Raw genomic sequence first — 72,089 nt, 5'->3', positions numbered from 1 at the left:
ATTCCTCCTCCATCTTTATCCCCTTGTGTTATTATTCCTCCTCCATCTTTATCCCCTTGTGCTATTATTCCCTCCTCCATCTTTATCCCCTTGTGTTATTATTCCCCCTCCATCTTTATCCCCTTGTGTTATTATTCCTCCTCCATCTTTATCCCATTGTGTTATTATTCCTCCTCCATCTTTATCCTCTTGTGTTATTATTCCTCCTCCATCTTTATCCCCTTGTGTTATTATTCCTCCTCCATCTTTATCCCCTTGTGTTATTTTTCCCCCTCCATCTTTATCCCCTTGTATTATTATTCCTCCTCCATCTTTATCCCCTTGTGTTGTTATTCCCCCTCCATCTTTATCCCCTTGTGTTATTATTCCTCCTCCATCTTTATCCCCTTGTGTTATTATTCCTCCTCCATCTTTATCCCCTTGTGTTATTATTCCTCCTCCATCTTTATCCCCTTGTGTTGTTATTCCCCCTCCATCTTTATCCCCTTGTGTTATTATTCCCCCCTCCATCTTTATCCCCTTGTGTTATTATTCCTTCTCCATCTTTATCCCCTTGTGTTATTATTCCTCCTCCATCTTTATCCCCCTGTGTTATTATTCCCTCCTCCATCCTAATCCCCCTGTGTTATTATTCCCTCCTCCATCTTTATCCCCTTGTGTTATTATTCCTCCTCCATCTTTATCCCCCTGTGTTATTATTCCCTCCTCCATCCTAATCCCCCTGTGTTATTATTCCCTCCTCCATCTTTATCCCCTTGTGTTATTATTCCTCCTCCATCTTTATCCCCCTGTGTTATTATTCCCTCCTCCATCCTAATCCCCCTGTGTTATTATTCCCTCCTCCATCTTTATTCCCTTGTGTTATTATTCCTCCTCCATCTTTATCCCCTTGAGTTATTATTCCTCCTCCATCTTTATCCCCTTGTGTTATTATTCCTCCTCCATCTTTATCCCCTTGTGTTATTATTCCTCCTCTATCTTTATCCCCTTGTGTTGTTATTCCCCCTCCATCTTTATCCCCTTGTGTTATTATTCCTCCTCCATCTTTATCCCCTTGTGTTATTATTCCTCCTCCATCTTTATCCCCTTGTGTTATTATTCCTCCTCCATCTTTATCCCCTTGTGTTGTTATTCCCCCTCCATCTTTATCCCCTTGTGTTATTATTCCCCCCTCCATCTTTATCCCCTTGTGTTATTATTCCTTCTCCATCTTTATCCCCTTGTGTTATTATTCCTCCTCCATCTTTATCCCCCTGTGTTATTATTCCCTCCTCCATCCTAATCCCCCTGTGTTATTATTCCCTCCTCCATCTTTATCCCCTTGTGTTATTATTCCTCCTCCATCTTTATCCCCCTGTGTTATTATTCCCTCCTCCATCCTAATCCCCCTGTGTTATTATTCCCTCCTCCATCTTTATCCCCTTGTGTTATTATTCCTCCTCCATCTTTATCCCCCTGTGTTATTATTCCCTCCTCCATCCTAATCCCCCTGTGTTATTATTCCCTCCTCCATCTTTATTCCCTTGTGTTATTATTCCTCCTCCATCTTTATCCCCTTGAGTTATTATTCCTCCTCCATCTTTATCCCCTTGTGTTATTATTCCTCCTCCATCTTTATCCCCTTGTGTTATTATTCCTCCTCTATCTTTATCCCCTTGTGCTATTATTCCTCCTTCATTTTTATCCCCTTGTGTTATTATTCCTCCTCCATCTTTATCCCCTTGTGTTATTATTCCTCCTCCATCTTTATCCCCTTGTGTTATTATTCCTCCTCCATCTTTATCCCCTTGTGTTATTATTCCTCCTCCATCTTTATCCCCTTGTGTTGTTATTCCCCCTCCATCTTTATCCCCTTGTGCCAATATTCCCCCCTCCATCTTTATCCCCTTGTGCTATTATTCCCCCTCCATCTTTATCCCCTTGTATTATTATTCCTCCTCCATCTTTATCCCCTTGTGTTATTATTCCTCCTCCATCTTTTTCCCCTTGTGTTATTATTCCTCCTCTATCTTTATCCCCTTGTGTTATTATTCCCTCCTCCATCTTTATCCCCTTGTGTTATTATTCCTCCTCCATCTTTATCCCCTTGTGTTATTATTACTCCTCCATCTTTATCCCCTTGTGTTGTTATTCCCCCTCCATATTTATCCCCTTGTGTTATTATTCCCTCCTCCATCTTAATCCCCCTGTGTTATTATTCCCTCCTCCATCTTTATCCCCTTGTGTTATTATTCCTCCTCCATCTTTATCCCATTTTGTTATTATTCCTCCTCCATCTTTATCCCCTTGGGTTATTATTCCTCCTCCATCTTTATCCCTTTGTGTTATTATTCCTCCTCCATCTTTATCCCCTTGTGTTATTATTCCTCCTCCATCTTTATCCCCTTGTGTTATTATTCCCTCCTCCATCTTTATCTCCTTGTGTTATTATTCCCCCTCCATCTTTATCCCCTTGTGTTATTATTCCTCCTCCATCTTTATCCCCCTGTGTTATTATTCCTCCTCCATCTTTATCCCCTTGTGTTATTATTCCTCCTCCATCTTTATCCCCTTGTGTTATTATTTCCTCCTCCATCTTTATCCCCTTGTGCTATTATTCCCTCCTCCATCTTTATCCCCTTGTGTTATTATTCCTCCTCCATCTTTATCCCCTTGTGTTATTATTACTCCTCCATCTTTATCCCCTTGTGTTGTTATTCCCCCTCCATATTTATCCCCTTGTGTTATTATTCCCTCCTCCATCTTAATCCCCCTGTGTTATTATTCCCTCCTCCATCTTTATCCCCTTGTGTTATTATTCCTCCTCCATCTTTATCCCATTTTGTTATTATTCCTCCTCCATCTTTATCCCCTTGGGTTATTATTCCTCCTCCATCTTTATCCCTTTGTGTTATTATTCCTCCTCCATCTTTATCCCCTTGTGTTATTATTCCTCCTCCATCTTTATCCCCTTGTGTTATTATTCCCTCCTCCATCTTTATCTCCTTGTGTTATTATTCCCCCTCCATCTTTATCCCCTTGTGTTATTATTCCTCCTCCATCTTTATCCCCCTGTGTTATTATTCCTCCTCCATCTTTATCCCCTTGTGTTATTATTCCTCCTCCATCTTTATCCCCTTGTGTTATTATTTCCTCCTCCATCTTTATCCCCTTGTGCTATTATTCCCTCCTCCATCTTAATCCCCTGGTGCTATTATTCCTCCTCTATCTTTATCCCCCTGTGTTATTATTCCTCCTCCATCTTTATCCCCTTGTGCTATTATTCCTCCTCCATCTTTATCCCCCTGTGTTATTATTCCTCCTCCATCTTTATCCACTTGTGTTATTATTCCTCCTCCATGTTATTCCCCTGTGTTATTCTTCCCCCTCCATATTAATCCCCTTGTACCATTATTCCTCCTCCATCTTTATCCCCTTGTACCATTATTCCCCCCTCCATCTTTATCCCCCTGTGTTATTATTCCTCCTCCATCTTTATCCCCTTGTGTTATTATTCCTCCTCCATCTCTATCCACTTGTGTTATTATTCCTCCTCCATCTTTATCCACTTGTGTTATTATTCCTCATCCATCTTATTCCCCTGTGTTATTATTCCCCCTCCATATTAATACCCTTGTACCATTATTCCTCCTCCATCTTTATCCCCCTGTGTTATTATTCCCCCTCCATCTTTATCCCCCTGTGTTATTATTCCCCCTCCATCTTTATCCACTTGTGTTATTATTCCTCCTCCATCTTTATGCCCTTGTGTTATTATTCATCCTCCATCTTTATCCACTTGTGTTATTATTCCTCCTCCATCTTTATCCCCTTGTTTTATTATTCCTCCTCCATCTTTATCCACTTGTGTTATTATTCCCCCCTCCATCTTAATCCCCTTGTGCTACTATTCCCCCCCTCCATCTTTATCCCCGTGTGTTATTATTCCCCCCTCCATCTTTATCCCCTTGTGCCATTATTCCCTCTCCATCTTTCTCCCCTTGTCCCATGATTCCCCCCTCCATATTAATCCCCTTGTCCCATTATTCCCCCCTCCATCTTTATCCAATTGTGTTATTATTCCTTCTCCATCTTTATCCCCTTGTGTTATTATTCCTCCTCCATCTTAATCCCCTTGTGCTATGATCCCCCCCTCCATCTTTATCCCCTTGTGTTATTATTCCTCCTCCATCTTTATCCCCTTGTCCCATTATTCCCCCTCCATCTTAATCCCCTTGTACCATTATTCCCCCCTCCATCGTAATCCCCTTGTGCCATTATTATCCAATATGTCAAAAGGGGATCAGGGGGAGGGGGGAATAATAGCACAAGGGGATTAATATGGAGGTGGGAATAATAAAACAAGGGGATTAATATGGAGTGGGGAATAATAACACAAGGGGATTAATATAGAGGGGGGAATAATGGGACAAGGGGATAAAGATGGAAATAATGGGACAAGGGGATAAAGATGGAGGAGGAATAATAACACAAGGGGATAAAGATGAAGGGGGAATAATAACACAAGGGGATTAAGATGGAGGAGGAATAATAGCACAAGGGGATTAAAATGGAGGGGGGGGGGATAATCAACCCTCCCCCCTCCATATTAATCCCCTTGTGCCATTATTCCCCCTCCATCTTTATCCCCTTGCGCCATTATTCCCCCTCCATCTTTATCCCCTTGCACCATTATTCCCCCCTCCTCTGATCCCCTTTTGCCAAATCGGATAATAACGGCACAAGGGGATTAATATGGGGGGGGGGGGGAACGTTGATTCTCCCTCCATCTTAATCCCCTTGTGTCATTTTCCCCCCCTCCCTCTGATCCCCTTTTGCCATCCCCCCCCCCCCTCCATATTAATCCCCTTGTGCCATTATTATCCGTTATGGCAAAAGGGGATCATAGGAAGGGGGAATGGCGCAAGGGGATTAAGATGGAAGGGGAAAGGGATAATGATTGGGATCCATCATTGGTAGGAGGAAGCGTACTGATTAATTCTGAATTTCCCAACCAGTGTGGTTTAATGCCTTGTGCTTTATTACTCCCCATCCCCCCTCCGCCATTATCCCTCTCCCCTTCCATCTTAATGCCTTGTGCTCCGTACCATACATCCCCCCTCCGTCCCATACAGTCCCCCTCTGTGCCATACAGTTGTTTTTAACTTTTTGTTTTTATCCTTTACCTGGGGTCCTGCAGTCCCCTGTGGCCTGTCCTTAGATGCAGCGCGCCCCATTTGGCTGGACCGCACTGACGTGTGATGTCCCCCTGCGCTGTGCGGCAAGTCCGCACAACGTCAGGGGAGGTCACACGTCTCCCCTGCAACCACGCAGCTCACTCACAGTAGCCGCAGCTCGGGCTGCGCTACTATACAGTGAGCTGCCGCGGCTGTTCTCCGCTATGCGCTGTCAAATACTGGCCAATGCATGGCCGGTATTTGACAGCGCTTTCGCGTATCCCCTGACAGCCCCTGGTGTACCCCAGGTTGAGAACCCAGGATCTAGGTAGCTGTAACAGGGCTTGTTGTTTGATGGAAAAGCTGTATTTTTAATGCCACCATTATTGATGGGGGGGGGGGGGGGGGTGAATAAACAAAATTCTACCATACTGTTTTACATTTTAAATTTTGCACTGTTCACTGTGCAGCATAAATAATATGTTGGCTTTATTCTGCTCTGTCAGGTTTTTTTTTATATTTTAAAGGGGTTATCCACCATAAGGTGATTTTAGTACATATCTGGCAGACAGTTATGGACATGCTTAGGAAGGATCCATGCTTGTCTTGGGGATAAATGGCTATGTTGTGATTCCACTATAACACTGCTGCTTTCTTTTTGTGAAATGACTATTTCCTGTTGGAGTTCATTCTCTCCAACTACAAGTCCCATGATCCTTTGTAAGTGTGAGTTTATTTTTCTCCCTCCCACACATCAGCCACCCCACCCATTAAAGTACAGGTGTGCTTCCTTCCATGCTGTGCTGTGAACAATAGACAAGTGTTTTCTAACCAGGGTGCCTCCAACTGTTGCAAAAATACAACTCACTGCAGTATGATTTCCTTCCCACCCAGCGTTCGTTCCACCCATTGAAGCAGACAGGCTTCTTTTAACACCTGACTAGTGATGTAATGTCTTGGGTCTTACTGCAACCTGGGGAAACCTGAGATGACACAGTATGCCGTAAAAAGTAAACATTGCAGCAAAGATCACATAAAAATTGCGAGATCACCATCAAACATGGGCATGGACATTAGATTATGAACTGCAAATAAAAAATAATAAAAAATCCTTTAAGACATTTCATAGTTATGCTTGTATATTTGTTACAGCCACCACTTTTACTGTATGTTGTTACTCTGCTTTTTCAGACCTATAAGAAGAAATTCTGCCTACTCATTTTGCAATACACAATGAAACATTCGTCTATGCATTGGTCAGATGCCCATTCTGAGATGCTTGAATAACATATTCTACAGAGGAAACTCATGTTATATAACTTCCAGGTAATGTAAATAAGAGCCCCATGACCTATGGTAGTAGCTTACTGATACCAAACCGAGAAACATATTACTAGACTCACCCAGGAAGACTGTGGGGAAATTGGAATATCCCACAGTCCAGAATGTTGTTGTTGGGCAACTCCCACATGAAAGGAAGCAATGCAAATAATAATAATATAACATTAAATATTATGTCATCAATGGCTCAACAAATCGCCTGCACTTTAATGTTTGCGCATTTTCAGAGCCATTTGTGCCTTTTAAGCAATTTTACCATGTGTTATTATTGCAATTCCACATTTGAAAACATTTATATTTTCTAGTGTTAAAGGTCTATTCACACGTACAGTATTATGTGCAGATTTGATGCACAGGATTTTATGCTTAGCAAAAAGAAAGCAAAGAGGCTCCAAAAAGAGTCACTTTAATGAAAAGGTAAAAACAAATTTTATTGGTATGCACTAAAATTAGATACACACAAAGAGGAAGACAATGCATCACAAAAAACGGCACCACCGGATATCCTGCAGGGGAGATGGTGGTAAGGGGGTATTGCACATAAATCCGTAATCAAGCAGTACATATAAGTATAGATATAAGCACCATTATGAATAAAAGTGGTATATATACAAACAGTATGAGAAGTACAACACTGCAGGTCAATAAGGTGCTATATATATATATATATATATATATATATATATATATATATATATATATATATATATATAGACAATCTATACAACAGAAATAGAATATATAGTTGTGCAAATAATGCTGGCAAGATACCCACAACAGATATAGTGATCACTGAGAGAATGCAGGAACCGGGGTGCCGGCACTCCAACGCGCGTTTCGGCACGCTGACCTTCGTCCCTTTCTTTTTGCTATGTTTAGTTTTGAGTCACATTTACGGGTCTAATACGTATAGGGAGGGTGTTACAGTGGTACATTTTTTGTTATCACACACTTATTATTTTCTCCCTAATCTCTTTTGGTCTGTCTTCTTTTTAGAGGATTTTATGCTGCAGATTCCACTGTAAACTGAATGACTGAATACAGCTTCAAATCCTGTGTATCAAATCTGCATCAAATCTGCGCTCAATACTGAACGTGTGAATAGACCCTAAGAAAACAAAAAAAAATACAACACAGCTGTCACGTCAGAGGTCTGACTCACATGAAATATTAGTAGAACAGAGAAAATTGGATCCCCAGTCCTTAAAGGCGTACTCTGGTTTTCAAATACACTGCTCAAAAAAAATAAAGGGAACACTAAGATAACACATCCTAGATCTGAATGAATGAACTAATCGTATGAAATACTTTCATCTTTACATAGTTGAATGTGCTGACAACAAAATCACACAAAAATTATCAATGGAAATCAAATTTATCAACCTATGGAGGTCTGGATATGGAGTCACACTCAAAATCAAAGTGGAAAACCACACTACAGGCTCATCCAACTTTGATTTAATGTCCTTAAAACAAGTCAAAACTGAGGCTCAGTAGTGTGTGTGTGTGGCCTCCACGGGCCAGTCCATAGCATCAATGCCTTCCTCTTGCAGGAACTGCTGACACACTCCAGCCACATGAGGTCTAGCATTGTCTTGCATTAGATGGAACCCAGGGCCAACCGCACCAGCATATGGTCTCACAAGGGGTCTGAAGATCTCATCTCAGTAACTAATGGCAGTCAGGCTACCTCTGGCAAGCACATGATGGGCTGTGCAGCCCCCCAAAGAAATGCCACCCCACACCATTCCTGACCCACCGCCAAACCGGTCATGCTGGAGGATATTGCAGGCAGCAAAACGTTCTCCACGGTGTCTCCAGACTCTGTCACGTGCTCAGTGTGAACCTACTTTCATCTGTGAGGAGCAAAGGGCACCAGTGGTGAATTTGCCAATCTTGGTGTTCTCTGGCAAATGCCAAACGTCCTGCACGGTGTTGGGCTGTATGCACAACCCCCACCTGTGGACGTCAGGCCCTCATAACAACCTCATAGAGTCTGTTTCTGACCGTTTGAGTGGACACATGCACCTTTGTGGCCTGCTGGGCTCTGGCAGTGCTCCTCCTGCTCCTCCTTGCACAAAGTCGGAGGTAGCGGTCCTGCTGCTGGGTTGTTGCCCTCCTATGGCCTCCTCCACATCTCCTGAAGTACTGGCCTGTCTCCTGGTAGCACCTCCATACTCTGGACACTACGCTGACAGACACAGCAAACCTTCTTGCCACAGCTCGCATTGATGTGCCATCCTGGATGAGCTGCACTACCTGAGCCCCTTGTGTGGGTTGTAGCATGCTACCACTAGAGTGAAAGCATTGCCAGCATTCAAAAGTGACCAAAACCTCAGCCAGGAAGCATAGGAACTGAGAGGTCGTCTGTAGTGACCACCTGCAGAACCACTCCTTTATTGGGGGTGCCTTGCTAATTGCCTATAATTTTCACCTGTTGTCTGTTCCATTTGCATAACAGCATGTGAAATTGATTGTCAATCAGTGTTGCTTCCTGAGTGGACAGTGTGATATCACAGAAGTGTGATTGACTTGTAGTTACTTGTGTTGTTTAAGTGTTCCCTTAATTTTTTTGGAGCAGTGTACTTATCCTCTATCTGACCGATGTGACCCCCCCCCCCCCATTATCTCCTGTATGGTGCCCAGGCTCTCCTCGTGCATGGAGCAGTTGCCAACACGCCCCATCCATGCATCTCTATGGTGTGGTTCTCCCATACAGATACAAGGAGTGGCAAATCTACCCCTTCTCCGTGCACAAGTAGAGCTGGGGACAACCCCCCCCCCCCCCCCGCTCCCAAACACTTATCACATTTTTCAAAACTCAAGTACCCTTCCAAACCCCTTTATGTAAGCAGAAAATAAGTCTTATCTATTGTTTCTCTTCATCTAAATATAAACATTTTGATCCATACAGATAACACAGGGTTCTGGGCTCAAAACATTGCCTTCTTCACCAAACCAAATAAGCACAAGAAAAAAAAAACTGCAACACTGCTTAAAGGGATTGTCCCAAGAACAAATATACATTTCCTAAATTGCTAGATTTGGCAAAACACAATCATTTATGACGTGTAAACTCTTGCTCTTTAGATTACTTGTAAGAATGTCCACCTCATGTATCCGGTGCAGGTGGTCACACGTACCCAATCCCACAAGACCGCAGGGGGCACCATAACTATTAAGTAACCACAATATTTAGACTCAGAAGCATTTTGTTTAATACACTGCTCAAAAAAATAAAGGGAACACTTAAACAACACAATGGGGGACATTTATCAATGTTTGCTTATGTATTCCTTTTTTTAGTTAATTTTTTCCTACAACTTGCGACTTATTTATGAACTGCTTTCAGCCTGTTGATAAATTTCTTTCATGTAAGCAAGTTTTCTTTTTTTGCTTTGGTAGTGTTTTTTTCTTCTCCAAGTCTGAGCTGGAGTAAATTTTGTAGGTTTTTTCATGTGATGCGACTTTTTTGCGACTTTCGCACTTGATAAATCTCTGACCACTGCAAGTCAAAAATCACTTTTTGCTTTGGTAAGCAAGATTTTTATTTTTTGCTTAGGACACTGAACAATCAAAAAGTCGCAGAAAAAAAGAGATAAGTCGCACTTGCGACTTTTTTGCGACAATTTCAAGCAAAATAAATCTACTAAATGCTTTGATAATGTAACTCCAAGTCAATCACACTTCTGTGAAATCACACTGTCCACTCAGGAAGCAACACTGACTGACAATCAATATCACATGCTGTTGTGCAAATGGAACTGACAACAGGTGGAAATTATAGCCAATTAGCAAGACACTCCCACTAAAGGAGTGGTTCTGCAGGTGGTAACCACAGACCACTTCTCAGTTCCTATCTTCCTGGCTGATGTTTTGGTCACTTTTGAATGCTGGCGGTGCTTTCCCTCTAGTGGTAGCATGAGACAGAGTTTACTACCCACACATGTGGCTCAGGTAGTGCAGCTCATCCAGGATGGCACATCAATGCGAGCTGTGGCAAGAAGGTTTGCTGTGTCTGTCAGCGTAGTATGCAGAGCATGGAGGCGCTACCAGGAGATGTGGAGGAGGCCGTAGTATGGCAACAACTCAGCAGCAGGACCTATACCTCCACCTTTGTGCAAGGAGGAGCAGGAGGAGCACTGCCAGAGCCCTGCAAAATGACCTCCAGCAGGCCACAAATGTGCATGTGTCCACTCATACAGTCAGAAACAGACTCCATGAGGGTGGTATGAGAGCCCGGCGTCCACAGGTGGGGGTTGTGCTTACACCGTGCAGGACATTTGGCATTTGCCAGAGATCACCAAGATTGGCAAATTCACCACTGGTGCCCTGTGCTCTTGACAGATGAAAGCAGGTTCACACTGAGCACATGTGACAGACATGCCAGAGTCTGGAGACACGGTGGAGATCATTCTGCTGCCTGCAACATCTTCCATCATGACCAGTTTGGCAGTGGGTCAGTAATGGTGTGGGGTGGCATTTCTTTGGGGGGCCGCACAGCCCTCCATGTGCTTGCTAGAGCCTGACTGCCATTAGGTACCAAGAGGAGATCCTCAGATCCTTTGTGAGACCATATGCTGGTGCGGTTGCCCTGGGTTCCTCCTAATGCAAGACAATGCTAGAACTCATGTGGCTGGAGTGTGTGAGCAGTTCCTGCAAGAGGAAGGCATTGATGCTATGGACTGGCCCGCCCATTCCCAGACCTGAATCCGATTGAGCACATCTGGGACATCATGTCTCGTTCCATCCACCAACACCACGTTGCACCACAGACTGTCCAGGAGTTGGTGGATGCTTTATTCCAGGTCTGGGAGGACATCTCTCAGGAGACCATCCGCCACCTCATCAGGAGCATGCCCAGGCATTGTAGGGAGATCATACGGGTACGTGGAGGCCACACACACTACTGAGCCTCATTGTGACTTGTTTTAAGGACATTACATCAAAGTTGAATCAGTCTGTAGTGTGGTTTTCCACTTTGATTTTGAGTGTGACTCCATATCCAGACCTCCATGGGTTGATAAATTTGATTTCCATTGATAATTTTTGTGTGATTTTGTTGTCAGCACATTCAACTATGTAAAGATGAAAGTATTTCATACGATTAGTTCATTCATTCAGATCTAGGATGTGTTATCTTAGTGTTCCCTTTATTTTTTCAAGCAGTGTATATCCAATTCAAACAAAGTAGATTAATATTTAACTGGCTAACTTCCCTTTTATATATGCATCTGTTGTGCTTAGTTCGTACAGATATACAGGCCGGCTTTGATTTGACTTTTTGACACTAATATTGCAGGTAGTATTTTTTCTATAAAGTACACCTGTTTTGTTTTTTGTTTTTTTTTAGTAATGCTGAACAATCACTGATGGTATAACTTACAATTGTAGGATTTATAAAGAATTGACTAAGGGTAAGAGTTGTTATATACTGTGGAATATAAAATGAAGATACTAGGAAAATACAGGGGTGTAGCTATAGAGGGGGACGTGGTAGTTGTTGTGCTCTGATGCTTGAAAGGGACCCAAAAGCCCCTAATGCCGCTCCAGAACATTAAATGACACATGGCAGATTGTTGACAAAATTGTTATTACACATTTTACAATGTGGCCCAAAAGCTTCAAATAACATTTCTTCCCAAATACAGATCTCTTTGCATGTTATATAAGAGAACCCTGCCTATCTCTCTTTAGATAAAATGTACTTGTAGACAGAATGACCCTGCAACATTGTTAATGCTTCCTGACATATATGTACATAGATTACAGTCATAAAGCTGGCAGAAACCACAGAGAAAAAAAAAAAGAAAGGCGTAGGTGCAGTTAATGTTGTAGTCAGACAATATTATTTTAGATGGTGGTGAAAACACACCCTACGCCTTGTGCCTGTACAATACCCGTCTATACTTAGGAATGTCTGCTTGTGCGGATCCACCATAGAAGACACATCATTCAAGGAGCAGGTTCATCTGGAGGAACCACTTTTATTATGGTGGTAACAAGTGAATGATCACACTAATTGACCAGGAATGCCATCCCCAACTTCTAAGCTGTTTTGACTACACCAAGTCACGACATACGGAAATGCTGATAAATATTATGTTTTTAAATTACCTAAATTCCTTTTATATAAAGTCAGCAACACAAAATAAATAAATAGAAAAATATAGAAAAATACATTTTGGCAAAATACTGTATTGGGTATAGCAGTATAGTTTCTTCTTATTTAATGTAGTAGAGGGTTAATTCCATCAATTGCTGGTTGCTTATCTCTTTCTGTATGACTGTGGGGGTTAAATCTCTATGTAAGGAGAATGCAAAGTGGCGTGTGGAGTCTTATAGGTCATGCAATACTCCTCTGAAAAAAAAAGAAAGATTCTGGTCTGGTTAGTTATATCTTGTCATGTTTTAAGGCACTTAAAGGGGTACTCCGGTGAAAACCTTTTTTCTTTTAAATCAACTGGTGGCAGAAAGTTAAACATATTTGTAAATTACTTCTATTAAAAAAATCTTAATCCTTCCTGTACTTATTAGCTGCTGAATACTACAGAGGAAATTCTTTTCTTTTTGGAATGCTCTCTGATGACATCACGAGCACACTTCTCTCTGCTGACGTTATTATAATAATAATAATACTTTATTTATTGTTGGCCTTAGTGAGATTTGAACCCAAGTCCCCAGCACTGCAAGGCAGCAGTGCTAACCACTGAGCCACCATGCTGCCCTTAGTATGCATCTGCTATGCATCTGCTATGCATGGTTGCTAAAATGGACAGAGATGTCAGCAGAGAGCCTTGTGCTCGTGATGTCATCAATGTTCCAAAAAGAAAGGAATTTCCTCTGTAGCATTCAGGAGCTAATAAGTACAGGAAGGATTAAGATTTTTTAATAGAAGTAATTTACAAATATGTTTAACTTTCTGCCACCAGTTGATTTAAAAGAAAAAAGGTTTTCACCGGAGTACCCCTTTAAAGGGGTCGGGCATCTACTTGCAGGGATGCTAATGCAAGTTGGGGGCACCAGAGAGCAAGTTCTCTGCATATAGGAAGTCATACTGTACAACCCCACTTACTTTATAAAGTAACACATGTATTATGTTGCTATCCTAAAACGACAAATGTCCAAACTGCATCTCTTGTTTTAAGCATAATTATTTTTGGCAACACATTAAAAAAGAACAAACAATGCATAAGGCAAGCATGTCCCACATTGTTTCAAGCAAATAGATTTTGTATGAACAGCTGAAAGTAAAATGTATTGCCTTTAGCGGATACAACTGCCTGTTGTCCATGTGTAAAACATACTTTTTAAATCACTTTAATGAATCTTGTGGTGTGTATTGTGCTCATTCATCCCCAGACCATTCTTATTCTTTGAATGGTCACTGTTGTCTCAGCAAATTTATGAATCACTTTGCAACATATCTTATCAGAGAAACGTGATTGTTTTTTTCTCTAATTTTTTTCTTCCGCTTGCTACACTTTAATTGACTAAAAAAAAAACAATCAAACAAAAAACTGCTCAATTTCATCCTGTATTTACAAGATGGATTAGCAGCTCACAGAGAGATCTGAAGGCATGCTTCCAATACAAGTCTATAGAGAGGAGCGAGGGAAGGTGAGGAGTAAGATGGAGGGGCAGTTAGATTAGAGAAAGACACACACAGACATGGAGACTAGAAAGAGACAGAACATGATCTAGTATATGCCCAAGGGCATACTTTATAGCTTAGACTGTTCACTACTGCTCTATAATGTCTGTCATACTGTTCATTATGGACTTCTATAAAGGAATAGAAGAGCGGGATCCTTCTTTGTTTATGCAGTGTATGGGAGGCATCATAGTGGCGAGGCTCCACCTATTAGCTCATGGAAATTTTTAGATGAGGCCTGCAGAGGGGAAAACTGTCAAAAATGCCAAATAAAGGTAACATATTGGTGAGAAATAGTGCTCCTTCTCATGAACACACAGGAAAGCTTTTCCTGAAACATTACAAGAAAAAACAGGTAGGCTTTACTAACAGGCGTTGTGAAAAATAGGTCTTAACACAAAGTGAGTTTTCAGTTTAATATTTACATAAGAGTTTCATAGTCTCTCTGTTCTTACTGTCAGCAAGACGCAGTCTATGTTGTTGATGATGGAACTTTTTTCTAGTGAAGTCCCTTTGTTACAGGTACAGTCCTGAGTATAAATAAATCATTAGATCTTTCAGAATATGTCCATTTATATATTTGATGAACTGTGCATTTATATTCCTTTTCATGCATTTTACTATTTTATTTACCTTGGTGGCAGCCGCCTGGCACTAGTAGCTACAGTCTGGTTTAATATTTATTGCCATACATAGTGATTTTACCTCCCAAGAGTATACGCCTAAAGGAAACCTGCTAGCTATTTATGCAGCTGTCTCTGATATTATAGGGCCCTACAATGACCCACATGTTACCCCAATAGTAAAAGTGACTCAGTCTTAAAGGGGTATTCCGGTGAAAAACAATTTTTTTCACATTAACTGGCTCCAGAAAGTTAAAGGGGTACTCCCGTGGAAAACTTTTTTTTTTTTTAAATTAACTGGCGCCAGAAAGTTTAACAGATTTGTGAATTACTTCTCTTAAAAAATCTTAATCCTTCCAGTACTTTTAGGGGCTATATACTACTGGAGAAATGCTTTCCTTTTTGGATTTCTCTGATGTCACGACCACAGTGCTCTCTGCTGACCTCTGCTGTCCATTTTAAGAACTGTCCAGAGCAGAAGAAAATCCCTATAGCAAACATATTCTGCTCTGGACAGTTCCTAAAATGGACAGCAGAGGTCAGCAGAGAGCACTGTGGTCATGACATCAGAGAAATCAAAAAAGAAAATAATTTCCTCTGTAGTATACAGCCCATAAAATGTATTGGAAGATTAAGATTTTTTTATAGAAGTAATTTACTAATCTGTTCTGGCACTAGTTGATTTAAAAAAATATATATATATTTCCACGGGTGTGCCCCTTTAAATAGATTTGTAAATTACTTCTATTTAAAAAATTCTTAATCCTACCAGTACTTATCAGCTGCTGAAGTTGAGTTGTTCTTTTCTGTCTGACAACAATGCTCTCTGCTGACACATCTATTTGTCTCAGAAACTGTCCATAGCAGCATAGGTTTGCTATGGGGATTTGCTCCCACTCTGGACAGTTCCTGAGACAGACAGAGGTGTCAGCAGAGAGCACTGTTGTTAGACAGAAAAGAACAACTCAACTTCAGCAGCTGATAAGTACTGGTAAGATTAAGATTTTTTTATAGCAGTAATTCACAAATCTGTTTATCTTTCTGGAGCAAGCTGATATGAAAAAAAATGTAAAAAAAATTAATAGGTTTTCACCGGAATTCCCCTTTTAATGTGTTTCATGAATAACCACCCCATGTTTTCTACCCAATTGCACGCATTTTCTCCCAGTCCCGGCATTCTCACTTTATGCACTGACCTTTTATCTGGCTCAATACAAAATGCTTTTGAAAAGTCTAAAAATACAACATCCACAGCATTACCCAAGTCCAGTCTAGACCTTACTTCCTAATAGAGCTGATGAGATTACTTTCACAGGTCTGATCCCTCTTAAACCCTGGCTGATGGTGTGTTATAAGGTTATTTTCACTGAGATACTTCAGGGTAACGTCTCCTAAAAGAAGAATCGAGACACTGACAACACAGTGAAAGTTATGCTAGTAACAATATTAGCACCTTTACTTTAAGCACAAAATATATACAGTGATCCCTCAACTTACAATGGCCTCAACATACAATAGTTTCAACATACAATGGTCTTTTCTGGGCCACTGTAACTTGAAACCAGCCTCAACATACAATGTACAGACAGTCCAGATCTGTGAAACGTGTAAATGACTGGAAGAACTGACCAATCAAAATGGGCATTCACTGGTAAATCACCTCTATTACTGAAGTGCCTGCACTGACTGGTGTCTGGTAGCGCCCCCTACAGTACAGGGAGGTATTACATGTTCTGTACTCTTTACCTGTGCCAGGATTAGCTGCTCCTTTGGACACCAAGTAAGGGCGGCTCCATTTTACATTTTTAGGACACTGTGTTCTGTACAGGACCCTGAAGAAGCTCCTGTCTTCTACATAGACCAGCGTTTCTCAACCACGGTGCCTCCAGCTGTTGCAAAACTACAACTCCCAGCATGCCCGGACAGCCTTTGGCTGTCCGGGCATGCTGGGAGTTGTAGTTTTGCAACAGCTGGAGGCACCCTGGTTGGAAAACACTGACACAGACAATGATTTACAGCTCCCAGCAGATCTTTCTTACTTTTATACATAAGGATTTGCTATATCTATATTAGTTATCTACTTATTATCACTTTTTCCTATTTTCGGATGACATTTTGGAGCTTCAGAACCAATTCCCAGGTTTCCAAAGAGCTATGGTCTCAACATACAATGGTTTCAACATACAAAGGTCATCCTGGAACCAATTAATATTGTAACTTGAGGGACCACTGTACTACCTAATGGAAAATAGGGATTATTTTCTATGTGTCAGGTTACGCTTAGTATGGATGGTAGGGTCTTATAAAGATATAATCAAGATGATGGGGGAGATTTATCAATCAGCCTGAAACCCTACTTGTCTGGTTTTTCCCATAACAACCAATCACAGCTCAGCTTTCCTATCTTCACGAGCTCTTGTAAAGTGAAAGCTGAGCTGTGATTGGTTGCTGTGGGAAAAAACAGACAAGTAGGGTTTCAGGCTTATTGATAAATGGGGGCCAATGTGTTAAATTGGGCATTTATAAAGGAACTTCACATGAAATACTATAGAAAAACACTGGTACCGTATTTTCCGCCATATAAGACGCACTTTTTCTTCCCCAAAACTTGGGGGGGGAAAGTTGGTGCTTCTTATACGGCGAATACACACCTATCGGGTCGGTCCCTGCGGCCATCAACGGCCGGGACCCGCAGCTAATACAGGACATCACCGACTGCGGTGATGCCCTGTATTAACCCTTCAGACGCGGCGATCAAAGCTGACCGCCGCGTCTGAAGCGAAAGTGACAGTAACCCGGGCTGTTCGGCACCGCCGCTGTGAAATCGCGGCGTCCCAAAAACAGCTTACAGGACACCGGGAGGGACCATACCTGCCTCCTCGGTGTCTGCTCCGGGCCGGGATCCCCTGCATGGCCGGCGCTCTCCTTCGATGTCATCACGTCGTCGCGCACGCCGTCCCGTCATCCAATAGGAGCGGCGTGCGTAGCGACGTGATGACAGCGACGTGATGACGACGACGGAGAGCGTGGATCCCGGGGAAGAAGACGTCTGGAGCATCGGGGACGCGGCGACAGCGATGGAGCGACATTCAGGGCAGCGGTGACGGGTCCGGAGTGGTGGGGACACGTGAGTATTACCTCCTATACCAGTGGTCTTCAACCTGCGGACCTCCAGATGTTGCAAAACTACAACTCCCAGCATGCCCGGACAGCCGTTGGCTGTCCGGGCATGCTGGGAGTTGTAGTTTTGCAACATCTGGAGGTCCGCAGGTTGAAGATCACTGTTGGGTGCAGAATCTTTTTTTTTTTCTAGATTTTGCACCTTTAAAATTGGGTGCGTCTTATATGGCGGTGCGTCCTATAGGGCGAAAAATATGGTAAGTGCTTTAAATGAAGAGTTTTAAATTCATTAAAAGGCAGCAATTATTTCATATTTTATGGGCTCTGAAACCACACTTAGTAGCATGGAGATTTAATAGACCATTACAATGGGAAGACTTGACTCTATTCTCTGCTCAAATGTTTTAAATAGCTGTCAATTACACAATTCCCAAACAGTGAAAGAGTACTATAAATACTTCTTATGACAGCAGTGAGTAAGACTATGGAAGCCTCCCAGCTCATTATTATTTGTTTGCCAATACTTGTATTTCTTACCTCTCCTTAGATGTGACAGATGATAACATTCAACACCTTGACACAAACAGCTTCTATTAGGTAACAGACGTTGGACCACGGATTGGAGATTCGGATCTTTTCTGCTATTGTAAAATAACAGGCACACAGCTGATTGGGTCCTATCCTCTTAGAGAGGTACTTTGTCCAGTTGCCCATAGCAACCAATCAGATCGCTTCGCTCATTTTTCACAGACCTTGTTGTAAGAAGTAAGCTGATTGGTTGTTATTAGAGATGAGCGAATTTACAGTAAATTCGATTCGTCACAAACTTCTCGGCTCGGCAGTTGATGACTTATCCTGCATAAATGAGTTCAGCTTTCAGGTGCTCCGGTGGGCTGGAAAAGGTGGATACAGTCCTAGAAAAGAGTCTCCTAGGACAATATCCACCTTTTCCAGTCCACGGGAGCACCTGAAAGCTGAACTAATTTATGCAGGAAAAGCCATCAACTGCCGAGCCGAGAAGTTCGTGACGAATTTAATTTACTGTAAGTTCGCTCATCTCTAGTTGCTATGGGCAACTGGACAACTTTTGATAAGGTTTTGATAAATCTCCCCCCCCCCCCCCCCCTCCTCCCTATCCTGCTGCTGCACCCAGCGTTCGTTTAGAGCATCATGTGCAGTGCCGGAGGCTCGTGACTACACGGCCACGCCCCCTCAATGCAAGTCTATGGGCGGGGACGTGACGGCCATCACGCCCCCGCCCATAGACTTGCATTGAGGGGGTGTGGTCGTGTAGTCACGACCTGGGGTGTGACGGTGATGTCACGAGCCTCTGCCCCACATCGGCAAGGAGTGAAGTTTGCTCCATGCACCGGATATCTGGGTTGCCACTGCCGAGATCGTGGTGGTCCCCAGCGACAGGACCCCTGCGATCAGACATCTTATCCCCTTTCCTTTGGATAGGGGATAAGATGTCTAGGGGCAGAGTAACCCTTTAACTATCACTTATAAGTTGTAGATTATATTATTTGACCCCCAAAGCTTTTTAGAACACTACAATCAACAATTCTAGAACATTCAGTCAAAATTGGACACATAAGTCCAGGAAGCTGAGATATGAATGGCTGTTTGGCGGGTTTATAACACTAGAATGCTGATTGGACTATTTGACCCTGTGCAAGCTTTTGAAAGGGGCAAAAAGGAGGCCTCTGATGATTTTCTGCTAGTGAATAACAATATAGTGGCTTTGTGGAGATAAGCAATAAAGACGATGCATTTTCTGCTCTACAAGGTGGGTGACACAGGTCCCCCAGAAACTCATAAAGTAACCCTGCAATGTTAGGACCCTATCAAATAACTCTTCATATGGTAACCCTCTAATTCAGAAGACTGAAAGGAACCAGTTGAAAAACCTAGCTGATTTCTTAAAAAAAAAAAAAAAAAAAAAACACCACCTCAGTCCATGGGATGTGTCTGGTTTGGAAAGGGGATAAGATCCAAAAGTACAAACATCATGTTAACAGGTTTCTCTGTTTTGGAAGAAACAGTTTACTGATGTAGACAGTCACTTTAAGTTGACACCATGATGAGTTTAGAATGTTTTATGTGCAGGAAAGAAAGAGCCTGAGAAAGCCTGAGCTGTGTACCTACAGCCCGTCTGCCTGCTGAAGATCATCCATTCTGTTCCTGAAAGTTAAATCAAAGTTTCCCTCTCATCTCTGACCACCCACAAAACTCAGCACAGGGTTAACAAACCCTACAAGTCTTTAAAAAATCTTTTGAAACGACAGGTACACTTTAACCCCTTAAGGACTCATGACGTACCGGTACATCATGAGTCCGCTCCCGATCTATAACTCAGGGCCACGGTGTCGGGCCCGGCCTCTAACAACGGTCGGGACCCATGGCTAATAGAGCGTGGCACTGATCGCAGTGCGGCACGCTATTAACCCTTTAGATGCAGCGTTCAAAGTTGAACGCCGCGTCTAAAGTGAATGTGAAACCATGCCGGTTAGCTCAGTCGGGCTGTTCGGGATCACAGCGAAATCGCGAACAGCTGTTGGACACGAGGAGGGTCTCCTACCTTGCCTCCTGGTGTCCGATCACCGAATGACTGCTCAGTGCCTGAGATCCAGGCATGAGCAGTCAAGCGGCAGAATCATCGATCAATGGTTTCCTATGAGAAACCAGTGATCAATGATGAAGATCAGTGTGTGCAGTGTTATAGGTCCCTATGGGAGCTATAACACTGCAAAAAAAAAAGTGACAAAAAAAGTGACAAAAAAAAGTGAATAAAGATCATTTAACCCCTCCCCTATTAAAAGTTTGAATCACCCCCCTTTTCCCATAAAAAAAAAACAGTGTAAATAAAAATAAACATATATGGTATCGCCGCGTGCGGAAATGTCCGAATTATAAAAATATATCATTAATTAAACCGCACGGTCAATGGCGTACACGCAAAAAAATTCCAAAGTCCAAAATAGTGCATTTTTGGTCACTTTTTATATCATGAAAAAAGGAATAAAAAGCGATCAATAAGTCAGATCAATACAAAAATGGTACCGTTAAAAACATCAGATCACGGGGCAAAAAATGAGCCCTCATACCGCCCCATACACGGAAAAATAAAAAAGTTATAGGGGTCAGAAATGACAATTTTAAACGTATTCATTTTCCTGCATGTAGCTATGATTTTTTCCAGAAGTACGACAAAATCAAACCTATATAAGTAGGGTATCATTTTAATTATATGGACCTACAGAATAAATATCAGGTGTCATTTTTACCGAAAAATTTACTCTGTAGAAACGGAAGCCCCCAAAATTTACAAAATGGCGTTTTATTTCCAATCTGGTCTCACAATGATTTTGTTTTCCGTTTCACCATAGATTTTTAGGTAAAATGACTGACGTCATTACAAATTAGAATTGGTGGCGCAAAAAATAAGCCATCATATGGATTTTTAGGTGCAAAATTTAAAGAGTTATGATTTTTTAAAGGTAATGAGGAAAAAACGAAAATGCAAAAACGGAAAACCCCCCGGTCCTTAAGGGGTTAAGGCTTCCTCCACACATTTTTTTGGAAGTACAAAACTTTACAGGGTGGATTCATTCAGTTTTATGGGGTGGGGAGATTTATCATTTCTTTTAGAGCATTTTTTTTGTCTAGCATATTTAGCAACTTTTATGCGTCTTTTGATATAGACAGTTTCACTCTTTTTGCCTTCCCGTAGAACTTTTTCATTTTGACCACTTATTTATTATTAGCGACTTTTGACAAAAGTCGCTATTTTGTGCGCAAAGGTACTTTTTTAGATGCAAAGCTACACCACCTACCAGTAGAGGTGAGAGTCACTTCTACCTTCTACACTTCAACCTTTAACCTCTTGTGGATGACAGCGTCCCACTCCCCTTCTAGGACACCCACTCAGGAGCTGAGCATGGGTCATAGCTGGGTGGTCCTGGCGGCTGCCACCAGGACCTATCTCTAATGCCAGACATCACCGATCACTTTAACCCCTAAGACAGGGCAATCAAAATTGAGGGTCTAAAATGCAAGTAAAAATGTCCTGGCAGCTCTGTGAAAGTGTCTACTTCCCTCCCTCACAAGTGTCTAGAAAAAGTGTATGTGGTAGAGCTTTTCCCACCACAGCAGAGCTGTGCAAAATTCATCATCCTGCTGCACCTTCTTGATAAATAATATGCACGCTCGTCAAATCCACCACCCAAATAAATGTGGGAAAATAGCTCTAGACATTCTTTTATAAATCTGGGCCTTGGTGTATAAGACACTCACATCCCTGATGAAGTGGGTGGGGCTTAGTGACAGGAGCGTGGCCTTCTGTGCTTTGGCTGACTTACTATCATTTTTGCCTGAAATGATGCCACAAATCTACTCCAGCTCAAAGCCCATTTCAAAGTGTGGTTTATGGATATTGAAAAAAATGCACCAAATGTATTGATATATTCTGGTGCACTTTCACTTTGGACTTTAGTGTAAGACATTCCCCCATGTTTGTAATGGCAGTTTTTCACACGTTTTTTTAACCCCCTAAGGACTCAGCCCATTTTGGCCTTAAGGACTCAGACACTTACATTTTTACGTTTTAGTTTTTTCCTCGCCTTCTAAAAATCATAACTCTTTTATATTTTCATCCACAGACTAGTATGAGGGCTTGTTTTTTGCATGACCAGTTGTCCTTTGTAATGACATAACTCATTATATAATAAAATGTATGGCACAACCAAAAAAACACTATTTTTGTGGGGAAATTAAAAAGAAAAAAGCAATTTTGCTAATTTTGGAAGGTTTCGTTTTCACACCGTACAATTTACGGTAAAAATGGCGTGTGTTCTTTATTCTTAGGGTCAATATGATTAAAATGATACCCATTATTACGTACTTTTATATTATTGTTGTGCTTAAAAAAAATCACAAACTTTTTAACCAGATTAGTACATTTATAATCCCTTTATTTTGATGACCTATAACTTTTTCATTTTTCCGTATAAGCGGCAGTATGAGGGCTTATTTTTTGCGCCATGATCTGTAATTTTTTTGTCATAACACATTTGCATATGAAAAACTTTTAATAACATTTTTTAGAATTTTTTTTAATAAAATGTATTTAAAAAGTAGTAATTTTGGACTTTTTTTTTTTTACGTTCACGCCGTTCACCGTACGGGATCATTAACATTTTATTTTAATAGTTCGGACATTTACGCACGCGGCGATACCAAATATGTCTATTTAATTTATTTTTTACGCTTTTTGGGGGTAAAATAGGAAAAAACGGACGTTTTACTTTTTTATTGGGGGAGGGGATTTTTCACTTTTTTTTTACTTTTAATTTTACATTTTTTAAAAATTTTTTAACACTTGAATATTCCCCATAGGGTACTTTTCATAGCAATACCATAATTGCTAATACTGATCTGTTCTATGTATAGGACATAGAACAGATCAGTGTTACCGGTTTTCTTCTGCTCTGGTCTGCTCGATCTCAGACCAGAGCAGAAGACACCGGGAGCCGGACAGAGGCAGGTGAGGGGACCTCCGTGCGGCGTTCTGAATGATCGGATCCCCGCAGCAGCGATGCGGGCGATCAGACCATTCATTGAAAGCGCGCACTGCTGCAGATGCCGGGATCTGTATTTATCCCGGCACCTGAGGGGTTAATGGCGGATGCCCGCGAGATTGCGGGCGTCGGCCATTGCCGGCGAGTCCCTGGCTGCGATCAGCAGCCGGGATCAGCCGCACATGACACGGGCATCGCTCCGATGCACGCGGTTATGTACAGGACGTAAATGTACGTCCTGGTGCGTTAAGTACCACCGCACCAGGACGTACATTTACGTCCTGCGTCCTTAAGGGGTTAATGGCATTATTTACTTTTTAACACAAACTATATTCTTGCTGAGAAATCTAGTGGGTGGATAATAACATCTGGTTAAATGTTGATGAATAAATACCACATTTAAAGCTATACTAACTTTTCTAAAAAAATAAATAAAAATAAAATATCTAAAAACAAGAGGGGTGTGTTTGCAAGTTGAAGTTAGAAATCTCTCCCATAAAGTCTATGGGGGACATTTATCATTGTTGCTTTGGTAAGCAAGTTCTATAGGCCTTTTTTCTTGCTTTTGGTTTTGCTTATGTGTGACATATTTATCATACTATCACAGGGGGTTGATAAATTTGGCTTACATAGGCAAAAACCAATAAATCACTTTGGAATACAATTTTCTTAGCACACATAAGCAAGTGTTTTTCCAACACTTTTTTTCCCCCTAAATGTACCAACCCATTTTTTTCTTTTCATTTCAGATCCGTCTTTCCTGTGGGCTACTTCAGATTTGGTGGACTACGATGACCAGCGCTTTTTTGTTTAATATTAACAACATTTTGTAACAAGGGCTTGTGGGGGAGTGTTTTTTGGAATAAAAGTTTTTTAAATGTGTTTCTTTTTAATTTACCTTACAGGATTAGTAGCAGAAGCTGTCTTTTAGATGGAATCCATTACTAGGGCTTAGCGATAGCTCCAAAAACAGCTAGCACTAACCCCCAATTATTACCCTGATACCCACCGCCACAGGGGTGTTGGGAAGAGCCAATACCAACAGACCCGGAGCATCAAAAATGGCGCTCCTGGGCCTAGGCGGTAACAGGCTGGTGTTATTTAGGCTGGGTAGGGCCAGTATCAATGGTCCTTGCCCACCCTGGTAATTAGGCTGTTGCTGCTTAGTTGGTATCTGGCTGAGAATAAAAATACAGGGAATCCTATGCGTTTCTCTTTTATTATTTAATTATTTCTGGATAAAAAGCTAAACGCATAGGGTTGCTCATATTTTCATTCTCAGCCAAATACCAACCAAGCAGCCATAGCCTGATGTTACCAGGGTGGGCGAGGACCACTGTTACTGGCCCTCCCCAGCCCTAATAATGCCAGCCTGTTACCACCTAGGCCCAGGAGCGCTATGTTTGACACTCTGGGCCTGTTGTTGGTGGCTCTTCCCGGGTCCCCTGTGGTGGTGGGTACTGAGGTAATAATCGGGGGTTATCGCTAGCTGTTTTTGGTGCTAACGCTAAGCCCTGGCTTAGTAATGGATTCTGTTTATAAGACAGCTTCCACTACTAAGCCTGTAAAGTAAATTAAAAAAAATACAACATGTTTAAAAAACTTTTATTAAAAACACTCGCTCACAAGCCCTCGTTAACCATTTTATTAACATAAAAAAAAACATTGGTCATCGTCGTAGTCCACAGGATACACAGATCTGAAAAGAAAAGGGGGAAAAAAAAACAAGGAAAATAGGCAAGTACATTTATTGTAACCCATCCGCACATTTCCCGCCCGAACAGCATGACTACAACTCCCAGCATGCCCTTACAGTAAGGTCATGCTGGGAGTTGTATTCATGCGGTGCGGGCGGGTGACACACTTGTCATTCAGCTGCCCATCTAAAACACTCCCCCATGCTGCACGGATACAATTCTCAGCATGTCCTTGCAGTAAGGACATGCTGGGAGTTGTAGTAGTGTTGCGTGGGTGGGAGATGTGCGGGCGGGTGACAAGCTTGTCACCCTCCTGTACATCTCCTACCCGCTTGTCCCACCGTGCCTGTGAAAATGAAAGCAAAAAAAAAAAAGTCTCACCTGCAACTTTTTGTGCAACTTTTTCGCTCCCTGCCCACATCTACCAATTACCCTATAGATATTGCAGGACTACAACTCCCAGCATGCCCTTACAGTGAGAACATGCTGGGAGTTGTAGTCCCAACATCTTGCAGGCAGGTGCTAGATGTAAGTGGATGCCGGGGAGCCGAGCTGTGCAAAAAGTCGCACAAAAAGTCTCTCGTGTGGCTTTTAAAAAAAATGCTGTCCGATCACTTACCATGGAAGCTGGAGGCCTTCTTCTGGTCATGCTGGCCAAGGTGAGATGTACTGATACAGCTTGTCTCAGGCAGGTTGTACTATGGTGTTTACTCCAAAACAAACAAACTCCAGAATTGCTGATTTTTGGTCATATTATTTATACAGTAATTCACGTAGACAACATATTGTTTAATTTCCGGATTTGAACCTGCATGCAGTCCTAGAGTCTTAAACCATTTCTACCTGTACTTATTGGAAGGATACCGCTGTCAATTCCACATTACTTGCTACCTTTCATCCTATGTAATCAGAAATCTCCCTGTAGGTGAGATGATATGTGCATGGAGAGATCTGTTCTTATGATAGTAGCATCAAACAAGTGTCCCAAAATATTATATCTAGGCTACTACAGCATGGTTATCCAAGATGGTCTATCGTGAGGGTGAAAAGCATTGCCGGAAATAAATCTTGGGATAGATTACTTGGGTCCCATTATAATGTTGGCCAATTGGTTTCTCCTAAACCTAAAGTGACTTCTATTTGGCTAGGACAGTTGGGACCATACAAGTGTTGCTGTGTCTCTTATGGCATTATGCAAGTATACACTTCACTCACGTCTTATGTTACACAGCAGTTAGACAATATATAAGTTGTAACACTAGTTATGTCATTTATTTGATCTCCTGCACATCCTGTAAGGTACAATACATTGACTTCCTTTATGTAATATATTTTCCTTTGGTGTTTGCCTACAGTGTCCATGTGCGCGAAATACATTTGGATAAGCTGAAGTTTTGTTACTGCAAAAAAGATGCATACAATGAGCCCTCAGCATAAAAAGAGTTATGCAACACAAAGAGAGAAACACAGCCGCACATCCACCATTATTAATTTGATCTGATTGCTTCTCAGCATAATTTCAAAAACTAACAGGTTGTTAGTATACATTTTGATCAAAAAGTACAAGCCCACTCACCACGTCCAAGGCCACCTCGTTAGAGTGGGTCCCTAACCTGACACTGGCGTAGCGTCCGGCGGCGACCACTGCATCCGAAACCCCATGCCCAACGGGGGGAGTGACCCAGTGGCCAGGCAGCCCCACTACTGCCCGACCAAGCCCCTGGCTCTGGGCCACTCCACCCCACAGACAAAGCATCACAGAAACAATGGCCGCCACAGAGAACCACACCAGCATGAAACCTACCATGTGCTCACTGCCAGAGGGCTGGGAGAATGGTAGGAGGAAACCCTTATGCAGTTTCCTGCTAATTAAAAATGCCTGGGCCAAATGGGTGGAGCGGAGTGCTGGCTGTGGAAGAAGGAAGAGACTACAAATGTGCAACACAAAGAGAGAAACACAGCCGCACATCCACCATTATTAATTTGATCTACTTGCTTCTCAGCATAATTTCAAAAACTAACAGGTTGTTAGTATACATTTTGATCAAAAAGTACAAGTCCACTCGCCACGTCAAGGCCACCTTGTTAGAGCGGGTCCCTAACCTGACACTGGCGTAGCGTCTGGCGGTGACCACTGCCTCGAGACACCATGCCCAACGGGGGGAGCGACCCAGTTGTCAGGCAGCCCCACTACTGCCCGACCAAGCCCCTGGCTCTGGGCCACCCCACCCCACAGACAAAGCATCACAGAAACAATGGCCACCACAGAGAACCACACCAGCATAAAACCTACCATGTGCTCACTGCCAGAGAGCTGGGAGAATGGTAGGAGGAAACCCTTATGCAGTTTCCTGCTAATAAAAAGAGTTATAGGGGGACATTTATCAAAACCTATGTAGAGGAAGAGTAATGCAATTGCCCTGTGAATCAGATTGCGTCTTTTATTTTTCATTTTACTTATTTATTTATTTTAAAGGCCTCTGAAAAATAAAAGACACTATTTGGTTGCTATGTGCAACTGCACCACTTATCCTCTACACAGGATGGTTCTTAGAAGGCGAGGAGGGAAAAAACTAAAATGCAAAAATGAAAATAGACTGTGCCCTCATGATCCAAACATATTGAGGGAGATTTTTCAAAACCTGTCCAGAGGAAAAGTTGCTGAGTTGCCCATAGCAACCAATCAGATCTCTTCTTTCATTTTTGATAAGGCCTCTGAATAATGAAAGAAGCAATCTGATTGGTTGCTATGGGCAACTCAGCAACTTTTCCTCCGGACAGGTTTTGAAAAATCTCCCCCCATTGTCTTTGCAATACAATAACAAAACAACTTTGAGAACATCCGAATATTTCGTGACAGATAAAATAGAAAGGAATACCATTAAGGAATTCACTAAAACCAAGTGCTTGTGATTCTAGAACAGTGTATGCATTAGGTGCAGCAAGTGTATTGTCTGGCATTGCAGCCCACACACACATCAAAAGCCAATGAAAACAATTCTCAGTCTGTAGTGTTCTGCTCAAAAAAAAACATGTTACTCCCTGGAAGAATTACCAGCACATACACATATTGAAAGCACATTTATGTCTTAAAAGTTGAGGTCTTTTGTCTGCCTGAGGCTTATTTCATTTACATGTTCTATTAAGATGCTAAAGCATGGTCTCACTCTAGGGAGCTGCCATATTGTTAGCAGAGATGAACTGTAAGGCATGCGCATCATGTGTGTGTTTACTGTTCTTTATGTCCTTGTCTAATGAAAAGAGGGGCCCTGTTATAGAGCCAGATTTAGCCATCCAACACAATAGGCGCGTTGGTGTTTATTTACCCCTCCACATACTTTCCATGACTTTTGGCCTATTCCTTGTTCTCCTTTTCTTGCTAACACTACAGTGCAAACTCTTGAAAACGTTGTTGTCACTTAAAAGCAAAGGTTATAGGACCGACCAAGACCGGGCCACCTTAAATAGGGATCTCATAGCAGCCACATGCGTAGTTGCTCCTGTGGTATGAACACATTTGAGGTTGGGATCACATATATATGAATTTAAAGGGGTACTCCACTGCCCTGCTTCCGGAGTTCTGCTCCCCAGCGTCCGGAAGTTTATTGTTCCGAACGCTGTGTGCGGGCTTCCGTGTTCAGGGCCGCCCCTCGTGACGTCATGCCCGCCCCCGGACGGGCATGACGTCACGAGGGACGGCCCTGAACACGGAAGCCCGCACACAGCGTTAGGAAGAATAAACTTCCGGACGCTGGGGAGAGGAGCTCCAGAAGCAGGGCAGTGGAGTACCCATTTAAATGCGTATTTTCCCAACTCAGCCCTATGGCAGAAGAAGACTGACTTTAGTTTTTCACATACAGGATAATTCCTTTCACTGGGAGATAAGCTCTTTGACATAACTGTTTGACTATGGTTTGCCCCCCCCCCATGGAAATAAGCTCAGTGTATATGTTTTCAAGGATGTCCAGGAAATATCATGAAGCCAACAGCCACCTTATGTGCATAGTCAGGTTTGTACTTTGGGATGTCTAAAGAAACAAATGCTAAAATATCTAATGTCAAAAGAAAAAAAATAGCTTTTCCTGTAAGTCAAACGAAATAATATATATGGTTAATTTGTATACTATACTTATGATATATACTATACTTGTGATATATGTAAATGTCTTATCCTTCTGGAACTCAGTATTAGAAGGTAGGTCTTCTGAAAAAGAAAAGGTAAACTGTAACCATAAACAAAAGGACTTGACAACAAAACTTAGGTATACTGTGCCATTTATGCAGGACTCTATTGGTATTAAAAGGGTTGCCCAGGGACTACTTTTTTTTGCGTAAATGTGGTCAGCCCGGGCAAAAAAAAGAAAAGAAAAAACCAACATGTATTTACCGGCCCAGATCCCCCGCTGCTGCCATTCTGCTGATGCTTGGTACCACTACACAACACTTCCTCGTGACCTCCACAGAAAGAAGTGCCTGCTTAGCCAATCATTGGCTGAGGCGGGTCACTACTGTGGCCAGCGGTTGATTGAGCAGACACTTCCTTGTGCCGAGACCAGGAAGTGTTGAGCATCAGCAAAGAAGGGGGGGGCGCAGATGAGATTTTTTTTTACACAATTTTATTATCATCACCAGTCTTAAAAAGTGGTATATACATTGGCAGAGAAAAAGAAAATGCTCAACTCACCATCCACTTGTAGTAAGTTGCAGAGACTCGGGCTGGGTAGGAGCACCTGGAGCTCGGATGAATCCGGGCCACTTCCCGTAAATTAGAACCATATGAACAACAGGGATCCAGCTCACAGGGTAAGCAAAGAGGTAAAACGTAGCTTTTACTATCTCATGTTAAATTAGCAAAATCAAACACAAACCAAAAAGGGGAGAAAAAAAGAAGGGGGGGGGGAAAAGCCCCTAGAAACAGTATGCCGACACATTTCGAGCTGCAGAGGAGCTCTTAGTCATGACTAAGAGCTCCTCTGCAGCTCGAAATGCGTCAGCGTACTGTTTTTGGGGGCTTGTCCCCCCCTTCTTTCCCCCCCCCCCTTTTTGGCTTGTGTTTGATTTTGCTAATTTTAACATGAGATAGTAAAAGCTACATTTTTTACCTCTTTGCTTACCCTGTGAGCTGTATCCCTGTTGTTCATTTAAAAAGTGGTACTTCATGGAAATACAACATATTCCCTATCCCCTCGGCATGCTTCGGCCCCCACCCTTGAAGACGGGCTTCGGAAGTGATTTTCTGAGCGGGCTGCCACTGAAGCTTGCCTCGAAGGTTGGGGTCTGGAGCACGCTGAGGATAGGTGAGTAGCCGTTCCCCATAAAGGAGACTGCAGGGGGCCCCAACAGGTTCCAGTCCAATTACTCTCTATACAGTGCCAGCCATCAGGGCTTACCTGAAAACAAAAGCTGGCCACCACAAGTACAACAGTTGCTTATGCTAGTTCTTCCTCTTCTGGATATATTTAAGTGGACAGTCAGCGTAGTTTTGCACCTGAACAGGAACTCCTTGCACAACGTATTTGTTATAAATTAGCTATATTATTGCTTTCTATATCTGTATAGTTACTGTACACCAAAGTGTTTTCTTTCTCTAATTATATTCCATGTATTATTTACATACAAATTTATGGGAACAGTCCATGGTGTGCATTAAATATTAAGAAGTTCAATAGTGTATGTGATGTGGGGCGTCCGTAAAAGGCATTGTTCTCTATTACTTTCTTGTTGATGGACTATGACAATGAAATAATAATAGTAACAGTTTGTCACATTTTAGATTGAGGATATAGATTGCAGACTGGTCGCCATGTTTTTCTAAACCAGGTTGATACATCATCTCTTGTGGTATGTCAGGGCAAGAGTTTTGTCTAATGCAACACTTACAACAGAAATTTTGCACAATAATATTACATAATTAGCAAAATTGTGCTTACTAACAAAGCATCTAAATAGTTTGACATGAAGTCATGGTGCTGGTGGATATAATTGAAACACTTTATTTTCAGTTTTATACGTAACTCTGCTGACCGGTTTTCGCATTGATCTTTTCCATCAATGACTAAGTCGCTAAGTCATGCATCATATTTAGATGATAAAGTTTGTTTTTCGGTGGTAAGTACGGCATGTGCTAATTGCTGTCATTTTTCATTACCTATAGCATAGTTTACCGGTTATGCTTGTTATTATGACACAGATATGCACACTAATACATGTTTTGATTATATAATAGGATTAAGGATGAAAGCATTTTTTTAGTTTTAACATTATCAGATATATTGTTTTGAATTATGACAAGTATAAATGATCATTTGTTTAAGTGTTCGTCACACCCCAAAATGGTTTTCTGCTACTTATGAACCTTTTCTTTACCTCATCACATCAGTTCTGTTGTTTGTGATTTAAGTTTATAAATTGTGTATAAAAGTATTAACTGCATCAAAATAATGATTGCAAAATACTAATAATAAAGTATTAATTTTTTCCTTCTAAAAGGTTACACACTTTTGGTGTTTGACACTTAAGGGGTTATCCAGCAGAAAGGCTTTTTTTTTTTTTTTAACTACGCCCATTGTGTAAAATTTACTCCCCAGTGTTCCAGTGATGCCTCTGATGTCCTTTTTCTGGTTCTTGCTGCTCTCTTCATATAGTAGAATTGTGCGATGTTTGTACTCTATGATTAAGCGCCAATGGCGTGAAACGTGTTAGAGACTTTTATCCTGTATGTCTGAGCCTTTGTAATCAACCTTCAATAATGTCGGAATTGTTTTTTTTTCTACACATTGAGGGTGCTGGACAGCTTTCTTCTCTCCTGCTGCTCTCTTTTTCCTGCTTCAGGGGATCGACACATCACTTTGCAGCTCAGCTGATCACCAGCAGCAGTAATGTCCCACCTTGGTTGGGGATAGGCTGACCAGAAGCGTGATGTATTGGACCTTGCCCAGTCTTCTTTCTTGTGCCTGGGCCCAATATGTCACACTGTCGCTCAGCCTGTGACTGGCCAAGGTGGGACATCACTGTAGTCAGTGATTAGCTGAGCTGCAGCAGGATGTGACGACCCCCAGAAGCAGAAAGAAAACAGGAGCAAGACCCTGGAGGCACTGCAGGAGGACAGGAGGTGAGTAAATGGTTATTTTTTATATACTACACACTGGGCATAGAAATACAAGTTTTATTATAGAAATACAAATTTCCCCTTATCGATCTGCACAGAATTTTAGAATACTTTGCTGATTTATTGAATGGGAAAAACGAAAATATTGCATTGACATAAGTATTCAGTCTTTACTTATTTCATGGGCAGCAATTAGATCCTTCAGTCTTCTTGGGTATGATGCCACAAGATTTGCACACCTGGATTTTTTTTTTTTTTTTTTGTCATTTCTGTCCACAGATCCCTTCAAGCTCTGTCAGGTTTTATGGAGACCGTCGATGGACAGCCATTTTCAGGTCTCTCCAGAAATGTCAAGGCTCTGTTTGGGCCACTCAAGGACATTCACAGAGTTGCCCCTAAGCCACTGCTGTGTTGTCTTGGCTGTGTGCTTAGGGTCATTGGGAGACATGTATCAAAGATTTTACCCCTGTTTTGTGTTAAAATTTTTGCGCAAGCTGTTTTTTTTTTTTTTTTTGCATCTTTTTTTGCGTACATTCTGGTGGAGCATTTCCTCCAGATGTGTAGGTTTCGGTGTACTTTGGAGTGACATATTTAGTACGCACAAATTTATTAACTGCGTACATTTCAGTTACCCACAGAAATCTTGCGCAGTGACCATATTTTTTACGCAAATATAAGCCATCTTGGACTGCACATAGCAAGATGCTCTAAGTCATCGGTTCCATTTTTCAAAGAGTGGATTGAGGAGATTACTATATTTGCCCGCAATTTATGAAACTCATTGCGCTTGATTGATAAATTTTATTTGATAAACTTCTGCGCATAATTTTGAATTCGGCAAATGGTGTAAACTGCTTCTAACATACACAAATAATGATACATGTCCCCCATTGTCTTGTTGGAAGGTGAATCTTTGGCCCAGTCTAAGGTCCATAGTACTCTAGATCAGTTTTTTTTTGCTAAGAATGTCTCCGTACTTGAGGCCAAACACTTGGTTTCATCAGACAAGAGAATTTTGTTTGTCATAGTCTGAGAGTCCTCTAGGTGCTTTTTTTTTTTGCAAAGGAGAGTCCAGGGCAACCATTGCGTTCGTGATCATCTTGCTTACCAAGGCTTAATACTTAGTTTGGTGTGTGGAGGCCACTGTGCTCTTGGGAACTTTTAGTATGCCAGAAATGTTTGGTACCCCTTACAAAGCTGTTCCCCCACACAATCTTGTCTCTTATCTCTACAGGCATTTCTCTCCCACTCATGGCTTGGTTTTTGCTCTGATAAGCATTGTCCGCTGTGGGTCCTTACATAGATAGGCATGTGTCTTTCCAAATCATGTCAAAGTAACCAAATTTACCACAGGTGACTCCAATCATGGTGTAGAAATATCTCAAAGATGATCAAGAAAAATGGGAGGCTCCCCCAAATTACAAGAGCCATAGCATAGGGTTTGAACACTTATGTCAATGCTAAATCTTAGTTTTTCATTTTTAATACAAATACATTTTTTCTCATTATGGAGTATTGATGGGATTGATGGGAAAAAGCTCCCAGCATAACAAAATGTGAAAAAGTGATAGGTATGAAGACTTTGCGACTATATATTATATGTATTGCATATTATATTCTTCTGACACCATGAATTACTGTCCAGGGGTAAACTTGTCATAGAAGCAGGCAATGCTGCTACCATGGAGCTTGGGTTGTAGAGCACAACCATGTCTCCTCTTAAGTAATAATACTTTTAAAACTGGGGCTTGGTTGATGTAAAAAGTACCTAAACGGGATGTTCTTATTTTCTTTTTTTTTCTATGGGGATGCCTTGCACATGACTGCTGTGGTCAAAGGGCATCAGTCACTTATCGGCACCTTCCATACACCATGAAGGGGCTGGAAGAATTTGCTCCATTTACTGTTTAGTAGCCGGGCCTGGTAACTGCAGCTCAGCTTCTATTCACTTAAAGCGTCTGCACCACTACACAGTGAACGAAGCCAACTGCTTCCTGCCTGGTTCTCTGTATCCGGGACTCCTGTGGATAGGCCAGTAATCATATTAGACTAGAAAACCCATTTAACTTAGGGTTAACTAGTGTTGTGACCCTTTCTAGTAATAACATACAATGCCCTTTTTTAAATAGTCGATGGTTTCTTACTGCTGAGACCTTCAGCAGTTATATTAACTTATAAAGAAATCTGACAGCAAGTGTTTCATTTTTATTCAGTGCCACCACTCAACCGCTGGGACCCTCCGCGATCTCTAGATTGAGGCCCATCTCCTACCTTGGAGCGCTCTGTCCACCACCTTCCAAGACAAGCTGGTGTCAGGAGTGACAGCCTATTTCACCAGTTAACGGCTGTAGTGTTTTCCCACCTCAGCTGGTAATTGGCGGAGTAGGCCGTAACTCCCAAGACCTGTTCGTGTTGGAAGGTGGAGGCTGGAGCACTCTGAGGTAAGACATGGGCCCCATTCTTGGGATCGTGCGGGTCCCAGTTGTGGGATCAGACAATTATCCAACAGGATAGGGGATACATTTTATTCGCCAGACAACCCTTTTAAGGGTAACTTTAGTTAAGGTTAACTTTAACAGATACAGTAGATGGAAGATACACAGAAGAAGATCAAACTGGAAATGCACAGATGTGTTAGAGTAGTTCAGTGTGTAAGTCATTAACAATGTCTATTTGTGAACCTTCAGACAAGTAAATTCCTGTAACAGGTTTTTGTCATTCGTGCAATAAAGTGATTATGTAGAGATACAAATTTTCAGTAAAATTACTCACTACATTGCTCAGGCCTAAACTATTTCTTTAAAGTTGGTACAAACACAGTAAAGTTCAAGTTAAAATATTCCGAACACTAGAAAAGTGCCTTACTATTAGAAAAGTAATGTTGTTCTGTCATTCTTGATCATCACATAAAAACAGGTGACGACAGATATTGACAGGTTGTTGAAAAATCAAAGAGCTAGAAAAAGTAGAGGAGAACAATATTTCCATTATACATAAATAAAACCCCAGTAAGTCAAACCCAATATCATGTTTTTATTGTTTCATTGCTATTTTATATTTCATCTATCAATATCATATAGTGACACAACCTCTTTGGTTACCACATCCATAAAGTAGTAAAGCTTAAAAATATACTTTGTCTGGCATTTGCATATGTTTTGTTTGTATAGAAAATAGAAAAAGTTTTTTTTTCTTCTAATGACCTGTACAATTAGTAAATAACCGGCATAGTTTGGAGTCAATTTACAGATTGATAACTGTAGCAGGCAAGTGGATGAGGTCGTAACAAAAATCTCAGCCAAATGCTGTTTTTTGACTTATGATGTAACTTTTTAAATTCTTAGTATGCCCATTTTTTTGTTGCATGGATTTGTTAAAGGCGTATTCTGGGGGGAAACAAATTTTATAAAAATCAACTGGTGCCAGAAAGTTAAACAGATTTGTACTTATCAGCTGCTGTATGCTCCACAGGAAGTTGTATTTCTTTATGAAATTTTTTCAGTGCTGACACCTCTGTCCATGTCAGGAACTGTCCAGAGTACAAGAAAATCCCCATAGCAAACCTATCCTGCTCTGGACAGTTTCTGATACGGACAGAGGTGTCAGCAGAGAGCACTGTGGTCAGACTGAAAAGAACTCCAGAAAGAAATACAACTTCCTCTGTAGTATACAGCAGCTGATAAGTACTGGAAGGATTAAGATTTTTAAATAGAAGTCATTTACAAATCTATTTAACTTTGTGGCACCAATTGATTTTTAAAAATGTATTTTCCACTGGAGGACCCCTTTAAGAATAATTCCCCATTGAATTCAATATAAAAAAAGGAAAAAAAACTATGAAATACTATTTCTGAAAATGTTGCTGCTAATCTGCAGCAACATCTCAAAGTGTGGTTAATCATTTAAAATAATAATACATTTTCAGATCTAAAATACTAAAATAAACTTTACAGATACCCTGGCATATACATGCGATGACATACTGAGAGCTAAAACATGTATGCAATGAACATGCATACACACAACTAGTAGATCACTGTATTTAGTCAGTCCTTGAAAAATTGATGGTTTCTTTTATAATTTACTAGCTGAGTACCCGGCGTTGCCCAGTATTTCCTTCCTAATCCTTATTGGGGAGGAATATAAACAAAGGAGGAAGCTTTTGACTCCATATCCCATCCTCATATATTGTTGGCATATCTTGACCTCCTATCCCGACCTCCTATCCTGTCCTCCTATCCCGTCCTCCTATCCCGTCCTCCCATCCCGTCCTCCTATCCCGTCCTCCTTTCCTGTCCTCATATCTCGACCTCCTTTCCCATCCTCCTATCTCAACCTCCTTTCCCGTCCTCCTATCTCAACTTCCTTTCCTGTCCTCCTATCCCGTCCTCCTATCCCGTCCTCCTTTCCCGTCCTCATATCTCGACCTCCTTTCCCGTCCTCCTATCCAGTCCATCTATCTCGTCCTCCTATCCCATCCTCCTATCCCGACCTCCTATCCCATCCTCCTATCCTGTCCTCTTATCCTGTCCTCCTATCCCGACCTCCTATCCCGACCTCCCATCCCGTACTTCTATGCCGACCTCCTATCTCGCCCTCCTATCTCGTCCTCCAATCCCGTCCTCCTATCCCGACCTCCTATCCTGACCTCCTATCCCGACCCATAATATGTGTACCAGGTATTGAAATATCTCCAGCCGTACGGAAGTTATGTGGGAACATACATTTCCCATTGATTTGCATGGGAACAAAAACCCCGACCCTCACAAATGGGGGTAGTTAAGGGTTAAATTAACTATCCTATATTTTAAGTGGATATATAAGTAACATGTGAACAAGTATTATCAAAATATCTCAAGCCGTTTGGAAGTTATGCAGTAACATATATTTCCCATTGACTTGTATCGGACTTTAAACATAAACCCCGCCCCTGGCATATGGGGGTGGGTAAGGGTTAAATCATCTATCCTATGTTTGTTATTGACATATAAGTAACATGTGTGCCAAGTTTCATGTTAATATCTTTAGTCGTTGGGACGTGATGCTGGAACATACACACATACATACATACATACATACACACACACACACGTTGAGTTTTATATATATATATATATATATATATATATATATATATATATATATATATAGATTCTGAAAAGTCATTTGAAACAACAGGGTGGATTCACATGTATTTGTGATATTAAAGATGGTTCTGGATCTTGGTGAGCTGCCACCTTCCCTTTGGCTGTACCTTGCTACCTGTGATTTGCTTTTAACTATAACACTTCAGAGGCAATGAACCGCTAAACTGTGACAGCACTATGAAAAAGGCCCTGGCAGGTGGTGGTGGAACATGTGACTGCAAATATAGCTGGATCCTTAAACTGCTTTGTTCAGATTCCGTTAGAAAAATTCATGTTTTTCAAAGACATATAAGCATTATGTTTTAAGTTTTATAAGCATTATAGATACATTATAGATACAGTCCCAGAGTAGTAAGACACAGAAGTCGGCACAGCAACTACACAAGTTCGCTGGTACTGTAATAGGGGAGATCAGAAGCATAATGGGTGGTGCTCTACCACACAAGACAAGAGTCCATTATTCACAATATAACAGCCGTTTCACTCTTTGCAGCGAAGAAGCGAGGCATAGTGAAAACGGCTGTTACTATTTGTTTCCTGCTGGAGTCTGTTCTTAGGCCCTGCCACTGTCTTTTACTATATTGCTCCTTATAACACAATAGTCAATACTTCCATTGTTCTGTCATGTATCAATCTGTTCAGTAAAAACTAATAAACACTTTTCCTAAGACTGAGATCTCATAATTGGATTTATTATTATTATTTTTATTTTTTTATTGTTAAGGGAAGGGATTATATATAAATTAACTTCTAGAGAAATTTTTTATTTTACACTTTTTAAGTCCTCATAGAGAACTTTTATATCCAATCTTTAGATTGCATTCACTGTATAATGCTATGCCAATGGCATAGCACTACTCATTGAGATTGGTGATCCACTGATACCTAAAGGGGTACTCTGCCCCTAGACATCTTATCCCCTATCCAAAGGATAGGGAATAAGATGTCAGATCACTGGGGTCCCGCTGCTGGGGACCTCCGGGATCTCCGCTGTGGTACCGCGCTATCATTACTGCACAGAACGAGTTTGCTCTGCGTGTAATGACGGGTAATACAGGGGCTGGAGCATCGTGATGTCACGGCTCTGCCCCTTGTGACGTAATGGCCCGCCCCTTCAATACAAGTCTATGGGAGGGGGCGTGGCGGTCATCACGCCCCCTGCCATAGACTTGCATTAAGGGGGCGGGCTGTGATGTGACGAGGGGCGGAGCCATGATGTCACACTGCTCCAGCCCCTGTATCACCCATTATTATGCACAGAGCAAACTCGCTTTGTGCAGCAATGATAGTGCGGTGTCACAGCGGCGATCCTGGGGGTCCCCAGCAGCGGAACCCCGGCGATCTGACATCTTATCCCCTATCCTTTGGATAGGGGATAAGATGTCTAGGGGCGGAGTACCCCTTTAACTCTCCAGGGTGTAAAGGTACCTGTATGCCTGATGTCTCTTAGGGGTTAAGCCTAGTGGCAAAGATTCAGGATTATTTTATAATAATGATAGTAAAATTGAAAATGACAAAAAGCATGAAAAATCTATAAAAATGTGTTTAAAATAAAAACCTAAACAATAGGTAACTTTCTGATGACAAATTCCCTTCTAGCTATTTTAAGACTGCATCTAAAAGCATATTTGTAAAAAGCAGTTAAAGCAGTGGCAGATTATGATTGGCGTGGTATGGGTAGCTGCCCAGCGCACCTGGGGGTGGGGGAGGCACATGTTACATGAAAATTACTTAATCATCATGTTTGAGATGAGGGAATCAATTCCATCCAAATCAAATTTGCTCAGAATTTCCCTAAAAAAATTCAATTAGTCCAAATCTGAATTTTATTGTAATTTGTTTTGAGCGGATTCTGTGGTACTCTATGCCAATAGTGTAGGGTGCCAAGGAAACTACTTACTCTGTAGAGTGTCTACATGTACATATGCTCGTTTATTGGCTGATCACTGGTTCCATAACACACACAACGATATTGGCTTATTTTGACCTCTAACTGCCCCTTGTAATAGGGCCCTAGTTCTGGGAAAGCTTAATTGTTGATGCTAGAGAAGAATCGTAATTAAATTGGCACTGTCAGAATCGAAAACGTGTCATATGTTGTACATCTTGGCAAAACATACATTTTCTAGTGTACTTCATAAAAAAGAATTTATATCCTTTTTTTTTTTCAGAAATCATAAGGGGTCCCCATACCATCCAGAACATAATCCTGTCCAGCTGAAGCATCATCTTTGTCCTAGCTGAAGCACAGACTGGGACTAAGTCATGTAAGTGAGGGTGAGACTAGCACTCCTCTGTACTGACTACTGTCCTATTTATCAAACTCCTGTCTGAATACAGAGAGGAAGGGGTTACAGCGCAGCCTACTATGATTGGATGAAGAGATCCAGTGGAAGGGAATGCATAGTGAGTGAGGGGGGGGGGCAATGCTTTCCTCAGATACAACCCTTCCTGAGCAGTGGATGTCAGAATGAGTGAGAGGCAGAACAGAGAGCTTTGTAAGCCAAATACAGAAGCTAGACACATAAAAAAAGACATCTGCATGACCTAGTGAGTAACATTTATACGCATTATTTTTGTGATATGACAGGTACGATTTAAAGGGGTACTACTGTACTGACAACTTATCCCCTATCTAAAGGATAGAGGATAAGTTGCCTGATCGCGCAGTCTCGTCCCCTGTCTCGTCCCCTGCCATAGACTTGCATTGAGGGGCGGAGCGTGACTTCACACGGGGCGGAGCTGTGACATCACGATCACTGGCCCCGTCATCAGACCCGGAGCGGATGTTCGCTCCGGGGCCTGATGACAGCGGGGTGCTGCATGTGAGATCGCGGGGGTCCCTAGCGGGGGGACCCCGCGCGATCAGGCAACTTATCCTCTATCCTTTAGATAGGTGATAAGTTGTCAGCTCGGTAGTACACATTTAAAGGGGTTATCATAGAATTGAAAAACAGAGCTAATTTCCTTAACCCATTAAGGACTCAGGGTTTTTCCGTTTTTGCACTTTTTCTTCCTCCTCACCTTTTAAAAATCATAACCCTTTCAATTTTTCACCTACAGACCCATATGAGGGCTTGTTTTTTGCGCCACCAATAGTACTTTGTAACGACATCAGTAGAGATGAGTGAAGTTACAGTAAGGTGATTCGTAACGAACTTTTCGGCTCGGCAGTTGCTGACTCTAGCCTGCATAAATTAGTTCAGTTTTCAGGTGCTCTGGTGGGCTGGAATAGGTGGATACAGTCCTAGGAGACTCTCTTCTAGGACTGTATCCACCTTTTCCAGCCCATCGGAGCACCTGAAAGCTGAACTCATTTATGCAGGCTAAAGTCAGCAACCGCCGAGCTGCGAGGTTTGTGACAAATTGAATTGCTGTAACTTTGCTCATCTCTAGACATCACTCATTTTACCAAAAATCTACGATGAAACAAAAAAATATATATATATATATTTGTGGGACAAAATAAAAAAATAACTTCTTGTAACTTTTGGGGACTTCCGTTTCTACACAGTGCACTTTTTTTTTGTAAAATTGACACCGTATCTTTATTCTGTAGGTCCATACGATTAAAATGATACCAAACTTATATAAGGTTGATTTTGTTTTTCTTCTGGTGAAAATTATAACTGTTTGCACGAAAATTAGTAGGTTTGAAATTGTCATCTTCTGACCCCTATAACTTTTTATTTTTCCGCATACAGGGCAGTATGGGGCTCATTTTTTGTGCCGTGAACTGAAGTTTTTATCGGTACCATTTTTGTTTTGATGAGACTTTAGATTTTATGGTATACAAAGTGACCAAAAATACGTTGGACGTTGGAATTTTTTTTTACGAGTATGTAATTGACCGTGTGGTTTAATTAACATTATATTTTAATAGCTCGGACATTTACGCATGCGGCGATACACCATTGTTTATATTTATTTATTTTTTTATGGGAAAAGGGGGTTAATTCAAACTTTTATCAGGGACAGTGTTAAACCACATTTATTAACTTTTTTTTTCACCTTTATTTTTTTTTTATATACATTTATAGCCCCCATAGGGGATTATAACATGCAATCTTCTGATTGCATATACTGATCAATCCTATGCCTGGATCTCAGGCTTTGAGCAATCGAGCAACGATCAGATGCCAAGGAGGAAGGTAGGGACTTTCCTTTCGTGCCCTCAGCTGATCGGGACACTGCGGTTTTACCGGGGTGATCCGGATCAGCCTAGCAGCTGCCGGGAAGCATTTTTTTTTATTTTAGATGCGGCAATCAACTTTGATCGCTGCGTCTAAGGGGTTAATACCGGGTATCACCACGATCTGTGATTAGGGTATTAGCCACGGGTCCCAGGACCGACCCACTATGACGCGGTATCAGCGCGTGATCCCGCATTATAGCACGGCAGCGGGCACAGGGCATACAGGTACGTCCTTAAGAGGTTAAAAATCCGCTCCCCGTCTGTCTCTAGGTTGGGTGTGGTATTACACATTCACTTCAATGGAACTGAGCTGCGGAACCACACTCGACCTGGAGACAGACAGGAAGCGGTTTTTGAAAGAAATTTGCTTAGTTTTTTCTTTTCTGGCTAACCCCTTTAAATTTGGGATTTTTTTTTATATGGTATCCAGCAATTCTATCTCCTATAATACTTTCAAGTTTTATGTTTTTTGGAAATTGTTTAAAATTGCAGCACTATTTTAGGGCTATTTCTAAATAAGGCTTAAAATGATGTTTGACAAAACAAAAACTCCCTTTCAAAAGAACTTGGTTTTCTCAATGATAATTTACCCAGCTCTAGAGACATAAACCATCTTATAAACCAAAGCATCCTTGAGGTGAAAAGGAGTGGAACATCAGGACAACAGATGGTCTATTACTCTGTACTATTGTACTTATAAAGAAAATTGTGTGATGTGGAAGGGTCGGTTTCTTCCCAGATGTCTTTATAACATTTTAAAATTAATATTTGTACCATGAAATGCACATGACCCTTCCACATGTACTCCATGTTTTACAACATAACTTTTGGGAGAATGTCCCTTCATTATGCTGGGTGACCCAATGGTATACCAAGTTCTATATCTATCTTTGCGATGGAGTCTATAGAAGCAAAACAACGAAACAAGCCACACGTATAAAGAAAAACACATTTAGTTTTAATTTACATCTTTTGACAATTTGCACATAAATAACAATGTAAACCAAAATGTAAACATAAGAAATTTGTTGTTCTAGCAAAGTAAAAAGCCTGTTAACTTTGGTCAGATTTTCTCTTAGAAAACAAAGAAACAAAAATAGAGAAACCACTGTTTGCTACATTCACATGTAATAAAATCCTATTTTTAAAAAAAGTAACATCTTGAAACAGTCATACATTAAGTCTTTGAAGTGAATACAGAAAAGCACTACTGGCAACAAGGAAGGGAAGTGTGTGTCCAGAGACAGTAGTGATACTTTGGTATATATTACATTAATACTTTCGATCTTGCTACAGTTTGAGACTTCTGTATAACAAGCTAGAATCTTGTAAAGCTGTATTTTTGGTACCTTTGCTCGAGATTTTGGCGTTGTATTCATGGACGGCTTAAGGATCAGTCCCTTTACAGACTGTACAATGCCAGAAATGGTTTAGAAATCAGTGCCACTGCTTTGTCTTAGGTTTATGCATGCTAAAAAGATGTGCTTTGCCACATTTGGATGCTAGAGTATTCGGCTGGATATTTCCGGGAATCTGTTTATAGTGATGTCACCATGTCACCAGTAGGGGGAACTCCAGTGACATTTGTAAATTGTGTTATGGACCACTTTCTACCACTGCGTGGTAACTGTAAGTGAAAGGTGAAAACGACTTGAAGTATATCCATGTGAGGATAGAGTAGGCAACCTAAACCAGAGTGCATCCCTCAATATCCAGCCATACAACTGCAATATCTTTGGAGTGAGCAAGCAAAGCAATAGTACAACGTGTAAGTGCAGTTTTTAGACTGCGTATATTTGGTTTCTCCTTGAAAGTCACAACGCTTTTGGTTCTGCCAGCCTTTTTCTGCAACACTGGACACAATCAATGAGGTAAACTGTCAACTTTGCAATGCCCCTTTCACTTAAATTAACCACAACAAATAAATGTATAAGACACAAAATACTCAAGGAAATGACTCACAGAAAAATGAGATGGGTGCCAGAACAAAAAAACAACAAAACACCTTATTACCCGTGTCTACTATTGGACCATGAGGATGTAGCCAGTCCTGCACTTGGACTATTCTGTATTCCAATCTTTTTTTTGGACAATAGTATGTATGTATTTTCCCAAATCTTACAGGTGGTTTATAAGGTTAGGTTAAAATACAGCGCTATAGAGAGCAAGATGTCATTATAAGAGCATCTCATATGCACTTTTCTGATGCTCTCAAAGGGGAAGAGTGTTCAAAAATTTTAATAAAAACAATGATAAAATGCATCACTTCAATTTGTCTTCAGTGAAATAAATATACCATTTGATGTAACATCCAGCTTTGGCAACAAAATATTGATCATTGGTATGCAGAGCTAAGGTGTGCTACAAATAATAAGATTTTCTTTTAACTTAGAAAACAAAAAAACAAAGACACTGCAGAAAGTATCTACATCAATGGCCACATAAAATATATACATAAATATATTCAAAATTACAATGATTTTTTTCCTGTCATTGTAAACGTTTTCAAATTATTGCTCTTGTTATGATAAATTGCATAATAAATTATGAAGTACTTTTCCGTGACACATAATTAGAAATAAATGATTGTCTTATTAACAATAATAATAATTAATAATTATAATAATATTAAGTGAGTAGGCAATACCCATTTCCCTGACTCTTTCCTTGCCCTGAGAATATGCTTATCTCGGAGTTCCTTCTTGGAGTTTGGGTTGGTCTTCTAGAAGAATTCTACCTTTCATAAGCTAAGACTATGTTGCAGCATTATAAATATGTACAAGGATGGGCTGCAGTCACCTCAACTTCTTATAAATAACACTTGTTCCGTGAGTCCGTTAAGAGTCCATTTGGTCTACGGTTTCTTGTTTGACCTTAACTGGTAACAGAGGTAGCGGGGAGTTATGAGGCAGCTTTATGACAGAGTCCGATTGTTCATAAAAGTTGCACCCAGATGTAATTAAGCCATTTTCCATACTCCTGGACACAGATATCTTCATACTTGCACCTTCTATTTCTCTTCGGAGAAGAGTCATTATTTCTTTCTCCGCTGCAGGTGACATGTCACTTTCATCTAGTCTGTCTGCGCTGTCACTAATGTCAAATTTCTCAATCTCTTCATTGATCACACTCAGGTCCTCCCTGGTGAGACCGGGTCTTGGGGATGCAGGACAATTTCCCTTCATGTGTACTTGAAGACTGCACAGGTGAATGTAACTTTTGTGGCAGTGAACACATTTATGTGGACGTTCCCTTGTGTGAAGACGTTTATGGAGTTTGAGATGAACAAACTGGGTGAACTTTGCTGGGCAGAGCTTGCATTGGTAGGGTTTCTCTCCAGAGTGCAGTCGTAGATGAGTTTTTAGGTTGCTTGTGCTGCTAAACCGCTTATGACATACCTAAACAAAGAAAATACTTAGGTCATTCAACATGTACAATATTATATTATATATCTATAAAAGGCCACAAAAAAGAGCTTCTTTCACATAAAGTCATAAAGTTTAAACAATTACTCTAATACCCATAAAGATATCAAAGTATTTTACTATACACACCTGACATTCATGAGGCTTCTCCCCAGTGTGTACCAAAAAGTGCTTCTGTAGATGTGCCAGCTGGGTAAATCCCTTGTTGCAAGTCTGACATTTGAATGGCCGCTCACCGCTGTGAACTCGTAGATGGACCTGTAAAAGTTAAAATTATTAATTCATTTATACTGAAAATGGCCATAAGGCATCATTACCTTCTAGACATCAAAATATATAGATTTATTCATATAATTCCTTACCTTAAGATTTGACAGCTGTCCAAAAGTCTTTGAGCAAATGTTACACTCATATTTGATTTTTCCATTTTGCTTTTTAAGAGGGTAGGGGAGAGTCTTATAGCCAGTCATGTTTCTTTTGTTTTTGATCAAATTGATGGCTTCATCACTGTTAGTGATCATCACTGCTGAGGTAGCTTTAGGTTGCATGACATGCTCAGAACTTGCTGCTGCGCCGGCAGTGGGGGATCCACTTGTTGGACTGATCTGCTTATCTTTCATACTAGCAGCAGCACCTGTGATGGAAAAGGCACTATTGGGTGCAGGAATGAGAAAGTCTCGTGGCTGGTCAGGCTGTAGCAGTCTGCGTCCTCCTTCGTGGGGTAGTGAACCAGGAATAGCTGCAGGGTTTAACATGTGGTGAGAGAGGCTTCCACCTCCAAGCATACTGCTGTAAAATGGATACATTCTTGGGATAATATTGAAATTATTCATAGCACTGATGTTATTTAGCGTGTTAAGGCCATTGCATCCAAGACCAAGAGGTGGCAACAAGAACTTGGGGTAGGAATGATGGTATGAAGATATAAAGGTTGGAGGTAGATGACTTGCAGGGGGTGCATAGCTGGGAAAGGATGCCAGTCCTTCAGAGCTGTATGGTCTATTTAGAAATGGGTACAGTTCTCTGTGCTCTTGTGGTGTTTGGTGAGGGGATAATGCAGATCCTGGGCTACTGTGCGGACTTGAGCTTTTATAACTCTGGTCTGGGCTACTTCTTGCTGAAGGACTTGGTGGTGTTGATGACTGAATTGGTGAATGCATCATATAGTTTGGTCTCTCAAGGCCATACCCAACTGTGGCCTTTAGATAATCTTCATGAATATGTGAGCGGAATGGATACACAACTCTTGGGAAGATTGGTCTGTCAGGACTACAATGTTTAGGTGGTTCTATGGCTTCTTTGCCAGGAATTATACCATCGATATTGTTCATTGGGATGTCTTTAGGCTTTGAATGATTTGTGTTCTTTAGAATTTCCTTAACACTGTGCTCTTTCTTGGGAGTGTTTTTTTGAAGTGGCATCTCTTTCTGAGGAATCTGATCTGCTGTGATGATCAAACTTTGCTCTGAAAAAGATGAATATTTAAAATGTTAGAATAACCAAAAACAGCAAAACTAGTTTAGAATTATAGTAAAATATGAGCATGCATTTCTGCAATATCAAAAAAACTAAACTGAGTAATACTAATATTGCTAACAATAATATTGATTCCAATTTGCATGTCGATATTATGGTCTCCTCCATTCTCTTCTAAATGTTGGTACTGAGATTGTACATAAAGTAATAATGGGCCAAAATAAAATAATATTTGTATCCTTTTTTCTGTTACAGTTATATTCATATTGTTTAACACTTTATGCATGGTTTATTAGCTTTTTGCTATATGTAATTTAGGCAATTCTAATTCAAGCTTTCTTGGAGATTTCTAAAACTTACATGTGCTATAACGTATTAAAAGGTTGGCGGTACAGTGAGGTCCCAGTTTTGTGATCTCTTGTATTGTTTGTATTTTTTTATTTGCTTTTAAACATATCTTTTTAACATGTTGCTTAATGTAATAAAGTATAGTACATTTATTCCTATTTATTGTAGGGTGTAAACACCTTTCTTGTCTTTTTTTTTGTTAATACAATTTGCTTGAGATGTTCAAATTCTTTTTTTTTTTTATTTCACTAGATTACCATTGTATAGACAGAACTATTGTTCAGAACAGTAAGAATTTGCATGCAGTTATGGAATGTCTATGGAGCTGTTTTCACTAGCTCCTCAAGTTCCTGTTGCTTTAAGAAAGTGTTGATACAGGAGATTGACTGAGCGCATTCACACAGATAAACCACAGATAATCCACTTTTTCAACATAAATAGTGCTTATTCTGTTGCTCTGTCTTTCACTTAAGACATGACAAAAAGGAAGTTCAAATTTGTGGCTTTTAAAGAGAAATACAAAGAACTAAAGGGGGCTATAGCAGAGGACCTAGATGCATTCAGTGCTAATCAGATAAAATACATCGTAACCAACAGTCGCATTGGAACATAAAATTAGGTTTCCACTTCTCAGTACAATTTAAAGGGGTATTCCGGGCCAAAACATTTTATGTCTGATCACGAGGGGGCCCACTGCTGGGACCCTCTGCGATCTCCCTTTGGATAGGGGATAAAAAGTTTTTGCCCGGAATACCCCTTTAAGTGTCTGAAACTAGTCATAGAGATGAGATTTCTGTTAGCACTTTGTGGCAATGTAAGTAGCTGGAGTGTCTGTCAGTTGTCTATTCCTGCTACCACCATCTGATCAACCATGTGGCCAGGAACATAGTTATGGGGGGGGGGGGGGGGGGGGGGCATCATTGGTCTCTGGGCCACACAGGTAGATACAAATAATATATATTATGCGATAGGTTGCCCAAAGATATTGAAGATGCCTCATTTGACAGTTTTCTTTTTGATTTTGATTGTTTTTCTAATTTTACATTTTACTTTCTATATTTTAAAATATTCCTAAAATGTATCAGTCTCCATTTTGACTACTAGGTCTAAATCTATGCTGAGACTTTCTGTTCTGTACAGATCACTTTCCAGCAGTGCCCTCCTTATCATCACACACAGGATTACAAGTGAAAAGTGACACTAGGGTATAGATAACAGAGGTACACACAATAGATGTTGCTCACAGACCAGCCTCCCCCTTCCTCCAGAATGACCTCTGTAAAAGTCATCAATTACACCAGACCCCTTTCCGATTCATGTGAATGAAACAGCTTCAGTCTATTGTTGCCTAAGTCCATGGGCCCTGCTACAACGCGTATATCTAATTGTTGTTAAAACATCTGTCTCTAATCTGTAAAAAAACAAAAAACTAGGAGATACAATCCCTTTAAAGGCTTAGTTCTCTATCAAGCATTCCCAATTCCTCAATCTTTCATGAAAACCATTGCAATAAATCTCAAACATGTACCTCTTATACAGGTTTTAACTTATTTATTTCAGCTTTTTTTGAATTGGAAAAACTTAAAGTTTCCAATTGGCCAAGCTACATAAAAGCAGCTCACTGAAAAGACATGTTAAAAATGTAGTTCTCTACTGTGAGCTGAAGACATTGCAATGTATAGCTTCAAGTAAGCCACATAGGTGAAAGTTATGTTAAAAAAAAGCCAACTGACAGTAAGTGTGAGATAGAGAGATACGTATCACAGAGCAAGAGATGTAATCAGCTTGACCCTAAGAAAGGAAGTGTACAACCATTTCTACAGAAATTTCTTTAAAAGGACTAGCTTAAAACAAAAAGGAAAAAAAACAAAAATAGTTTATGTGGTGTCTGTGAACATTTAACTATTTTGTTGCGCCACACGCTAATAGTGACGTATTTAAAATAATAAAAATAGAAGACAAGTACAAAAATACAGTAAATAAATGACACGTGTTGTGGAGAATGAGCTGGTGACTTGTTCTTCTAGATAGGTACAACGGACGTCATTTTGTTCCCTGTCAGAAAACGTTTTGCTGTTGCACCCATTTAATAATAGCTTGTAATATTAAATTGCAAAGGCAGTACTAAACACATTCCACACATTCCCTTCCGTTTACACTTCAATCTACTTACTAAGGTTCATCACCAGCTCTCCAGAGGAAGGATAATCAAGTCTTTCTGCAAAGTCCCGGCAGTACCATACAAGCAGTTCCTGATTGGCTGGAATAGGCTTGATGGTGTAAAAATAGATACTCATGCCATTTTGACAAGCTGCCAAATTCTGTTCTTGAATGGAGTGTGCTGGGTTCACATAGCGCATCCAGTTACTCTTTTCTTCATTGTAGCCATCAACAAAATGATTAAATTCACCATTTGAGTATATCTGGAAATACAATACACATGTCATTAGAAATAGAAAATGTGGCTGAACTTCCATTTTATTGTCAGGGACAAACTATTAAAGGGTACCTCTCATCAAAAAAACTTTTGATATATTGTAGATTAATATATGCAGAATAACTTTACAATTGCATGTTATTAAAAAATATGCTTCTTTCTATTTAATTTTCCACTTTGAAGAAATGACCACTAGGGGTCTCCCTACCAGTCCTGGCAGCAAGCATTTCTGACTCATGCTGGAGTCCTAAACACTACGAGCTGCCAAGCTGCTTTGTTCACAAAGGAGAACACTCAGAGCTGCCAGCCTGCTTTGTTCACAGCCTGTTTGACTGTGAACAAAACAGGCTGGCAGCTCTGAGTGTTTAGGACTCCAGCATGAGTCAGAAATGCTTGCTGACAGGACTGATCGGGAAAAATACAAGAAGCATATTTTTCATTAACATGCTATTGGAAAGTTATTCAACATTCATTAATCTAAAATATATCAAAAGTTTATTTGATGAGAGGTACACTTTAAAAGGGGTTTTCCAGCAAAATGTATACATTTTTAACTAGTGTGCCCAGGATGTGTTAAAAAAACAAAAAAAAAAAACACCTCCCTTGATCCTCCTGGCACCCAGTCTCCACTGCAGACAATATGATACATTGCCACTTAGCCAAGCACTGGCCACAGTGGTGTCCCGTCTCAGCTAATGATTGGCAATGTGACGTGCCATCTGTAGCACCAGGAGTTGGGGATTGAGGGAGGTAAGTAGAGGTTTTTATTTTTTTATTTTTTTTTTTTAATTACTTTAAAACACAGCCCAGGCACATTAGTTAAACAAATATATTTGCTGGATAACCCCTTCGTTTTAGTTTTTTTTTTTTTGTACAGAGTTACTTCTCCAATAATCATCCTACGAAAAGACAAGCATGGCAATAATGTCCTCACAGTTATACTATAAACACCTCTCCTTTCTTTAATAGCTACAATGATTTAATTGTTCTAACTTTATCTAGGATTATGCACGCACTTAACGCTACTGAGTCAGTACGGCCTCATTAACATTAGTTCAAGCTAAACAGGATTTTGCACTTGCAGTTTCCCTGGCAATCCCAAATTTCCTCCCCATCTCACCGAGCTAAGTCTTAATCATATAAATACTTGGAATGTAGTCATATTGTCAGAACACTGGGTGTAGCAAAGGTGAACTTCACCTGCCACAACAATGACTAGAGTTGGAATAGGGCCAGTCCTGTCTCTCATTCTTGGCCAGGGCACTCACTTTTCCTCATGCTAGACATGCACTGTCTTGTGAGATTTAGCCCTATACATTTACAGGGGAGGAAGGTCTCATTTTTACATACTGTGGTTAAAAATAAAAATACAATAGAGATTGTATAATTAGACTAAAAAATGCCACAAGACATAACTTTTTATGCTTATTTAAACATGTTGTTCCGCTTATGAAAGTGAGACTACAGGAGAGGCTGATGCTAAAACAAACAATGCTTTGTGTACTGGTCAATGGACCCCAAAGAGCTCCTGTTGTTCACAGAAGGGAATCCAAAACCCTGTCTGTCTTAGAAGCTTTCTGAAGTTTTGAAATATTTGCGTTCTGAGGTGTCAGATTTTTGCTTTGGTCTATTTAACCGAATGTTATTCTAATTATCTTATACTTAAATGATATTCAGCTTTACATACATTTCACCACAAACATCCACATTTATAACACCTACACAGCAAGTTCTGTCTTTGAAACTGATAAGACTCAGAGAAAATATGTGAAAACTAAAATAGTTGGTGGAAATTATCTACTGTATATGAACATTTGTTTAAGCTTCAGATCCCCAGAATATTAGAAGGTTCTCAAGCCGCAGCTTGGAATAAATTCCTTTGTTGGAATTCATAAGAAATAAGGCTTAAACTGGTAAAAACTAACCGAAAAGCAAAGCATGCCAGAGTCACACGTTTACAGAGAAAGAAACTACCTAAAACCATGCTATTTCCATGTTTCACAGCACACTGAGGGTGCTGACTCACAGTTCACTTACAAGAAATAATGTCACTTTAGGGGTTTGCTCAACCCCAAACATCCTCTCTTTCTATACATGAAAGAAAAAGTATTTTTCCTAGCAGATATAGCTAACACACCCTGTGGTCCGTATATATATATATATATATATATATATATATATATATATATATATATATATATATATATACATACATACATATATACACAGTGGTCCCTCAAGTTACAATATTAATTGGTTCCAGGATGACCATTGTATGTTGAAACCATTGTATATTGAGACCATAACTCTATGGAAACCTGGTAATTGGTTCTGAAGACACCAAAATGTCATCCCAAAAAATTGAAAAAAGTGAGAATTAAAGAAAAATAAGTAGATAAATATAGATAAAGCAAGTCCTTACATATAAAAGAAATAGCTGCTGGGAGCTGTAAATCACTGTCTGTCAGTGTTTCCCAACCAGGGTGCCTCCAGCTGTTGCAAAACTACAACTCCCAGCATACCCGGACAGCCGTTGGCTCTCCGGGCATGCTGGGAGTTGTAGTTTTGCAACAGCTGGAGGCACCCTGGTTGGGAAACAATGGTTTATGTAGAGGACAGGAGCTTCTTCAGGGTCCTATACAGTACACACAGTGTCCCAAATGGAGTCGCCCTTACTTGGTGTCCAAAAGGAGAAGCTAACCCTGGCACAGGTAAGGAGTGGTTACATAACTTGTAGTTCCTCCCTGTACTGTAGGGGGCGCTACCAGACACCAGTCAGTGTATGCACTTCAGTAATAGAGCCCATTCTGATTGGTCAGTTCCTCCAGTTGTAACACATTTCACAGATCTGGACTGTCCGTCGCATTGTATGTTGAGTCTGGTTTCAAGTTACAATGGTCCAGAAAAAAACATTGTATGTTGAAACTATTGTATGTTGAGGCCATTGTAGGTTGAGGGATGACTGTATATATTTACAATATACAAGAACAAGAGAAAAAATAAAGCTAGAGAAATAAAATAAAAAAGTCTTCATTATAAATTAGAAGCTTACCCTCCAAAAGTATTTCCTGTTGGCATTTTTGGGAACATTATCGTTGGTGTAGATCTCTCCTACAAATGGCCCAAAACGGGTTCCTTTTGGAATATACTCTTTGCTTAAAACACCAATCACCTGTCCAAAACAAAAAGTAAAGAAAACTAGTCAGAAACACAGTCATTTTTGTAAAGTATTCAGATCAAGGACGGGAGACGGGAGAATTTTTTCTCCTCTATATATCACCACTATATTTCTATAGCAGCTATCACAGTAGTTGGATGTTTTACAGGACTCAGATCATTTCTGTCCATTGTCCTGAATTCTTTTGAAAGTGAACATGTACAAGATGAAGTTATTTGTCACCTATGTCAACAGAGGGCGATGTAGACAGAAAAAATAATCCCAGCGCACCGAATGCTATTGCAGGTCACCTATTTATATTGAAACTTGACATATTTACATGTGCCGTGTTTCCTTGCACTGTTTACTCAGATCACAAGTAGATTTCTAGAATCTGCAGATTTTGCACTCGGACTACTAAATGCTAAATCTACTATCTTTAAGAACAAATGAATAGAAATGAATACGCATCATAAGAGACTGTATTAGTGTAGTCCCAGTCTCTATAAGTGGATAGAATATATAGAACGATGCTACATAGATGTTTGCACAATTCGTTCATAAACAGTAGGGTTTCAGTGAGTTCCCCACAAACACTTTCATGTAAGACATTTTCTACCAATCTCTTTATTAGCACTTGTAAGACATTCTTGAAAAAAAAAAAAAAAAAAAAACCTTACTTGATAGAGTTAAGGCAAAACCATCTGGTGCTTGAGTTTCAGTGACACAGCAATACTCAAATGACTGGATATAAAACACCACTTTTCTAATTCATTTCTCTATTTAGGCAACATATCACGACATCCACCGGAGAAAAATCATATGACTTGGGCTATGTCTATCAATGTGTTAATAGGCCATGGGACCTGAGATAAACTACCTGGCTGCTAACCCCATTAATAAAATATCTGAAAGTTGTCCACAGTATAATTCTGGGCCACGGTCTCTATTTGCATGGCTCCGTTAAGTGCTTAGAAATCCATTATACAACGTCTAATCTAAACTAGGATGAATCTGCCACTGGAACGGGCCCAGAGGTCCTTATGATTCATTGCTGGGGCAAGGCCTTTTCTATAAACACTTCAGGAGAGGGGGCAGAGGGCTTTTAGCTAGTGTATTCTTAATCTTCCCCTCCTTGCCTACTCCATTTTTTTTACAAGCACCAATGACCTCTCTACCAATTTAAAAAATCAATCTTTGTCATTATTCTGAAGCATGGAGTGCCGCCTGATAACCGGTGGCAGAAGAGACAAAAAACAGTAACCCATCTTCTCCTAACAAACATGCACAGATCTGGGTGAGAGGAATAAAAATAATCAAAACAAAGCTTACTGACCAACAAATAATAATAAAATAAGAATCGACTTTCGATGCATTCAATCCCATGGGATAGCATACACAGCAATTTTAGGTGTACACAGCAATTTAGGTGATTGATTCAACAACACAGCAAAAGAGCCTCTTCTACCTGACTTTACTACGAATTCAAAATGTACTACATTCAAAATATGACTGCTATATATACTGCTATATTTGGAGTCGGGAAGGATTTTTACCTCTAGTATGAGGGTTTGGATCAACTCAGTAGGGACTCACTAGGGTTAAAGGTTGAACTTGATGGACTTTTTTCAACCTTATGAACTATGTCCCTATGGTATTCATGCCAATTCAGTGATCCCATTTTTTAGGTTTTACCTTTAGCACAGTATGAGCAATAGATCATATTAGAAAGCAGTGATTTATGTACAGGAGGTATATGAAATACTAAACACAGAGCTGTAAAATATAAAGTCTATATAAATAAAAACAGACTAGCAAAGCTTTAGTGACAGTACATCATATTAAAGCTATGCCTTTATTAGAGCTGCTAGAGTACGCACAGGAAAACATCCTAAGAAGCTGCCCTGCCGGAAACCTGTGGAATGCAGTAGCACAAAGGAAGGTCTCGGAGATTACAAGCCAGCTGATTTCAGCCATACACCTAACTATAATTGCCATATAAAACTTTAAACAGCCCGTTGCTCACTTCACAGCCCTTATAAAAAGACAAAAAAACGCAAAGAATGCAACCGCTCAGACTGACAGGAGAAAAAGTTACAAATGTAGACAGGTAATCTGCACTGGAATCTGTCGAGGAACCTGAGGTGACACTGAGAGACAACGTTGCCTACTAGGCTTATACCTCCTAGCTTGTTTTTTTTTTTTTTTTTTAGATCACTGTTGTAGTAATAAAGTGTTCATTTACGGGAAACAAACTACTTTTTGAGGCCAAGTATAAGCTCATATCAGGTCAAAGAAACATAGAGGACCATAGCACTGGACTATGCTCAAAATAAACTAAAAAAGTGGATATTTTACGGCTAATTCTTGAAGGGTAAAACTCTAAAAACAACTTGTACTAACCTCTTTAGAGCCTGGTGTGTGCTTAAAAAGTAAGTTCCTGGGCAGAGATGCTTGTGCTTGGACAAGGTTACTTCCATCGGAGTGGCTGTCCCATTGGTGATCCTTCACTATATACGTGCACTTTGCCTCAAATTCAACCTCTGGCCAAAGTGTCATATCGGCTCCTTCTACGTCCATTTTCATGGTCCGCTATGTCCCCTGTGGACGGGGTGATTCAGTACTTGTAACAGTTGTTTCTTGTGTGGCAGCCTGGTATGGGGAAAGGTGGAAATAGACAATCTAAGTTCTCACAGTCCTTCATTGTGCGGAATTAGTCGGAAACAAGGAAAATCCTATCAGAAACCAGTTGGCTTTGAGGGTGTTTAGTTTGGATCAGTGCCTCAGTAGTAACAATGAGATGCATCACCTACCTGTGCTACTACTACTACTACTACTACTACTGGTAGGGCTGGCTTCTTAGCTCTTACATGCTCCTGGTAAGCACGCTTGGAGTACTGACTGGTAAATGACTCTGTCCCCTTGGAAGCACTGCCTTAGAAAGTGTCACAAACAAGGAAAGGAAGAGGAAGAAGCTAAAAATGGCACTTGCATGTCTTCCGAATGGGGAAGCCTGAACTTTCCCACCAGCTTCCAGCTCACAAACAAAACTTTCAAAACAATCTAACCCCTCTGACGTCTTTTTTTTTTTCATCCTGTTGAAGTTAAAGAAAATAGAAAAAAAAAAAAAAAAAAATCCTCCGACATCCTGCCAGCACCCCTTGCTGCAATGAAATCTCCTAGACTACTGGGAAAAAAGGGGGGGGGTCTTGTTAACTCCTTCACTCTCAGAGCTGAGTCATGACACCAAGTAATGGTACGCTTCCAGACACCCCATACAGCTACTTCTTACTGCTTTTTATAAGACATTATGAAAGACTATACGGCAGTGTTCCCCCCAACCTGTGGATCTCCGGCTGTTTGTGAAACTACAACTCCCAGCATGCCCGGACAGCCTTCGGCTGTCCGGGCATGCTGGGAGTTGTAGTTTCACAACAGTCAGAGAGCATGACTGGGGGAACGCTGGCAACAATAGAAAGCAGAAACTAAATAATAAACAAATAAAAAATAAAATAATAATAAAATGTAAATAAATAAAAAATGTAATAAATTAAATATAAATTAAATTAAAATATAAATAAAATAAAACAATAAAATATGAATCAATAAAATATGTAATAAATAACATATACATTAAATACAAATTTAAATATAAATAAAAAAATGAATATAAAGAAATAAAATATTTAAAACATTTTAAATATAAATAAAACAAAATATAAATAAATAAAATATAAATTAAAAAATGAATAAAATATAAATAAAATATAAATTAAAAAACATTTTTTAAATATAAATAAAATAAAACAATAAAATAAAATATAAATAAAAAAAATGAATAAAATATAAATAAATAAAACACAAGCCTATTACTCACTACAATACCTAATAGGCAGAAATAGTCAATATATAGGAAGTATAGAGTAAAGTTCTCATAAACTAACATCTCTGACCCCCCAGTCTGATGTGGGTCCCCACAGAGAGGTGACAGCTATAGTAAGATCCACGATCAGGGTACCCCCGATGCCAGCGGCAGCAGTAGTCTTACCCAGGCACAGTCCATACACTTCCCGGGCAGTAGTAGTAGTCATTGGAGGTCAGTAAGTACTGGAGGCGGCAGTAAGTATTCCTCCCCGGATCAGGTGCCGGAGACACTGTGTGTGAGATACTGTGTGTGTCTCCGGCTCCTCAGCTTAGGATCACTGAAGACTTCACTCACTAAACTTTCTCTTCCTGCTTAGTGATTCAGGAGGGGAGGAGCACACACTCACTCACTACCTGGACTGACTGCAGTGAGTGTGAGCACAGGACTCCAGCCGGATCGTCAGGTATATGTCATCATAGGGGGGGCCTCCTCTGCCGGGGCTGGAGGGGTTAAGCTCCTCAGAGAATGAATGGAGGAGCAGCCCCCGGGGATGGAGACGCCTCTGCTCACGATTCCCATTCACCTTTTAGCAAAACAAGGGCCATGCGGGATGAGGAGAAGACGTGTGGGGGAGGAGGAGGAGGCTCCAGAGATCTTATGAAGAGAGCCCGAGCTGGCGGAGGTGATGTTACCACATGAGTACTGCAGGAAAACCGCAGCGGAGCAGTGTGTACAGAGCGCTGCAGCCTGGACTGTGACCTTACAGGGTGAGAGGGACCGCAGCCATCTCGTCACTTACACGACGTGTCTGGGGACCGGCGGCTGTCACTGACGGGAACCGAGGAGCAGAAATCATGACTGAGCTTCTTCCTTCCTAGTGTCCCCGAATACCTCAGTATTCAGCGGTTCTCATGCACCTCAGTAGTCAGCGGTTCTCATGCACCTCAGTATACAGCACTTTTCATGCACCTCAGTATACGGCACTTCTCATGCACCTCAGTAGTCAGCGGTTCTCATGCACCTCAGTATACGGCACTTCTCATGCACCTCAGTATACGGCACTTCTCATGCACCTCAGTAGTCAGCGGTTCTCATGCACCTCGGTATACGGCACTTCTCATGCACCTCAGTATACGGCACTTCTCATGCACCTCAGTAGTCAGCGGTTCTCATGCACCTCGGTATACGGCACTTCTCATGCACCTCAGTATACGGCACTTCTCATGCACCTCAGTAGTCAGCGGTTCTCATGCACCTCGGTATACAGCACTTCTCATGCACCTCAGTATACGGCACTTCTCATGCACCTCAGTATTCAGCGGTTCTCATGCACCTCAGTATTCAGTACTTCTCATGCACCTCAGTATACAGCACTTCTCATGCACCTCAGTATTCAGCGGTTCTCATGCACCTCGGTATACAGCACTTCTCATGCACCTCAGTATTCAGCGGTTCTCATGCACCTCGGTATACAGCACTTCTCATGCACCTCAGTATACAGCACTCCTCATACACCTCAGTATTCAGCGGTTCTCATGCACCTCAGTATACAGCACCTCTCATGCACCTCAGTATTCAGCACTCCTCATGCACCTCAGTATTCAGCACTCCTCATACACCTCAGTATACAGCACTCCTCATACACCTCAGTATACAGCACTTCTCATGCACCTCAGTATACGGCACTTCTCATGCACCTCAGTATACGGCACTTCTCATGCACCTCAGTATACGGCACTTCTCATGCACCTCAGTATACGGCACTTCTCATGCACCTCAGTATACGGCACTTCTCATGCACCTCAGTATTCGGCACTTCTCATGCACCTCAGTATACGGCACTTCTCATGCACCTCAGTATACGGCACTCCTCATGCACCTCAGTATACGGCACTTCTCATGCACCTCAGTATACAGCACTTCTCATGCACCTCAGTATACAGCACTTCTCATGCACCTCAGTATACGGCACTTCTCATGCACCTCAGTATACGGCACTTCTCATGCACCTCAGTATACGGCACTTCTCATGCACCTCAGTATACGGCACTTCTCATGCACCTCAGTATTCGGCACTTCTCATGCACCTCAGTATACAGCACTTCTCATGCACCTCAGTATACAGCACTTCTCATGCACCTCAGTATACGGCACTTCTCATGCACCTCAGTATACGGCACTTCTCATGCACCTCAGTATACGGCACTTCTCATGCACCTCAGTATACAGCGGTGCCCGGCAGTGTACAGTGCTGAGCTCACTATTCCTCTCACTGTAAAACCGTATGTGTATAGGAACATAGGGGGAGATTTATCAAAACCTGTGCAAAGGAAAAGTTGCCCATAGCAACCAATCAGATCACTTCTTTCATTTGGCAGAGGTCTTGTTAAAAATGAAAGAAGTGATCTGATTGGTTGCTCTGGGCAACTTTTCCTCTGGACGGGTTTTGATAAATCTCCCCCATAGAGGATTGTTGGCAGGAGACTACATCTAGTCTGCACGTTGTCTATTTCAGAATAAGGTCCCATTCACACCAGCATATATTGCATCTATATTACATCTGTTAGCCAAATGTAAGACTATGTTCACACTGCAACGTAATTGAAAAATCTGCAGTTTTTCTGTCAATTATGGCGAACAAACCTGTAAAAACATATACCTGTATTTTTTGCACAGTATGAACATAGACTAATGTTACAATATGGAGCTATTTCCATTGTCTGTATAATAGGCAGCATTCACTACTTCTCACTATGGAGAGGGATTATTATGTAGATCTATCCATAGGTATCAATGTTAGATCTGTACGTCATCTATTTTACCTTAGTATTATAAAGTATAGTTTTTTCTCCTGCCTAGAAGACCATTTTTATTTACTGTACAGAGATACCAATGCAAAATTGACGGTATTTCATCCAAAGTGCAAAGGGGCCCACATTACAGACATATACCTGTACACAGTGCCGCATTTATCCCCACAATTACTAAGGCTATATGGCTTCAACTAACGTTCAACATAAAGTCACACCGCCTGCTGGTACTATACAGTGATCCCTCAACTTACAATGGCCTCAACATACAATAGTTTCAACATACAATGGTCTTTTCTGGACCATTGTAACTTGAAACCAGACTCAACTTACAATGTACATACAGTCCAGATCTGTGATACCTGTCACAACTGGAGGAACTGACCAATCAGAATGGGCATTTTACTGGTAAATCACCTCTATTACTGAAGTGCATGCACTGACTGGTGTCTGGTAGCGCCCCCTACAGTACAGGGAGGAACTAGAAGTTATGTACACCTTACCTGTGCCAGGGTTACCTGCTCCTTTTGGACACCAAGTAATGGCGGCTCCATTTGGGACACTGTGTGTACTGTATAGGACCCTGAAGAAGCTCCTGTCCTCTACATAAACCATTGTTTCCCAACCAGGGTGTCTCCAGCTGTTGCAAAACTACAACTCCCAGCATGCCCGGACAGCCAACGGCTGTCCGGGCATGCTGGGAGTTGTAGTTTTGCAACAGCTGGAGGCACCCTGGTTTGGAAACACTGACAGACAGTGATTTACAGCTCCCAGCAGATCCTTCTTACTTACTTCATGCTGGGAGTTGTAGTTTTGCAACAGCTGGAGGCACCCTGGTTGGAGAACTTTGAAATAGACAGTGATTTACAGCTCCCAGCAGATTTTTATTACTTTTATATGTAATTATTTGCTTTATCTATATTCGTTATCTACTTATTTTTCTTTAATCCTCACTTTTTCCTATTTTTGGATGACATTTTGGTGGCTTCTGAACCAATTACCAGGTTTCCATAGAGTTCTGGTCTCAACATACAATGGTTTCAACATACAATGGTCGTCCCAGAACCAATTAATATTGTAACTTAAGGAACCACTGTACTATATACTGGTATTCTATCCTATAAATATGGTCCACTATATTAATGCAAAAACGGCAACCTCGATTGCTAAACAAGGCGGAACAATGATATGGCACCATTTGTTTAACATACATTTTCCTTGTATTTTGCGCATGGTATGGCATATATATATATATATATATATATATATATATATATATATATATATATATATAATTCACACCAAGCCAAGTTAGAGATAATAACAATGTAATGCATTTCCACAAAGAATTGATGGCTATCTTTCCCTTAATATTTACTGTGCAAAATTGTGGGAAGGTTGGGAAATCGAGGTGAAAAGTGACTCCTTAAGATAATGCCAGGCTTATCTGGAGCACTATCAAGCAAGCCATTGTTCTGTGATGGCTCTCATTGAGTAAGGTGGGGTAATGCGGTTAATGTTCACTAGGTATCTGCCAGTCCCCTGAAGGAATACAGTTGCTGACAGAAGAGCAGCACCGAATCCTCTTATAACTTCCTCTCGAGTGCGCCGTGTCCTTTTCTTTTTTTGCTCTTCGTTTTAACTCCCCAAGCAACTCTTCTTGAAGAAAGACATTGTTCTTAGAAGAGATAATCCTACAATGGAGAGTCCATTAGAGGTATTAGGAGGTTGGCAGCAGTCGTGATCTGTAAGAAAGGCCCTGTCCTGACAATAGACAATTAATGCTGATAAATCTCCACTACTTGTTGCTGGTCTAATTCCTCATAATTGTGTGCTGCTTGTCTTGCCTCCTGCCACACGGGGATGATGCGTGGCTCATATAATCTCTCCGAGTACCTGACCTACTTCCTGGCACGGTCTTTTCAGGACCCGTCTTCTGCCCCATCTGGACTTTTGCCTGCCTGCCACCAGCCCCTCCTTTCAGAGTTCACTGCTATATACAAAAAGGCCACCAGAAGTGTGTGGAAACCCATTGGCGCGACACACATCCAGATCAATAGTGTGCAGCAGCAGCCGCAGACAATACTGTGCACTAATCTGTAATAACAGCTAATCATGCTCAATTTGGCTCACCAGTGATTAAAATGGACTTTTCCTTAAGCTCAGAGAACAAGACAGACGCACACTGACATGCTGAAGATTTAGTACTCAAACGCAGAAAAATGAATGATATCAATTGACCCCTTTTTTTTTAAGACATTGATTAAAATGGACAGAACTTGGAACTGGGTACATCTAAACTATTACTACAACGTAGTTCTGAAGGAACATACAAGTAGCAACAACTTACAGAGTCAAAGTATAAAAGCATAATGAGAGGAAGTGATCATGACAGTGTCTACAGAAAGAACATTAAGAGCTTCACTTCTTTTGGTAGCAATATTTGGAATGGCATAAACCAGTGATGCTCCCTAGGACTGCTCAGTATCAGTGTATATAAGAAACATGCTTTGTAATGCTGTCTCACTGTACGTCACATCAATCTCTGCCATTGAGGATTGTCAGGCTGTTAACAATATACCCCAGATAACTCCCTTTTTGTGATAAAGCAGAAGCAAGCAGCACCCAGCAGAAGCTTAACTGATAAAACGGTGTCAAATTGAAACCATTTGTCACATAGGGGTCCAGGCTAAAATGCTGGGCCCAGGAAGTCGATTTATCTAGTACAGTACATTAACTAGTATAAATAACATTGACAAAAGTAAACACTGCTACTCAACAGTATCTTCAGTAAACAAAGAAAACCAGCAGGAGCCCAACACCTTTACACTGCTTCAAGTAGCAAAGCACCTTAGAATCATAAAAAAGGATCTTATTCTAAGAGAGCGTCTTTACAACTGTCACTTTAAACATTATTTGTAAATTCTAAATTAAAACAATTTTATAACTATTTTACTTATAATAAAATTCCAAATATATAGAACGAAATAAGCTGAAGATGTACCTTGGGTTACTTCCATACAGCAGGTTATCAGCGTGGAGTAAGTGCATTCCAGTTTTAGTCCATGTGTAACATCTGTGACTAACTCACACGCGCTCACTGTCTGCTGTATACACACTCTCACTGGCTCTTTAAATCTAGCCCTCTCCCAGACTGCTTCAAGGATTTTAAAGTTTTTCCTTACTACGAGCTTCTCCCTCCCCTCACATCAGCTCCTCCCCCATTTAGTAATTAGGCTTAACAAGAGCAATTAACAAAACAAACTCTTTTTGGCCGGGCTGATAATTCCCAATGCCAAATTGTTTTAAGATGTGCAAGACAGTTTGCTTAGGCTGAGTGAAATCGGGAAGAAAAGACAAGAGAAAGACAATAGCAGCCCGGCTTGGAGGAGGAATTGCTCTCATGGACAGCAGTTGTTGTTTAATTGTTACATCTAATTTTATATGATTGACTGATATTCATCTCAAATAGATTTAATTAAACGACTATAAACACAAATTAAAATCTACACTACTTGTTTCCTGTCATTAATTATTTATTGGTATATTAAGGAATATATATATATATATATATGTGTATATATATATATATGTGTATATATATATATATATATAATCTTTAAAAAAATAATCATTTTATATTACAGATTTCTATATCAAATATTTAAAGTTTCATAAACATAAGGTTTCATAAACAGTCATTTTGAGTAGCAAGGTCACAATCTGAATCATGCAATTTCTAAATTCTTTATAGTTGTTTTATATAAACTTTCTTTTTTTCATACCATTCTGCATTTGACAGTCTAGAAATTCTGATAATCTTGCAGCTATTTGTAGTTCAACAAATGATCAAATGATTGCTCGGTGGGCATTTTATATGTATCATCCATCTATTGTTTTATCTATTTTGATAATGATTGATTTTTAGTTTGGTGGGATTAGTTACAGGCATCAATAGTTTTATTATTGATCAATCAAGTTTATTAAATTTAGCAATAAAAATCCACAAGAAAATAAACATAAAGCATTGCTGGAATGCAGAACAACCAAATATGGAAACATTTGTTGCTACGTATAACAATATGTGAACAGCCTAATCCTGTTACTTCTTAAATTCCGTCTTTATTATGAAAACCTAATTAATAAAAACAATTAAATATGAACAATTTAAATGTAGTGTATTCTATAATAGAAGAAACCTACATTTTGACATATTTAAATGGAATCTATGGGTTGTACCTAAAGTTAGAAAGTAACTTTATGCAATGTGTGCAGAATTGCGGTCAGTAACAAGAATATGACCTGTTGATATCTTAGCCTTAAGTATGTAAGTATATTATGAAGTAAAACATGGCATGTAATGCAGAAAAGCTTGTGTGATGTATTGTTTTCATGGTCATATGTTGGTTCTCTATTCTGTCCTTTCTAGGGTGTAATGAGAAAACATATATAACTCTTTAGCTACATAAATCTATCAATCCAGTTCAGACTGGGACATTTATTTTGATCCATTTAATTAGTGCTACCAACTTTCCTTATTTATGACTTATCTATGTAATACAGGTTGCCCTCCCTTTCTCATGTGTACCAAATGTCTGACAACCTGACACTTTGGTTTGCCACCTGTTGGCATTCCAGCAATAGCTGGTTTCGTAAATATTCTACTTGACATATAAACCATAGCCAGTTGTACCAAGTAAATTGGGTTTTATGAAAATTTTTTTTGCTAGTTTGATTAAACTACTAGCTTAATGTGTATATATTCTATTCTTTTTTTTTATTCTACCTTTCAGCCTATGCATTAATATATTCACACAATTTCAGCAATGCACATATAACTGTAGATAGTAATAGATATCCTTAAATAATATATATATATATATATATATATATATATATATATATATATATATATATATCGAGAGATTTAGAATGTGTTTAACAACATTTTTAATCCAGTTATAAAATGTAAAACTTGCAACATAAATCTGTTTTCTGATTCATACTTCTTCCCCTGGGGGTTACTGCTAAAAAGAAGAACTGAATTGCACAGCGTTAAAGAAGATGTAAGGTAATTTACATATTTCACTGAAAACTTTATACACCATAAAGAAGTCCATCAAACTAACTACTAATATTTGATGATCTTGTTTGTTTAACTCTTTTTGTTGAAATAATTTGTACCCAGTACTATGATTATAGTTAATGTACTAGCAATGCAGATTGTACCATGAAATAGGAGCCACCTATAGGCAACAAGGTAAGTAAAGTTCACTATTCCCATTTTTATTCAATTTTATGATGAGACTAATTAAAGATAAGTGGTACTTGGGGTGTCTGGCAGCCACTTATTTAGTTATTGAAATTACAAAAACATTTGTCCAGTTGAAATGCCCAACTATCAACTATTACTTCCCTTAGGAAGTGATAGTTGATAGTTAAAGGAAGGCTAGCTTAAGACACCTAACTACCTTAGACCACCAGGACATAAAGACATATAACTGTTAAGGGTGCGTTCACACGGCCGTCTGTCCCTGTTTTTTCCCCCGTTGTTGCTGCTTGTAAAATAATTGTTTTCTTTTACTATCCTTTTACATCTGTTTTCACCCGTCTGCGCTCATTTCCATTTTTTTTTATGCGAGAAAAGATGGTGCATGCAGTATTTTTTTTCTCCCATTAAAAAAACGGAAGAAAAAAACATAATAAATTTAACATTGAAGTCTATGGAAAACGGATGAGCCTTTAATGTCATCCGATTGCATCCGTTTTTACTTCTGAGCATGTTCAGAACAAAAAAAAAGTTTCTTTTTTGGTTTATTAACTGAACAATAACGGATACAAATGGACAACATCCGTTTGCATCAGTTATTGTCCTTTTTTTTTTTTTTTAAAGTCCATTTTAATTTTTGACAGGAGAAGAATCGGATGGGTCTAGACGGCCGTGTGAACGCAGCCTAATAGAAGATTAGAAATGTTGTTTATTTATTAATGAATATTTAATGAACAAAATGCACCTGCAAACTGTACTCTCCAACATGTAGTTGTAACAGAGCTCCCTATTAAAAAAACACCTCTATTAATCTTTTCAATTAAGTGAATGCAGCACTTGGCACAAGCCAAAGCAGCCCATATGTTGTGTTCCAATCGCCCACATATTAAAGCCCCTCTAATTGATTTATCTAAAGAACATTCAGCAGATTCAAGGTGGCAGCCAGCCAGGAAATCCCGGCAGAAGATGACACTGAGGTGGAGGGCAAAACCATTTTGCCAATTTGTTTTTCTTTTTTTTTCTTTCTAGCTTCATTAAAATAATCCAATTAAGGCTCACACAAGCATTTATCTTCTACTGAAATACAAGCAGTCTTACAATAAGAACATGCTAAATAGATTCATGAGAGCACAGCTACAAGTTTTCTAATTGTCACATCTTTGCTGTGCATCTTAAACAGCTAATATATCTGCATTAGGAACATGATAGCCAGCAAAGGCAAAATAACAGACAATCTCAGTATCTGAAGTTTAATAAAACAAGTACTTAAACTTTAGAGTCCGTTGTTAAAACATTTTTATATCTGGAGAAAGTGCATCTACTTGAAGTTGTCTCCTGTGTATTCAGGCACAGATTGAATCTGCCCAGAACACACAAGATGACACAGAAGTGCTCTGTTTGGGAGGAAAGCCCCCTCTGTCTCAGCTGCAGTTGCGAAGAGCTCAGTTCACAAGAGTGCATTTTTTCCAGCAGAAATATTTAGCTTGGCTGCCAGCCAGAGAATGCTGGAAGAATAGACTGAATTAGGGGATTTACCTTCCACGTGTTTGGCACGCGTCGTTAGAGACTCTTAGCAACTCTCTCTCCACTCTTTTACGCCAGCTTTATTAACAGTGGACATGTTGTATTTTACTGGATCAGTGGTCCACATGAATTTAAATACAATCATAAAGTTCCTGCCGTCAGTTATGGAACCATTTCATATCATAAAATATATCTATTGCAGTTACATGCACACTGAATAAAAATACTTGTCATAAAGTATCTGCTATCCATCTGTGATCTCTATGCCCAGCCACATTGATCTGTGTTTGTGTTGATGTTTGTTACAAATGCATTAATATATATGCATTTTTCAGTGTAGTAGCTACAGACAGTATTGTGAAAAAGTACTTGCTATTTTTGTAACTTTAAGGATAAGCTGTCATATGTGTGTACATGAGGAGTTGCACTATTTGTGGCCAGTATATTACTTGTATATAGCATTTGTCATCATATTTCTGCTCTTCAGGCTTCATCTGGAATTTTAGCAGTCCCAAAGCTAGTGGGTGGAGCTTAAGCTTGGTAATGTCTCCTACACACTGCACACATACAGAGGAGGGAATCCTGCTCCTTCATATCTCTATAGAAAATCCATTGAAGGAAAAAGGAGGACATTATAGAGCAGCTCTGATAAGTGTAATCAGTGAATCCAGCACTGCCATGTGTTCTAGTACAGTAAGCTTGTATACATGCTCTCTGCAGTTTCTCTGCCTGTTGCTCTCTTCATTTACCCCCTTCCTTTCATCATCTGCTCCTTTGCTAGGAAGAAAAGGGGAGCAGGAAATGAGCTTAATAAGTGGAAAAAGAAGGGCAGTGACCATTTTAAGTAATTTATGTTTTGATATTTTTCCCATATACAAGTAGTGATGTAAAAAAAAAAAAAAAAAGAAAATTTGTAATATATCTTATTACAGGAAAAACAAACTCTCAATTTACTGATAACTCCTTCTACAGCAAGGCAGAGATTTTAATTTCTTATCAACCTACAAAATCATATAATGGCTGTAGAAATGGATGGGAAGGAGGAGGAGGGGGCCAGGTGCAGGGAAACACACAGATGCTGCTGCTTCTAGAAAGTCAGTCTTATCCCAGCGCTCAATTTACAATTGAACTGTCCAGTACTCTATAAAGTCTTCCATGCTGCTTCTGAGAGTGTATAATACAGAGAAAGTGAAACTGGATTTAGTTTTATCTTTTAAGTCCTACAGAGAAAACCATGGAAAACAGCAAAGAAAATTCAATATTAAAGTGTGCTACAGTTTGAGAAAAACAACACCCAAAAGTTCCCTGTCCCCACAAATGGGCAACAAAAACTCTGGAAAAACAACAGAACAAAACCCATTGTTCTTAGTGCATTTATTAATTTACTGTAAGCTTTCATGTTATATCTGACTGCATTATCTTTAGACAAAAAAAAAACCCTGCAGAAATTAACAATAAAATGCCAAGCAATACACAGCATTTAAAAGAAAAAAGGGGAAAAAATTGAAACCATTTATAGGGGTGTTTTCTTTGTCACATTGCTGTAGCTTCAATCTTACTAAAAGCAGAGTACCTGAGTTGATGACCTCCATTATTATGTGTGTATGCCTTCATAGTTTTATCATAACATGGTATTTGTATTGAATTATTTACATAATACCTAAGTTGTACTTCATTGTTCTTGTATGAGTGTTGAACTTGCATATTAATATCTGTGCCAAGTGGAACTTTCAAATTACTGTCGCAATCTCAAAGAATAGGATTTTCTACAGCAAACTCAAATAGATACAGAGAAAAATACAAATAGCTTGTGATCTTTAGATTTGAACTCAACCTCAACATTGCAGACCTATACATACTGAAGTTCCCCACATCTTTTGGGTACCGCTTTGTTCCACAAATTATAGCACTGTAAAGCCTGAAATTAATATTCCCTATTTATAAAAGCAAAGGCATCTTCTTTAAGCTTCTCTGAACATACAAACACATCATTTTGATGTGTATTGTATGCAAATTTAATGGAAACTGTTGTCAAACAGAGAAAAGAGCTGCACAGTAAATAGACAGTGTATTTATTGGTCAATCAGTGCTGTGTAATGAGTGATGCATGTTAACACCACATTAGGACGCATGAAGACATTTACACCCCATTAACCAAAAGGGGAGAGATATTCTCACCTAGTTTGCCAGTTCTGCTGTAGTTTATTTAGCCTCTGTGGAAATTTTAACAGTCCCTTCCCTACTTATTTACATTAAGTTAATGTGTGCAGGGTCATTAAGTATATGTATGCAGGATCAGTATACTGTTACAAGTCAAAAGGGATAAGTTGGATGCTTGGGTTGAGAAGTGGCAATGTGGTTTAACCCTGCTAATAAGGTTATACACATAGGAAGTCCAAATCAATGCAAAGATTACTTGCTTAATGGGAAAACACTGTGTTAAACTGACACGGAAAAAGACTTAGCAATTTTAGTTGACAGTAAATTAAACTGTAGAAACTGTTGTCAGACAGCTGCTGCCAAGTCAAATAAGATCATAGAGTGCATCAAAAGTGACATGCACAAATGATGAGATGAACAAAAACATAGTTCTACCACTGTACAAATAGCTTGACAGACCTCACATGGAAAACTGTGTACAGTACTGGGCACCAGTGTACAATAATTAAATATTGGAGCTAGAGTGGGTTTAAAAGTGGACAACCACAGTAATAGAGTGGGTGGAGCACAATACCTAGAAAGATTATTGGAATTAAGGTTATTTGGTAAAAAAAAAAAAAGAGAACTAAAGAGTGATCTTATAAGTATGATAAGATATGAGGTTTATTATTTATTTATACTCAGGACTGTAACTATAACAAAGGGGAATCTTCTGCATCTAGAAAATAGGTTTGTACCAAAACAAAAAAGGGTATTCTTTACTGTAAGAATAGTGACCCTATGTAACTGGCTGACAGTGGATGTTGTTATGGTGAGTTAAAAAGGGCCTGGGTGCATTTCTGGGTTTAAAATATTGTAAGTTGACAGCAGCAAAATAAAGGTTTATATCATGTTAAAGGGGTTAGTCTCCTTTTCTAAAGAAATGCCATTTGGCAGTTAAACCCATCAATAGAGGAACTTTCTAATGTGGGCAAATTTGATCAGCAATTACTAAACACAGGAGCAAGTGTCAAGATCACATGGGATCATTAGGAAATAAATATGACTAGTACATTGGGGTAACTGACGTGTCTCTTCCAAATACCAGTAGGAACTATAGCTGTTACAGATTCATTTTCTAGTATGTCGGAACACCTCAAAATATAGTTTATTTACATGTAGCTACGTTAGACTTTTACAGTGTTAATTGCCATTTGAAGACATTTGTTTAAAAAGGTAAATATATATATATATATATATATATATATATATAATATATATATTATGAATCATTTACTCAAAAAGAGTGAAGCAAACATCTGCAAATGTAAGATGCGCATTAAGACTACAATGCCCGTTGTGTCTAACACGCTGAATGTATGGTTTATATGTTAGGCAAGAAAACTGACACTTTTTTTGTGCTGCCAGTCACCCTGATTCTTTTTATCTTTTGACGTGACTTATTTATTGCCTCCATGAACACCATGACGCCAGCCCTGACACATGCAGCATATAAGCCACAAGGTTCCTCTTCTGTTTCTACCTGCTGTACCATGTCTGCTTTTATAAAATAAAGTTCTACAAGCAAGTTCATCATGGGTCAAAGTATTGGACATTAACACTTTTTTTCAGAGAAGGGCACCCTGGTGCTAGCCACAACCATCTATCTACGAACTGCTCACACGGTAGCGGTGCCGGACGTACCTTCTAGTTTACATGCAGCATATAACTTGCTAACATTTCCTGTGTGCCCTGCTTTTATTTCAAAGGGGTATTCCGCTGAAAATATCTTATCCCCTATCCAAAGGATAGGGGATAACCTGTCTAATTACAGGGATCCCGCCGTTGGGGACCCTGTGATCTCTGCCCCTCTGTTCATGTCTATGGGGGGAGGCATGCCGGCTTGTAAGTAGCAGTCATGCCTCCACCTATAAACATGAATGGAGGGGGCGTGGTGGCTGTGTTCAGCAGTCATCGGGCACAGAGTGGAGTTCGTTCTGTGCACCGAATGATGGGTGCCACAGCGGAGATCGCTCGGCCCCCAGCGTTGGGACCCCCACGATTGGACATTTTATCCCCTATTCTTTGGATAGGGGATAAGATGTTTTCAACAGAGTACCCCTTTAAGAGAACTTAATTAATAATGGTTGAATTTGCTAAAGTCTTGAACTAAATGTATATCGTGTAGTGTTAGTGAACAGTCCCCTTGTGGACAGGTTACAGTAATTATTAAACATACAATCCCCTTGTGGACAGGTTACAGTAATTATGCCTGCAGGCTATCTCCCAACTGTTCAGAAAGCAACCCTTAGCCATGGACTGAAAATGTGCTGGATTTGCCTACACAGTTTTTTGGAAAACATTAAATAAATAAACAGTGAAACTATGTACAAGTAGTGTATTTCATACATATAATGTATATTTAGTTTCATCTTATGTAGTGTTTCCTATATAAATCTAAAAAGCATATAATTAGGCTTACTATTAGCTAAAATACAGTTGCCATGTTAGAGCAGATTTCAAAGCAATCCCTCCTGGGGTGTTGAGAGTATAGTTGGCACAAAGCATGGGCATCCATATGGCTTCACAAATAAATACTGTCAAAACGCAGTGCCATATCCAGCAGCATGGCATGCTGGCAGTCTGGGGGTGGGTAGCATTTGTTAAGCCAGTGAAACTAGCCTGATATAGTCATAACAATATTCCAGAGACCTCACACGTTGAGTGGGTAATGCATTGTACACAGTACTCATCTGTACAATAGTTATCCTTCTTTATTCTTTAGAACTTATTAGGCCCCCACTTTCTTTGCACATTTTTGTTGTAATACTGCAACAAACTAAAGTGTCACATTTTGAAATAGCAGCAGGTTTTCGGTGTAACTTGTTTAAGCGTGACATGAGAAAAATATTATAACAGTTGTATTATTCATGTAACAATAGATATGCAGAAAGACGACAAATGATATTGAGTTTTTTGCAATGCAAAATCATTCAAATTCTGGTGAACAAAATGATAACTTTTCTGCACTGTAATAAAGACGAATAGCAGCAAATTCTTTACAGCCCTTTCTTCATTAAATTCTTATTTAACTCCTAATCTCCTTTTGATCTTTAAAGATATAAGAATCTCCATCCACCTCCCATTCCTGTTCTGATGGTATCAGCGCATGGCTTTTGACTAGGCAGCATGATGAATTAAATGTATGACAGTTATGACAGGTGAGGAGTGCTTGGTTGGGGCTTACGCAGCAGGGATAAGACAAAGCCCCCATTTAAGAACAAAACCCCCTGCTCGATTGTGATGCCATTAATGACAAACCACAGAATCACTCTTTATTTGCCATTCTAAATGAGGAGCAAGCTGATACCACAGACAAAGCATTGTTAGCAAGGAGGCCGTTTCTAAACCAAGCCATACAAGCGACTAATTTTAAAGGACTGCCTGCTTGCTCGGCTTTTGACGTGTGTCTGAACATTTTGAATGCAAGATCCTCCATAAAGTGGTGCATTAAAATTCAGCCACAAGTTTACAGCTGGCCTGAGTGGAATTATAGTATATAACCCAGAAAATCTATCTACAGGGATCTGGTTAAGCCAAAGGGAGAGACTAGACTGGCAAATCCAAAGAATTTTGGAAGTCAATCCATTAGGATTATTAGGATAGCGCTTTAATTTTGGAGGCAACAGACTAAAATATAAAAACTCAGAACTCTTAAAACTACCTATCTCATTTTCCTATCACATGGCTTATTGTGCCAAATCTACTAATATACCTGTTCTCTTAACTGTTTTTATAGCCTTAAGTTCTGCAATTATTGGGTTGTAAATAATAAATAGAACCTATACAGTTAGGTGTGTCCATCATAACAGACACACAATTGACCAATTTACTCAAATTCTTTCTTTCTATGCTATGAGACACGTTGTACATCTTCATATACATTTCCTGACCACTTCACCTCAAGCTTAGTTCTTTTACATCTTTACTTTAGCTTATATGTAAAAGTGAGACATGAA

At 40.1% G+C, this 72,089-nt stretch overlaps 1 protein-coding gene across 5 annotated transcripts; it reads right to left on the bottom strand.

Moving 5' to 3' along the window:
- Positions 1–42,587: 42,587 nt before the first annotated feature.
- Positions 42,588–57,339, bottom strand: PRDM1 (PR/SET domain 1). Of its 5 annotated transcripts, none has more exons than XM_056563279.1 (7): positions 57,128–57,339; positions 54,867–55,115; positions 52,359–52,478; positions 49,043–49,292; positions 45,408–46,510; positions 45,175–45,303; positions 42,588–45,018 (listed from the first exon to the last, which is right to left on the bottom strand). In XM_056563279.1, exons 2-7 carry the CDS (start codon positions 55,047–55,049, stop codon positions 44,458–44,460), a joined length of 2,346 nt encoding a protein of 781 aa, XP_056419254.1. In that variant the 5' UTR covers positions 55,050–55,115; positions 57,128–57,339; the 3' UTR covers positions 42,588–44,457. The 5 variants fall into 5 exon arrangements, with proteins under 5 accessions (XP_056419254.1, XP_056419253.1, XP_056419251.1 ...); XM_056563278.1 differs by lacking the exon at positions 57,128–57,339 and adding an exon at positions 56,912–57,015; XM_056563276.1 differs by lacking the exon at positions 57,128–57,339 and adding an exon at positions 56,512–56,925.
- Between the last annotated feature and the right edge of the window lie 14,750 nt (positions 57,340–72,089).

This window comes from Hyla sarda, chromosome 3, assembly GCF_029499605.1.
Source record: "Hyla sarda isolate aHylSar1 chromosome 3, aHylSar1.hap1, whole genome shotgun sequence".
Taxonomy (NCBI): domain Eukaryota; kingdom Metazoa; phylum Chordata; class Amphibia; order Anura; family Hylidae; genus Hyla; species Hyla sarda.
The sequence above is the reverse complement of the archived record's forward strand: the minus strand, read 5'-3'. Positions and strand labels throughout refer to the sequence as shown.

Excerpts from the sequence above, each read along its gene's own strand:
- PRDM1 (XM_056563279.1), bottom strand. The coding sequence starts at position 55,049 with ATGAAAATGGACGTAGAAGGAGCCGATATGACACTTTGGCCAGAGGTT. Across the intron at positions 52,479-54,866 it reads ACACACCAGGCTCTAAAGAG|GTGATTGGTGTTTTAAGCAA; the intron begins GTTAGTACAAGT and ends TGTTTTGGACAG. Across the intron at positions 46,511-49,042 it reads AGAGCTGGTGATGAACCTTA|AGCAAAGTTTGATCATCACA; the intron begins GTAAGTAGATTG and ends CATCTTTTTCAG.